Genomic DNA, 71637 nt, shown 5'->3' with positions numbered 1-71637 from the left:
AAGTCTGAGTTGGATCTGTATCTAACTGAAACACCACTTGAGCCAAAGTATTTTCCAAAGTTAGATGTTTTGATCTATTGGAAGGATCGTCAAGAACATTATCCAAATCTATGTAGACTAGCATGCAAGGTGTTAAGTATTCCAATAACAATTGTTGCCAGTGAGTCTGCATTTAGCATTGGTGGTCACATGCTTAACAAGTATCGATCTAATCTTCTTCCTGACAATGTTCAAGCACCAATTTTAACTCAAAATTGGTTACATGGTTTTGAAAATATTTCTGATGTATTTTTTCACTCTTTTCTTTACATCATACCTCTACTTCTAAATTATATTATTTCCTAATAATTTCTTCTTGATTTTGAAGATGAAGATAATGAAGATGATCAAAAGGAAAAGGAAATTGTTCTAGACTTTTCAATCCATGACTCCAATGCACTTCATGTGTAGTATTCTAGGTAAGGAAACAAAAACTTGTAGCCTTATGCATACTGTCTCTATCTCTAGTATTATGTATTTTATACTGTTTTTCAGAATTCAATATGCATGTGAGTTGTTGGTGTGTTAGATTACTAAGTTGGAAAATAGTAATGCATATAGAGGTCCCTTCTTCAAACTCAAGAAAAATGTGAGTTGTTGGTGTGTTGGAATTTGTTTCATGTAATATGTATCCACTGTACCCACCACAACTTTTGGTTTTGCATTTAAAACTTGATGATGACATGGAATGAAAGTATAAATAAAAAGCAAGTGAATGTGGGCCATTGGTTTCTTTAATAAGAAAAATTATGTGGGCATTGCTTCACGTGCAAAACTTGGCAAAACTATATAACTCATGAATATGGACATTAAAGAGGTTCCTCTGTTTAAAACAGAACCACATAATGTGAGAAAATCTGTTAGGTGTGAAAATTTGGAGCAGCATCGGTTTCCTTATGATGTTGCTGAAATTACGCATAGATGATTTTGGTGTATCATGTTAGGGAAATATTGTTCTTGTTTTATCATGCTTTTTGCAGTCATTTAGCAGCTGTCAAATTTTGAATTTAATGCTTTTCCTTTTATAAACCATTAAGCAATGTAGGGGAAGGTTTTGTTTTTTGCAGTTCGTGTAGGACACCATCTATTTTGAGAACTACACATGTTAGAAGAGTGGCAAAGGGAGATAAAGCAATTGGAGGATGACAAGATTGAAACAATCATGTTATGAACCAAATTTTCTGAATTAGCATGACAAAGATGTGTACTATTTTCATTTATGTTTTGTTGAATACCATGATAGAAATTTCCTAGTATGAGCCTTGTTAGTGAGCATGATGGAGACACATTGGTACTTGATTTTATTGTAATTATGATCTCATACATTACTTAAAAAACTATTTAAATATTTAAGTATTTAAAAATTAAAAAATAAATAAAATTTTAATTTTTTATGTGGGTTGGTGAGCCAACCCACTTAACCCACCAACCCGGGATGGGTTGAGCCGGGTTGTAAAAAATCTGGCTCACCTTAAAGTGAACCGGGTTAGGCTCACTCGTTTTCTGACTCGGCCCGTGGTGAGCCAACCCGTGTGAGTTGGTTGGCTCACTTTGACATGTCTAATCCTGCATTTGCATTGAATATGAAATAAGTCTGCTTTTATTTTGTTGCTATGAATTGAATCTAGAAATTCGGCCATGCTTACTAAGTTACATTCAAGTTCTACCTCATATTTGCATTTAAAGCATTCCATGCACCATGTTGTCATGTTTCAGTAGTTGATAGAGGTTCTGGTTTTGGGGGTTTTGCTTTATGCTGCAAGCTTTGTAGAAATTGTTTGGGTATGGCAGGTGTTGGCGCTATATTATCTTGTTGATTTCCTTGCTACCATATTTACTCAAGCAAACTGCACCCTGCATGAACTCATTGTTGCATGCACTATGTTGTCATCTCATTCACGTATGTTCTGCTGCTAAATCTGCTGCCAAATGGTGTTCATTTCATCTTCCACTTGCATTGTACATATTGCTTCATTTCTAGTTGCATTCTAGACTCTTTGAATTTGCATTCTGCAGGCCCATGCATGGAACATTGCTATTATGAGTAATTTCTTTTGCTACCAATTGTTTTGTTCAGGCACTCATCTTATTCCAAAAAATCTATTCTAGTTTTAGTAAATTAGTTGCACCTGGAAATTGATGTGTTTTGTGTTGATGTTTTCAAATCCAAAATTATGCATACATCATCCATACCACATCTGCATTGCAATTTGAAATTGATTTGAATTGATTATTGTTGTTGGCACTGTCCAAATCTGTTGTTGCAATCTAGTTTCATACAAATTTTGTGGTTGGTTTCATTTGCATTTTAGCTGTTCAAAATTTTGCACATTTTAACTAATGCAGTGCATATTTCATTCCAGCTTAGCATTGTACTTGCACTTCACATTTGTATCCAGTTATATTACTGCTGCAATGCATGATTTTTCTGTTGCCATATGAGATCTGGTTTTTAATGCTAAGTTTGGCCTGTAGTAGAAATCCTTCACTCTAATTCTGCATAGATTTTATCATGGCAGGTCTGCATACGCATGTTTCATTCATTTCACCATTCCCATTCAAATTCCATATCATATTCTGCATTTAGTTTCATTAATGCACATCATACCATAAGTTAGTTTTCATCATGCATTAATTTAGTTTTAATTGAATAAAATATGCACAATTTTCTTTTCTTAGTTTCTTTGTTTAATTTTCTTTTTCCCCTATTTGTTTAGTCTTATTTTCTTTTAAGCAAGATTTAATTATGTAAGCTATACTTAATACGCACTATTCTCTTATATTTGATCTCAAGTCAATTTTTCTATACTTCATTAGGGGGAATTATTTGGATTTTGTTTAACTCTAAAAAACGACCTATGAAAAAGTGAGTTAATAGTAAAGGTGATGAAAATGTTCATGGTGAGGATTATGATGATTATATAGAAGGAAGTATGGTTTCTTCAATTTTTATTTCAAAATAAAAAATATTTTGAAACTGGATAAGTTCAAATAAAAGAAGGATTCTCGATATTCTTATCTTATTTGATTCATTTTTTTACTTTTATTCATATGTCTTTATTTTCATTTTTATCGTATTATGTATAAAATGCAATAAAATTGAAAATTATAATGAAAAAAAATAACTTATTACTTTTTTGGTCCCTTTATTTGTCAAGTAATATCAGTTTGGTCCTCAAATTTTTTGTTGTCTCAATTTGGTCCTCATTTTCTTAAAAATAATTCAATTTAGTCCTTACCGTTAGTTTGACCAGACAATGTTAAAGTCAACACCATGTGTCAATTTCTGATTTTTTGAATTTTTTTAATTTTTTACACGTGTCATTTCACAATTGTGCCACGTGTCAAAATGACTCAATTTGGTCCCTATATTTGTTTTTAGTTTCAAGTTAGTCCCAATTATTGTAAATTAACGTCTTATGGTGATATTCTTACTAAACTTAATGTTTTTATTAAATATTTCTATAAATATTTTAAATTAACTTTAAATTCTATACAAAACATTAGACTTTGATTTTGTTTTGAACTTGAAATTTAATTCCAAAACTTATGTGTGACAAGTTATTTAATTTTTAATCTTCAATAAGTTTGTATAATATGATACACTTGATGCCTTTATATATGATGACAAAATTGTTAATTTTTGAAATTAAGTTTGGGGTTTAACTTTGTTTAATAATAAAACTAAAAATAAACTTGTTTAAAAATATTTCTACCAATATTTAATAAAAATGTCAATTTTATTAAGAATATCATCATAAGTTGTATACAAAAATTAAATTGAATGTCAATTTAAGGAGGGACAATATTGCTTCATTTTTACAAAATTGGGACTAAATTGAACTAAAAACAAATATAAGGACTAAATTGAGTCATTTTGACATGTGGCACAACTGTGAAGTGACAGTGCAAAAAATTAAAAAAAATTTAAAAATTTTAAAAATTAAAAAAAAAATTAAAAAAATCAGAAATTAACACGTGGCGTTGACTTTAACACCGTCTGATCAAAATTAACGGCAATGACCAAATTGAATCATTTTTAAGAAAATGAAGACCAAATTGAGACAACAAAAAATTTGAGTACCAAACTAATATTACTTGACAAATAAAAAGACCAAAAGAGTAATTTAACTTTTTCTTAAAGAACAAATTAGGGACTTATTTGAATAAAACACAAATAATCATAATTAAACACAATCCACGTAATGTGAACAATGTTATCCTATACATTCTATCATTATTAATTTAAACGACATCAACGAAAATGACGAAATTGAACATAATTTAACAAAAAAAGAAGAGGTATTAAACTAAACAAACTAGAAAAAAAAATTAAACCTTTTGTTTTATCTTGAAGTTGTGTAAGATTTTGACAAAACTTTATCTAAATATTTTTTATATTAATTCAATGTAATTATTTATACTAGAAACACATGTGCATAGCGCATGAGTATATACAATTTTTTCTTATTTTAAAAATAAATATAAATATTTTTTTAAATTTTATTATAAATATTTATTTACTTATTTTGTAGATAATTTCTTGTTAAAAAAACCTTTTTTTGGTCTAAAAATAATTAATTGAAAAGAAGAATTAAAAAATGAAACAGTTAAATCATCTAACGCTATTTAAAAGGTAAAAATGATAAAATAATTATTTTAATTTAAGAAAACGGTTATTTATTAAAAAATAAAATTGAGAATATATATATATATATATATATATATATATATATATATATTCGCTTATGGCAAAACCACTAGTTTTTAGGAAATTTAAGGTGCAAGCTACCTTTATAATCATTATTACTCAATAATCGTATCTATAACTAATCCAACATTAACTAAATGAAACAAGAGCGTTTTGGGTTATACGTAATTAAATATTTTGTAATCAATTGACATGAGTATAGAAGATAAGACTGAAGTTTTGCGTACATAGTGCAGTTCAATACAAAGTGTACATTGTACATGTAATTAGTGTGATTAAATAAGTATTAAGATGTGTACCGAACATTAAATTTGTTTAAAATAATGATAACTACATATGACTTTATTTTATTATATAGCGATTAGTGCAAGTAGAGAGAAGAAGACATTACAATAATTTATAGACTTAGGCAGCATCCACCTCCACCTCATGGCGGCACGGTATGAGAAAAAATGGTGGATACTGACAGCGCGGAAACTGAGAGAAATTTTAATGTAGTTCCCTGACAACAATATATAGTTTATTAATAATAGTAAAAATAGTAATAAATAGAAAAAACGTAGTGGCAAAATGAAGATCACGAGTAACGTTGTTGTCATAAAAAAAAACTGAAAAGTGTGTGGTGGCTCGTGACATGATAAGGAGCTTGGGAGATAAAAAAATAAATGAGTTTTTGAATTGAAATTGTTTTTCGTAGATTATAAAGAGTGGAAAAAAATGTTGTAATTTGTGTGAGAGATATTTATGGAAGAGAGAAAAAAGAGGAAGTGGTGGGAGTGGGCATTTATGTGGAGCAACGGGTATGTTGTTTATGTGTAACATTGAATCTGTCCATACACGTAGTAAGAACGCAAACATTATCGCCAACCCCACAGCACAACCCAACTCTAGGTTAAATCACAAAAATGAAATTGGGAGATTTTAATTTGATTTGCGTCGTCGTTTTGTTTATTATTTTGGGTAAGTAAATGGTTGTGGGTGGCGGCCAGTTGGAGCGTGTGAAACTGTAAAGTAAAGCGCAAAAACGAGTGCACAGTGGCCAATGCGGATTCTATTATATTTGTTTGTTTTTTTTTTTTTTTTTGATTATGGAAGTAGCGGGAAATTAACCGTGGGAGAGTTACGGTTAGAGTTAGAAGGGTGTTGTTGAAAACGCACGTAAGACGTTAGAGAGAGTGACACGTAGGAGGAGACAGAGAGAAGAGAGTTATAGATTGGGAGTGTGGGCCCCATCTCAAAGCCTTTCTCTTTCTAAGAAATTGCCACGTCACTTATCCAACCACCGTCTGCCGTCCCCTCCAACCCCAACCTTAGCTGTTCTTCACTCTCTCTCTCTCTTTTCTTTTCTTTTTCTTTTTTATTTTCTCCTCTTTCGTCGTATCTTCCTCTTTCAATTGAACAAAACCTAACCACTCTCAACCCCTCTTTCTCTCTCTTTCTCTTCTTCTTCTTCTCCTTCTTATTCTGATTCTTCTCTAATTCAACCTCTCTTCCTTCCCTCGTCGCCAATTGTGCTTAGTATAATTTAGAACATGCCCACTTGGTGGGGTAAAAAGTCCAGCAAGAGCAAGGATCAAGAGGACCACCACCCGCATGGCGGCGGCGGCGGCGGCGGTACCAGCGTTCTTCACTTCAACTTCATCAAGCCCAAGACCAGGCCCAACAAGAGCTTCGACGAAGCTCTCCACGTCCGGAATTCCCCACGCGCCACCCGCGATTTAGCTCCCTCCGCCGCCGACTCCGACGAGAAGCGGGGGCTCCCCTTGCCTCGCCCCTCCGTCTCCTCCACGCAAAGCTTCAGAACCGACCAGGGCCTTGTCTTCGGATCTGCCTCCGTTTCAGGCTCTAGCGTCAGCTCCACTGGCTCCTACGAGGATCAACCCACATATCACTCTCAGATTGCTGCTGCTAGGTTTGTTGTTAATTGTTATGCTCCTTGATTAACATGAGATTCAATTCAATTCCGTTGGATTGGATTGAATTGGATTCCTTTCATTTACCCTATTATTTATTTATTTATTTTAATTTAGGTCCTCTGGTTATTAGCTTAATCATTGATGCGATAAAGTGACTTTTACTCCGGTGGCTGAGGCTCTGTGACGTCTCCTCTTCTCTCTTTCTATTGGAACATCATTGCATACTTTTCTTGATTTGTGGGATTCCTTTTTAGTTTTGTTCAGACTTGCAATCCCAATTCGAAACTGGCTCTTGCTACTTCCTCCCTAACTTTTAAAACACGATTTTGCACTTTTTTCGTACACTTCTGTTCCTTTTCTCCTTTGTTTTTCTTTCCTCAACTTTTCTTTGCTTTTACTTTCAGAGTTCTCGCTCTCACTACGCTCATACTTAGTACAATTTATAATCGGCGCTTTGAGGAGTCTACTTTAGTGTAATTGTAGATTTGGAATTATCCGTTCTTCGAATTGCGTTTCCAAACTCCGAAATTGCAGCTCTAGACTCTGGGTGTGGATTTTGTTCGGGGAAAATGAAGATCTACATCTTGATGAGAAATTTTGTTAAGACTAGTTCATATCCTTTTTATCTGTACGAGGTTAACCACCCGCCATCCACCCCCACTCTCCCGAATATCTATCTACTTCAGACATCTAACTCATCCCAATTTATTTAGATGAAACTCAAGCAAAATATTTTTACCTTATATCTTTTTTTTTTTTTTTCTATAATTAGTTAGTTTGTAATTATAAAATATGGGGGGCCGTAGTTATATAATCTACACTCAATTTAGCATGGCTAGTGTTAAGGTAAAGGAACACTGAAAACATGGACTGTTAAGTTTGTTTCTCCCATCTGCTGCAGAACTAATCGATGCTGTTTCTTTATGCTAGAGGGCAAGGAGAAGTAAAGTTCCATGTGAGGTCTAAAAGCCCAGGTCCGGGGTCAAGAGGGCCCACCAGCCCAACATCACCTCTTCATCCGAAGTTGCCTATTTTGAGCCTTGACTCTCCTACAGGCAGGCAAGAAGATGGAAGGGGTGAATGCCATCCGTTGCCTCTTCCACCGGGCTCTCCTACCAGCCCTTCTTCTTCTCTTTCCAGCGCTAGAGCAAATGGAGTGGCAGAACACACTACCGGTAACCTTTCAAAGTGGAAGAAGGGAAAGCTTCTAGGACGGGGAACATTTGGGCATGTTTACCTGGGATTCAATAGGTATTTTTGGTTTGTTTTTTCTTTTACAGTGAAGGAAATTGACTTTCGATTCTCCTTTTTTGTTAGGCTGCAACAACTTTATAACATAATGTATAGTTTTCACTCCTTGAATTAAAGGCAGAAGTTGTGGCTTTTGCTATCGGTGGTTGTAATGTATATGAGCAAATCTTTAGGCTACGAAGGAAATATTCCAGTGTCTGTTTTTGTCGGCATATAAAATTACAAGCTTTGAATTTAAACTATGTTCGTAGAATTATATCACCAGTCTTCTTTGGGAATGTGCACTGTGTCCAAATGTCCATGTTATGGAGAAGCTGCTGAATCTATATATGCTTCCTATGTTTGTTCTACGTCTCTGAAAAGCTTGTGTTGCAACTTTGCCAGTAATAGTGGACAACTGTGTGCAATAAAGGAAGTCAGGGTTGTCTGTGATGACCAAACATCAAAAGAGTGCCTCAAACAACTTAATCAGGTAATTCTATTATTTTTTAAGATTTATGCATGATGCCTTAAACATTCTATACTGTTGTATTGGATTGTTTTAATATTTCTAATCTTCATCTTATTGCAGGAGATCAATTTGCTCAGTCAGCTTTCACATTCAAACATTGTTCAATACTATGGGAGTGATTTGGTATGGGGCTAAAAAGTTCTTAGTTTTGAATCTTGTAATTATATCTGTCTGCTCATAGAAAAAGAAGAAAAAAAATTAATGATTGAGAACCACTCATCATAAATATATATGTGCGGATGTGCCATGTTTGCAGGGAGAAGAGACACTCTCAGTTTATTTGGAATATGTCTCTGGTGGTTCTATTCACAAATTACTTCAGGAATATGGGGCCTTCAAAGAGCCTGTTATTCAAAATTATACCAGGCAAATTGTCTCTGGTCTTTGCTATCTTCATGGGAGAAATACAGTGCATAGGTAATTTAGTTAATGGTTACTCAAAGATCTATATTTATAATATGAAATGCATTCATCTTTACTCTTTCTTAAAGTATTGGGTTTTTTTGTTTTTTTTTTTTTTTTGACGCAGGGATATCAAGGGGGCTAACATACTAGTTGATCCTAATGGTGAAATCAAGCTGGCAGACTTTGGAATGGCTAAACATGTAAGTTTTTTAAATGTATTCTTTAAAGAATCAATTTCTTTTGGCTGCTCATTTAAAAAGTTATCACTTCTTGCAAAATAAACTGGCCAGTACACATGTAAAATCATGGGGAGTACTTAAAAGTTTTTCTTTTGCCCCAGCTTCAAACTTGCTGTTCTATTCATATCTGACTGGGTAGTGGTAGAGACATTCAACTTTACCCTCTTGATTACGTATGATTTCTCAGTAAAATCGCAAGATAGAAGAATGAGAGCTAGAGTACATCTGGCTCTTCTTTTAAAATTCAAGGGACCATTTGGTGGGTAGGATGTTGCAGGATAAGATATTATCAAACATGTGATCTGTTATTTGTTGCACCAACAATATATGATAATGTTATTTTATCACTTATCCTATCTTGCCAGTAGTATAGTGTATTTCTTATCTTAAGAAAGAAGGCGAGGTAGGTTTGATAGGATAGGATAAACTCTCCCCTCTCTTTTCCCTCCCCCCCTTTCTCTCTATCTATTGATGTAATATTAACATAAATTTAAATTATAGTGATAATTGCAGTATTAAAATTAACATCTTATTAAATTTGTATGATTTTATTAATATTAGTTTATATCATAATATATATAATAATTGTTTTACTTACCATATTATCTTATATGTATTCAGATTTATAATTATTGTGACACAAATTTAATTTTTTTTATTTAATTAGGCTACTAAAATTAAATAACGATAATTTAAATATTTTTAAGATATTAGTTATAATTTTAAAATCTTATATAATCTTTTATAATGTAAAAGTAGTTATATAAATGAAAACTAATTTTGTATAATTTAGTTATTTGTTTTATAATTTCCATTAGTTGTAAAAAATATAAACTAAAAGTCATTTTTTAGAAAATTATGTGTAATTTTAATTAAAAATTGTCATTTAAACATCCTTTATATTATATCCTATCCTTATTTAGTTTGTTCTCTTGTATTCACTAAACACTAAATATGATTATATCTTATCTTTTTTATTTTATCATGTCCTTATCATGTCATGTCCTATTTTCTTATTCTATCACATCATGTCCACCGAATGGGTCCCATATGACAAACTTATATGATAGGGACCCTTATGAAATGGAAGAGTTGGAGGAAAAATAGTAGGGGGAGCTGAGTTTCTAAATGTATAGTTTTATGATGTAGATCATCTCTAAATTATGATTGTTCTGAAACAGATAAATTCTTCTTCCTCCATGCTTTCTTTCAAAGGGAGTCCATACTGGATGGCACCTGAGGTAAACTATTTTTCCCTTTTCACAATTTTCATTTTGAACTGGCGTCACCTTTTCACTTTCACTGTAAGTTGTAATGTATACTGATGTCTGCTTTCTTAGGTTGTAATGAATACAAATGGCTATAGCCTTCCTGTTGATATATGGAGCTTGGGATGCACAATTCTTGAAATGGCAACATCAAAGCCTCCCTGGAATCAATATGAAGGGGTGCGATTTTCAATGTCTACAACTAGCATTTATTTGCATGTTTGATATCAGCCTATTTAAAGAATATGAATGGCAAACATTGTTTTTTAATGCTTGTATTTCATCAGGTAGCTGCAATATTTAAAATCGGTAACAGTAGAGATATGCCTGAAATTCCTGATCATCTCTCAAGCGATGCAAAGAATTTCATTCAGCTATGCTTACAAAGAGATCCATCAGCCCGCCCCACAGCCCATCAGTTACTAGAGCATCCCTTCATTCTAGATCAACCAGCAACAAAAGCTACAAATGTCAGAATAACTAGGGATGCTTTCCCCTACATGTTTGATGGAAGTCGGACACCGCCGGTATAGTCCTTAATGCTTTTTTATTTTCTTTCTGAAGTTATGTTGCTTTGGCGTCTTACATGTTAATTCCATTCTGATGTTTAACATATATGTGATTTCATCATTTGTGGTTATCCTTATACTGGATAAGATGCGAATGCGATGATTGGATTTCATCATATCATGTCAGGATTTTATCTCAATGGTTTGCTTAGTTTTTCTTATGCTGTACGTATTATGTAGCTCAATCCTATATGCCAACTATTATCATGTTTAAAATAATATATTGTAAATCAGGAAGGAATTATATGTTAAACAGATATAATGTTGCAATCAGGAAAGGAAGAAAAAAAGCAGATGATTGTCTGTCATGTGTGTTTTGGTAGTTATGTAGGCTTCTAGCTTTTAGTATGGAATTTGATCGTCTTGTTTTACTCAAGACTGTTGTTGGATTGCATACTCATATATTGGTGAAGTTTATGTCCCAAATGCAAGAGAACTTGAAATTGGAGAACAGATTAACAGGGTGATCATGGCATAGTTAGGGCTGACAACTGATAATAGAATATCGCTTTCCTTTTTTTGGATAAAAGTGGATTGCATAATTACTTAGAGTACATAATGCTGCAAGAGAATCCTAAAGTACTGCAAAACTTGGATAGAAAGCATTAGTTCATTTGAAGTCATGGTTCTAATGCACATACTCCATAAACTTAATTTTGTCGTTTTGAAGTTGCAAAATATCTGAAAATCAATTTCTATGGCAAGCATTGAGATGGAGCTAACTGTCTCTTTGTTTGGATCGCGTTGCAGCCAGTTTTAGATCATTCCAATAGAACAAGTATAAATTCATTGGATGGAGATTATGCAACAAAGCCAGTTCCTGTTACTTCACGTGCAGTAAGGAGCCCAAGGTTAAACATCTGACCTATCAAGTCCTGGTGATGAATCTCTGTATATGCTGAATAATTTTTGTGCTATTTAGACTGACTCGCTGTTTTAACTTCCTTCTTCAGAGATAACACAAGGGTGATCACATCTTTACCAGTATCGCCCTGCTCAAGTCCATTGAGACAGTATGGGCCAGCCCACAAGAGCTGTTTTCTTTCTCCTCCTCATCCAACTTACACTTTGATGGGGCAAAATACCCTCCCGTCATATCCAGTGAGATCAAATGCAACATTTACTCTTGATCCTTTTCATGAAAAATCTTTTTACAAAGCCCACACACCAGGTGGATCCCCTAGAAGATTCATTTGAGTTGCCGATTGTAAATACCTCTAAAGTCTTTTGGTTTCCCCGGCATTCCTTGTGGTCTGTGGTTGAACTTCAATCATCTGCACTATTAGAGTACAAACTCTATGTAAAGGATTCTGGTCAATTCTTTATACATGAGAACGAGACCACGTACGGTAAAAGTGAGGTGTACGACCTCTTGATGCAGCCATTGGACTGGGGACACCGTGCTGCTTGTAACAATTTATTGATTACTGTAAAGGCAAGTGTTTACTGTTTGTAGTAACGTTTATGTTGTATATTGTTAGTTCATGGCAGGAGAAAAAAGAGGGTAATTTTTCATACATACTCTTTCACTTTTTTAAAATTATGTATTTTACCTGAGGATGATATGTGTAGTGGGGAACTTCGTTCCAAACCGTAAACCATGCCAGAATGATGGGCAAGAAAGTTGAAAGAGCCAACGAGTCCTGAATGTCCGAAATATTAATTGGAAGCAATTTTATTATTACGAATTATACTAGATTATTTCTTTGATTTATATTCAAATTACTACTACCACATCATGAAGTTGGTATTGAAGCAATGTAAAATGGTCTTCGAAGCTCATTTTAAAACTTAGATATTCTCATGAGCAATTTTTTTATTATTGTATGACAAGAATAGTTGTGTCTAAATAATGTTTATAAAAAGAAGAGGTGGAATAACGTTACTTTTTATCTTTTTTTTTTTCGAAAACATGGAATGATTTGATTGAATAACCAATTTAGCTATCAGATTTTCCAAAACTGAATGATGAAAATAGAGAGCATTTTGTTTTTCTGAAAAATCTAATGGTTAAAATTAGTTTATAAATAAAATTATTATATTTTAAGCAAATGAATGTTTAAGTTGAAAGTATCTGTAATGTTGTTTTTTATTCGCCTCGTTCAACAACTTATTTATTGTAATTTTTGTTTAAGTGATGAGTGTTTTGAATGGACAAGATTAAAAAAATGACATTATTTAGATAGAAGAAAAGAGAATAAAAAATAGAAGGAAATAATTGAAAAGCTTAGAAATTTGATTTAATGCAACTTTTTCTTTATCTAGTCCATTTTTCTCCAAACTCCATTCTTTTCACCACCGTGTTCTACAAAAATTGTCACCTCCTTAAGTAATGTTTCTTTTCAGAGTCAACTTTTGTATCAAATATGATTTATTTTTTCTTTTCGTTGTTTCCATCACTTCATTCGCAATAAGTACCACATTCAACACATTTCTTCCTCCTAAAACAACGGAAATCGCTTCCTCCACTCCCACCATTTTTAACTGCATCATGTCGCACCGCTGCTGCAGAAGAAGAGACGGCCAACGTTGCGCCAAAAGAAGAAGAGAAAAAATATAGAAAAAAAAAAAAAACTTGTTTCGGAAAGATTTTCTCAATATGTATTTCATGTGTTTCAGGAAAACTCTTTTCAAACAAATTTTATATGTGGATATTCCGGAAAACTCATTTCAAAAGGCATTTTGTGAGTGAGTTGTGGGAAGTTTTTTCAAAAATCTTATTTTTCGGAAAATTTATTCCAGAATACATTTCATATGTTTTAAAAAATGTTACAAAATATTTGTTTTCAAAATTTTGTTAAATTCCAAAAAGTTTCTTCCGGAAAACTTTCTTTCTCCACAAGGTAAAATGAATATTTTGAACGTTTTTGGGAGTGTGCGAAGAAATTATGGGAATGCAGGAAGTAAAAGCCTTAAACAAGTTTAATGTAATTATCAATAACTTTATGTACCATCCTTTTAACTTTTAACTGATAATTTAGCCAGAATGTTGTATATAATGAGTGAAGTTGGTATGTATTCTCCCAATGTTCTTCGATGTCAAAGTTATAAATGACGAATTTTCTTCCTGTAACATTTTTTTTTATATTTATGGAGTTCTTATACCATTATTAGAACATCCACTTTTATTAATTCCCAAAAGGATTCAATAAAATGGTTATAACCAATTAGGCTAGGACTCCAAAATTCTCGTATCACACCGGTTTGATTTAAACCTCTCAAAATTTATAAAAGGTTGATAAATGATTATAAAAATCTTCATTGTCTATCTTGCAAACTGATTAGAAGTTATTAAAGATAATAAAACAAGTTTCAATTCTAGTCCTTTAGTAGGTCTGACAATGCTAGGGAAGTGACCAAGTCTTTGCTACTATGAATAATCTTCATCAGCCTTCTTTTTCCATTTCTCCCTTGAATCTTGTTTGCCATTGGTGCTGAGTGTGCAAATCAAAGTCTGAAATGGATGTCTCCTCCTCTTGTTGTTTTATTTCCTGATTTTACTATTGTTCCTTCTCATAGTCCTTTCTATTTTAGGGTCAAATAGCAAGGTTTGGTTATGTTTTCTTCTTTGTATGTAAGAACAACATTAAAAGCAATTTAGCAGAACAAAGTATACACAGAGTAGATAACTATTAGTGCTATATTGTTAGGTCTATAAGGAGGGGCATCACTGGAGAGAACAAACACCAATGAGACCTGAGTCTAACCACATAAGGTATTGACACCACTCTCAATCCAAAACCTTAAGACAATAGGTTTATGGGTCTTTATTCTTATATAGTGCTCTACTTTCTCATTTCTAGCCAATGTGGGACTTAGACTCACACTTGGATTCCTAACAATCTCCCCCTCAAGGGTGAGTCCCTTCAATCACATTGGTACACTCCCCCTCCAGCGGAAGCATTCCCAACCACGAGTGCTCCTTTTTTTGTCCTTTTCTGTACCACCGTTCTTCTTAACGAGACACACTTACCTAGAACCCTTGCCAGGAAGACTTTCGATACTAGCACCATACTGCACTCATTTGGGCCGGTTTTAACCATAAACTCTGATACCACTTGTTAGGTTTATAGAGGGGGTTTTACTGGTGAGATACAACACCAATGAGACCTAAGCCCAACTATAACATCCCAGAGGAATATTACTTTGAAAATATCACAAATAATTAAATTAATGAGACTAAATATGATAATATAAAAATTTTCCTCATTTATTTATGCAGATTTCCAAAACGCGGGAAAATTAAAGTCGTAATATCAAAACATTTCAACTGTTCTCAATCAAAACATTACAACTCATAAAAGCCAAAACGGCTAATGTTTCAAAACATAAATACATCAAAAACTTTAAATCTTCAAAAAGCCCCATATCATCTCGCTCCCTGGTCTCAAGCGTCTCCTGGCTCACCTGTCAAATCATCTGCTCCCGGATAACGAATCATCTGATCATCGCCATACACACACAGATAGGGTGAGCTATGCATAATAAACAAATTAAACATGATACCCGTCCCAAATAAAAATTTACAGTTACATGTTAATTACAAGTTATCCACCCTGATCTCAGATTCCTTCCTGAGTCACATGCATGAAACTAGGTCATGGGATTTTCACTGTGCTGCCACGAAACTATCCCATTCGTGGTCCAACCCTACGAGCCAATCCTGCTCATAGTCCAACCCTACAGGCTCCTCGCCTGTAGTAACACATCCAAGCTTACACAACTTGGACCCTGGCACGCACGCAATCACCATACTATGGACTCCTCGCCCAATAGTAGCCGACGGGAACATCACAGTTCCTTGCCCATCGTGCGCCCCACGCATGCAATCACCATACTAAGGACTCCTCGCCCAATAGTAGCCGACGGGAACTCAACTAGTTTCATGCCCATCATGCGTTCAATCGTTCAAGCACATCCCAGACCCCTATTGGACTTAACCATCAAGCCCAAGCACAAAGAAGCGAACTTAGTCCTTCAAGTCCACTAATCAAGCAAAAGAAAACAATTATACAGCCATGCAAATCGCCTGGTATCGCCTAGACACCGCTAGGCGGATACTGACTAAAAACCGCCCGGCGAACATACCCCCACCGCCAGGCGATACGGCCCAGACAGGACCCGTAATTTTCCGTCACCGCCTGGCGGAGACTACCCTACCGCCAGGCGCCTAGTGCTAACAGTGGCCACTGCCACTGATTTTCACTCTACCGCTAGGCGGTACAGCCTGCACCGCCAGGCGCTATACCAGTAGCGCAATGCTACTGGTTTTTGCTCCCTTTTACAGGTCTTAATAGACTCCCATTTACACAATGTTTCAGCACACATACATTCATAGCATTACAACACATGCATCCAAGCAAAACGAAATACGCACAACTATCTAAACCCAAGTCTTAATCATCACGTTTCAATATATTGCATAAATCAATATCAGAACAAGCCCTCTGGCATAAATTTGTAAGCCCACCACTTATCCTAATATAAGGTATGTCGTACATTGATCTCTTCAGATTTCAGTTACCCCCAAGTCATTCCGCAACTTTATCCTTAGCCCTCACACATTGGTCTATTCACTCAATTCCAAAGAAAGAAATTTACTGACTATTAACACGTATCCTCCAGAAATTTTCCCCCGAAACCTTCCACAACGCATTTTTCTTAGCACGCCATCAGAGCACCCTCGCCCCTGATGTGTCGCCTGGCGGCACCCAAGAGCCGCCAGGCGGTTCATACAGGTTTTGTGATCTGTCCCATTTTCCAGCACTCACAGTATGCGCAATCACCTCCAATTCAGTTTGCATTAAGTCTAACATGATTACACATCACCCAATACCCAGATTTCATATCCTAATTCCTTTTCACTCCCATTTTTCCACCAATACGACTAATCACAGCGATCATTCCCATTTTTTCCATTCTAATCATTCATGAACCCTAAATTCCCATTTCAATTAAAATTCATGCGAAATCCACCAATTACTAATTTTTCTGATAACAATCTACCATACACAAGACGTTCGTATTACGAGAACCTCTCCCAAGCCTCTCACATCACGAAAATACCCAAAATCAGAGGAAACTGGCAACCCAGTTCGTGTCGCCTGGCGGGCTACCCTTAGCCGCCAGGCGGTGCATACCAAAACTCAGAAAATCAAGCGCTCATGGCATGAGCAGCCTGGCGGTCCTTCAACCCCGCCAGGCGGTTTCTGGAAATTTCCAGAAATCCAACAGAATTCGACACAGAATCAGAATACACATTGCAACCATTCAATAAAGCATGAAAACATACGATCAATGTCAAAACACAAGTAAAAGCTCCCCTAACCTGGATTAAAGCTTTCCCAAGTAGTCTCGCGATTCTTTCCTTTGACTCAAAATGGCCTCCCTTGGCTTATATCAATTCAGCCCCCTCACGAGTCCTCTCACACTCTCAATATCTCACTGAAATTCGCACTCCTCTATCTACCTCAAAATTTGTTTTGCAGAAACCTTTCTCTTCCCTTACAATTACCTCCCTAGTGGTGTTTTAATGGTGGCCTAATACTGTAAACGAAAAGGGCATTAAGATGTGAAGTAATGATCATTCAAACTCCCTTAATTGGCTTGTTTTTCCAGCTACCCTTGACTGCTATTTCTGCTAGAGTTTTCCTTAACCCTTCAACTTCAAATCAAAATCAAAAATGATAAAAATAGAGTTTCATTTGGGTCTTCCAAGGTTTGAACCCACACCCATGCACATGCCAACTTAATGCCTAACCAATGCAACCAATTCATATTTCATACTAACCAATACAATTCAATAATTATAAAATCCACCACACGTTTTAATATACACAAAATAATACAAATTTACTAACACAAAAAAAAAATAACATACATAGGACTCGAACCCAAGTCCTCTCGCACAATTAAGGTGCTCTCAACCATATGAGCTAGCACTTTTCCACGTCATACACCCCGCATTTATTACTTTAAAGGTTCCCCTTACCCACATCTATCCACTTAATTAATTAATTAATTATTTAATTTTTCCCGGGTCTTACACCAACCACATAAGAAATTGACACCACTCTCAATCCAAAATCTTAAGGCAATGGGTTTGTGGGTCTTTATTCTTATATAGTGCTCTACTTTCTCATTTCTAAGGAATGTGGTTGAAGGGACTCACCCTTGAGGGGGAAATTGTTAGGAATCCAAGTGTGAGTCTAAGTCCCACATTGGCTAGAAATGAGAAAGTAGAGCACTATATAAGAATAAAGACCCATAAATCCATTGCCTTAAGGTTTTGGGTTGAGAGTGGTGTCAATACCTTATGTGGTTAGGCTCAGGTCTCATTGGTATTTGTTCTTCTTTTCTCTTCTATCACGTGAGATACCTATGCCAAGAATCCTTTTAGCAGCTCCCATGTCTTTCATGGCAAAAGACTCACTAAGTGTCTTCTTTAACCTGTCAATTATGAAAATATCTTTCCCAACAATAAGCATGTCATCAACATATAATAACAGGATAATAAAGTCATCACTAGAAAAACTTTTAACAAAGACACAATGATCATAAGTAGTCTTCTTGTAACCTTGCTCACACATAAAAGACTCAAGCTTCTTATACCACTGCCTTGGAGCTTGCTTCAAACCGTATAAACTCTTCCTTAGCCTACACACATAATCTTTCTTGCCTTCAACAAGAAAACCATCAGGTTGCTTCATGTATATCTCTTCCTCTAAATTACCATGAAGGAAAGTTGTCTTCACATCTATCTGCTCAACCTCCAAATCAAGAGTAGCAGCTAAACTTAGCACGGTTCTGATGGATGACATTTTCACCACAGGTGAGAAAATCTCATTGAAATCAACACCCTTTTCTGTCTGAAACCTTTCACCATTAATCTGGCCTTGTACCTTGGAAGTGTAGAGTTTGAATCTTGTTTCACCCTGAAAATCCACCTAGTTTCCAATGCCCTTTTGCCCTTAGGCAATTTCACCAAGTCGTAAGTGTGATTATCATGCAATTATTCAACAATATAATTTGATTATCTTATCCAAATCCCCAACAACGACTAATTCAAATAAGTTTTAGCAAGTGTACTGGGTGTGTTTGTAGTATCAATCAAGTGTCTATCTATAGGGATTTATTAAGATATTCCAATATTCAAATCTGAGTTAGATTCGATAGAACAATGTTTGTTGTAATTTTAATGATTATAAAAAACATAACTAATTGAGTTTTTGAGGAATACAATAGTAAAAACGTGTTGAGGATAGATTTCATTTCACATTCCCCTGCTTCAATGCTATTGATCTTTATTTATTTAATATGCAGGTCATACAAATATATTGAGAGTTCTCTAAGGTGATTCTAGATCCATTCCTAACATTTGGAGCCTAAGGACTTCAAACTTAGAGTGATTCCTCAACTTCTGATTGAATGAATCCTTGCCTTAAGTGCAAGATTCTATATCCAGTTAGAGCCTTAGATTTGTTCATAGCATCTAAAAGCAAAAGGTGATTCGACTAGATCACAATTAAAGATTAGTTTTCCAATTCAATCTAAATCAGTGAGATAAGATGAGTGATCAATTCATCCAATCAATAAAGCATAAACCAAATCACAAACATTGGAATGAAATCATATATGATTATTAAAGATGTAGCAATACAGAGAGTGGGGATCAATTACATCCAACCTCAACACATGAGAGTTCAACTCCTCGTAATGATGGAAAATATTAGAAGCATTTGGAGTTGTTGTGTAAGACTCGTGAAATTTAATTAATTAATTAAATAATTAATTAATAAATGCAGTTAGTGGGAGACTTTATGGCATTTAATTCTGACATGTATGATGTGGAAAAGTATTAGCTCAAGTGGTTGAGAGTACATGGTCTTATGACAAGACTTAGGTTGGAGTTCTATGTATGCCATTTATGTGTTATTTAATTTATAATTATTTTTAATAATTATGCTTGATCATGTTGAGTGGTAATATAATTATAGAATGGTAAGAATTATCATGAAACATGAATTGGTTGAATGGTGGCCCATTGAATTGAATGTTGGAATGGTTATGGGTTTGAACCTTGGTGGAACCAAATTTAACTTTCTTTTTGCCAAAATTTCCTTTGGCATGAAGGTGAAAGGGCAAGGAAGCCCTAGCAGCCAAGGGGGCTGGCAAACCATCATAAAAGGGTCATTGAATGACAATTAAACCCAATGTAATGATAATTTTCGTTTTGGGTCATTAAACCACCATTAAGGCTTGGTAATTAACCAATTAAGGGCATTGTGAGAGGGGAGAAAGGGTTCCTGAAGCTACCAAAACGTGAGTGTTGTAGAGAGGGTGTTTGAGTGCGTGCAAGGAGAGAACAGTGAAAGTGAGAAGGTGTCTTGAAGGAGGAATCAAGATCTAAGGCCTATTAGGATCAAGGACTCAAAACTTTGCACACTTTTGGAGCAAGAAATCCAGGTTAGGGGAGCTGATTAACGTCGTTTTAATTGGTTAATAATTAAATGTATGTTGTATCATATGCTATCGCATGATCAATGTTTATTTTTGTTGAATTTCGTGTTTCTGGGAATTTTTCCAAAAACCGCCTGTAGCGCCTGACGGTGATGTTTGACCGTTAGGCGATGACTACAAAACCAGTAGAAAAGTGAAGCGTGTTGCGCCTGGCGATAAAGGTTGTCCCGCTAGGAGATACTTGTGGAAACAGTAGCATCAAAGGCACTTGGGGCCTGACGGCATGTGTCCCCCGCCAGGCGGTCTGAAAGCCTTTTGCACTTGGCGACTCGTGTGGAGCGACAGGCAATATTTGATGAAGCAGACATTGTGTTTTGCCTGCTTTGGATGTGCGTGGTCTACGAGGCTTTGGGCGATATCTCAAGGGTCAGATGCTGGAGTATTCATGGAGTTGTGGCTCAGGATAAAGGGTAACACGAGCATTCTTTGAGTTGTGGCTCGGAATAGCGAGTGTTCCCGCATGCGTTCTACAAGTGGTGGCTTGTAGGTTGGACAATAACGATAGCTTGAGATTATCAACCAAAGACGTAGAACATGGATTACATGGTGGTGGCCATGTGATATGAGATCAAAGGATGAGGATCCTTGGATTGTGTGTGTTTTGTTATATAAATTGATGCATATGTTTTATCTTGTTAGCTCACCCTATCTACTTTGGTTTGGCGATGATCGTGTACGTGGTACAGGGGAGCAGTCGATGTTGCAGGTGGATCTGGTGAGACATAGAGCCGGAGTGAGACTAGTTGGGAGAGGACTTTCTCAGAGTTTTATATTTTATGAGTTTTTAAAGAATTTGTAATATTTCATATTACTACCCGTAGACATTATAATTGAGTTTTAAATTTTATGGATTTGAGTTAACTTCAAATGTAATAAAAGTTTTATATTTCCCATGTTTTGGAAAATGGAGCTTATTAAATGAGCACTTAATATTATTATCTTATTTTAATAAGTAAATTCATAATATCCGGATGAGATGTTACATGTTGCGCCTCCCCTATGTCTCTAGACAAGATATTCCAATTTAGTACAAAGAGAATGCCTAAAGAAGCTATGAAAGTGATATCTAAAACAAAGATGATGCTCTGTTTTTATAGAGTTCCAGGCCAGCGCTCAACTTTATCCAGTTGATGCTCAACAACAAAGGTTTCCTCTCAAGATGGGTTTTCTTTCTAACTCAACGTTCTGGTGGCCAAGACTTGAAGGTACCTCCCTTGGAGGGTTTCTTTGATGGCTTAACTCCATAATCTAGTATTCTAGGTCTCTTTATGTTGAGGGTTTTCTTGTGTGGCTCAACACCAAAGCGTCATTGCCCAACTACAAGGCCAAAGCTTGAATTCTTTCTTTGTTGTCTGGAGTGCTCACTGCCAATTTCTATGGCTCAACTACACCATAATTAGTTTCTCCAAAATCCATTGAAATACATCAAATATCATTAATTTCATAATTATCTTTAGTAAACATTCGCTTAAGTCCTCAGTTTGATCTTGAGAGTTTGATGCGGATTTTATTGGAATGCGGATTTATGAAGTTTTATGAGTCATATTACGATATGGAATATTAGGGATCATTTAATTACAATATTAAATATTATGAGTTTCAGAAATTTGTAGAGATTGTGAAAATATGAGAGATATGAGATGTAAGAGATCTGTTACCAGAGGAACTTGCTATTTTATTTTATTCATATGAGTGAGTTGAGAGATTCTCCTTATTTACCATCAAATTAGTTAAATCAAGCTAAAAGTGTGTTCTTCACCCTTAATTGCATCCTACATAATGGTCAATTTGTAACCACATGTGAACGAATTGAAAATAGTTATCAAATGACTACGTGATTTTTTTTCTGAAAATAAAGTCACAAAATTATTGATCCGAGAATTTTTCTTTTCTAAATGCGAATTTAGGCGGAATGCAGACTTAAATGAGTGCGGACTTAAGCGAATGTTTATTGTACTTCCATATACCTCATTTTGTAATATTAAGCTAAAAAGATTGAATCAATGGATAAAATGAACAATTCATGCATTATAAGTGTTAAAATCATGTGGAATTTTAATTAGTATAGACACTTATAACTCTACTATCAATTCTTTCAAACCTAAGAATATAACAACATGGACATTTGATTTTAGAGCTACTGACGACATTTCTTATTCTCTTAATAATTTCTTTTCGTACAAGAAAATTAATCATTTAAATGTTAATCTTCTTGATAGAACTAAAGTTACTGTCACTCGTATGGAACTAGTTAAATTAAATAAAAGTTTACTATTTAAAGATGCGTTGTCCATTCCTTTTATCACATATAATTTAATATCTATTTTCAAATTAGTTTCTTCTTTGAATATTGAAATTTTCTTCAACCTAGTTTTTGTGTGATTCAGAATCAAAAATTTAAAGAGAAGATTGGTATATATTTGATAGTATTTATGACCTTTATGTGTTTAATATTCCAAATAATTATATTTATTCTATTGCTATCATTCAAAATTGTAATACTATAAACAATAACCTTTGGCATGATAGATTAGGACACTTATGTGATGAATTAGCTATATTTAAACAAAAATATCTTTACATTCATAATGCTAAATCTAATTATTGTAATGTTTTTCCATCTTGCAGAACAGAGAAAATCACCCTATCTTTATAGTATTTCTCATGCTAGTAAACCCTTTAATCTTATACATATTGACATTTGGGAACCTTGCTTTGTTTCTTCTTTGCATGGTCATAAGTATTTTCTTACCATTGCTGATGATTATTCAAATTACACATGGTTATCTTATGCATAACAATGGATATGAGTTTAACATGAATAGTCATTTTGAATATAAGGGAATTATACATAAAAAATTTAGTTGTGTATAAACTACTAAGAAAAATGGAATTGTAAAAAGATAATATCAACATCTCTCTAATGTTACTTGAGCTTTAGTAATATATCTACACAATTTTGGTGTTATGTAGGGAGCAAGTGTATCCTCGAATTTGGACACCCATTGTTGGTATTGATTTTGGTAGAGAGTTTGTCTTTGTGAGTGTAACGTCTTAGCCGGAAATTACTTATTTAAATTAAGAAAACAAAATAATATATGTAAAACCTCATTTATTAATAACTTCTTTTCCCAAAATGCGGGAAAAGTTAAAAAAAAAAACCAAAATCAACGCGCCAATAATAATTAAAATTCACGGCGTTCAATAATTACAAACATAATCCAGTTCTCCAAAACCATTACAAAATAGTTCATAAATAAAGCTGGTAAAAGCCCCATGACTGTTCCCCCACTCCATCTCTACGCATCCTCACGCTCACATGCATCAACCTTTGCTCCCATGTAACAAGTTACATGACCATCGCCAATCACACACAAATAGGGTGAGCTCATTTAAATAAATCAAACAAATATAACAGTAAATACAACATCTCAAGATTATAACCCGGGTTAATATTTTCTCTCTTTTCTTCGTTCCTCAATTTTTCACCTTTAATTTAGACGTCTATCATTTCTATACCCTTTGAGTGAGATCAACGATCGATCTTTGCTGCACGAGTGTCTACTCGCCCCTCCGACTATAGGCCACCACATGATAGTCCACACGTGGAAATAACTTTGCCACAACATCTCACCGCGACACCAAGTGGAGCACCCCAAAACGAACATAAGTTTGTAGTTGTTCCTAGACTACCAAAACTCTATCAGATGTACTAAAGAGGACAATCATCTGAAACCTCGTCGTACGAGCCACAACTCGTACACTCCACTGGACTTTCTAAACCACCAGGCTACAACCTAGAGTGACCACGTGTTACCCCAATACAAGATACACTCGTAAATGGGCCCCCAGCCAAAGCATCACATAAAAAACATCACCCAAAGCTGTATACAAATCATCCTCGCACACCAATTTTGCACCAAAACCACTTGGCGTGCCTCTCGCGTCGCTAGACGAAACATGGTTCCAAACCGCCTGGCGGGCATCTCACACCACCAGGCGCCAAGCGCCAACAGAATCCTCTCTGTTTCGTCACCGCCTGGCGAACTCCACCCTACCGCCAGGCGCCTCGTGTTGACAGTGGCTACTGCCACTGTTTTGAGACCCTACCGCCTGGCGGCTCGCTCCACGCCGCCAGGCGTTGTAACATCCTGTCAGGATATTACTAATTTTTAATAAAATAGAGAAATGTATAATAATGTCACATTTAACAATACCTCATTTCCCAAAACGTGGGAAATTTAAAACTTTATTAAAACTATGAAAAGTCCAATATTCCATAATTTATAAACGCAAAATATAATAAATATCCACAGTGTTTACAAATTATTATTCAAAACACAAATTATCAAAAACTCCCAATCTAGCCCACGCTCCGAGCCTAAGCCTTACCAGCTCCATCTACAATATCATCTGCTCACGTGTACCGTGTACACGATCATCGCCAAATACAAGCATATAGGGTGAGCTAAAAAGATAACACATAAATATATATCAATCATATATATATATATATATATATATATATATATAAAATAAAATTCATCAAAAGAAAAATCCCTTCTTTTATCCCTCATGGCCACAACCATGTATGATATCATTTCACCACAAAGTAACCTCCTCCTTCTCTTCCACATGGCCACAACCATGTAATATCAATGCACAACAAGGAAACTCGTTCCATTCCTTCCACATGGCCACAACCATGCCCGCAGTGTTCTACATCTTCTAGTGAGTATCTCAAGGCGCCTTGCTGTCACACCTATCGGCCCCAACTGATAGAGCACGTGCGGGAACTATGCTACGGATCACACACCGTAACGCCAGGTGGAGTTCCCAAATACGAACATAGTCCGTAACGTCCCAGGACTACCAAACTCGTCAGCTAAATACTGATGAGAGCAATCCATCTGGACCCATCCGTACTGGCCACAACCAGCACACTCGCACCGGCAACACTCGCCAACCCGAGCCACAACTTAAGAGTTCCTTGTGTTCATCCACTATCCCGAGTCACAACTCAAGGGAAGTCATTCCGGGCCACAACTCATACAATGCCACGTGGTTATCCCCTATCCTGAGCCACAATTCAAGGATACGTTCTAGGCCACAACCCAAGGAACACCAGCAAACCCACCATTGAGATATCTTAGAAGCATTGTAGACAACACATCTCGTGTTCAACATCACTAATCTGATACTACGCTATCAAATTTCCTTGAAGTGTATCCCTGCACTTCTCTTTGCTTAGGCTAAAAGCCTTAGTCCCACATCCCAGTCCATTTCGCTTAAGCTAGACTCACGAGCTTGAGCGAGTCTTAGTACAACAGCAGCCCCACGAAGTCTCACCTAAGCGAGCTCCTTCTCGCTCGCTTAGACGAGATCATCCTTCACTCATAGCTAAGACACCTCGCCTAGGCGTCGAACCCCAAACGGACCACATTAGTTTCTTGAATTCTCGCTTAGGCGAAAGGCTCTTGCCTGAGCGAGATGCACTTTCGCCCAAAACAATAAATCCCGCCTGTGCGAGATGTGCAACCAAATCACTCAAAACACACACGGGTTCTCGCTTAGGCGAGACACACTCGCCTAAGCGAGATGGCCTGTCGCCCAAGACCAAATCACCCCGCCTGAGCGAGATGCTCGAGCAGAACCTGAAATTGTGTCTCTACAACTCTCGCCTAGGTGAGTCTGGCTCGCTTGAGTGAGAATTGCAGACTTTGGCATTGTTTTACGCACGCAACAGCAGCAATTGCACCCAAACACACTCCAATTCGTACCAATTCATTTAGACAACATTGTACCGACATTACAAGCATGATTTAGACGCAATATAGACCCCAAAACCCCAAATTTACACAGTAGTAGCATACTTAGCGCAGAAACCATTCATGTTCATGCAATTAGGTAAGACTCTCAATGAAACAATACCAAATCACCCAAACCCCAAATTCATCACATATACAACACGAAATCCACAACATCAAATCATTACATTCATGCAATATGACCAAAAGCATACAATTTCGGGTTCAGCTCCCCTAACCTGGGATTTCCACTTGCTAAACCTTGAAACTAGAAGGTTCCTTTGATCACTAAAGCTTGCCTTATAACCACTTCAATTAGCCCCTTGTAATTCACTCTCAACCCATTGTTTTTCCTTGAATTCGTGTACATCACCACACTCTCTGAAAACAGCCTCTCAAAACCCTATTCTTCTCTCAAAATTTTCCTTTTATAGGCCTTAGTACTTGGTTAATGAAAAAAAAACGAGAATATGGTTTAATATCTCAGCCCCTTAGCTGCCCCTTCTGCTAGGTTTTCTCCACAGCCCACAACTAATTTTTAAGCAAAAAAAGTTAAATCTGGCTCACCAAGGTTTGAACCCATGACCATACCAATGCCAAGTCAAAGCTAAACCATCAAGCCAATTCATGTTTCTTGACCATTCACATAATTCTATAATCATGTTATCACCCAACATGACCATGTATAATATTAAAATTAATAATAAATCAAACAACACATAATTTGCATACATAGGACTCGAACCCAAGTCCTCTCACACAATTAAAGTATTCTCAACCACTTAAGCTAGTACTTTTCCATGTCATATCAATCAATATTTAATGCCATCAAGGCTCCCACTACTCGTATTTATTAGTTAATTAATTATTTAATTAATTAATTTTCACGGGTCTTACATTCCCCCCAGCTTGAAAAGTTTTTGTCCTCGAAAATAAGACTTACCAGGAAACAGGTGAGGATAAGACTTCCTCATGAGATCCTCCATCTCCCAAGTCATCTCCTGGGTTGCCTCATCCCAGAGAACCTTCACAGTCCGGATCTCCTTCCCTCTGTAGTCAAGTCCTCCCGCACCTGGACATCATTCTGTTCTAGCACATGAGTAGGGTCTGCCACGTACTTCCTCAACTGTGATACATGGAAGACGTTGTGCAAATTTGCCAAGTGATGTGGCAAGGCAATCTCGTACGCTGCTGGTCCGATCCTCCTCGTAATCTAGTATGACCAGATGAATATAGGAATCAGCTTCATCGACTTGAGAGCTCTCCCAATACCTGTTGTCGGGGTAACCCTGAGGAATACATGATCACCCACCTCAAACTCAAGTGGCCTCCTCCTCTTATCTGCATAAGACTTCTGTCGACTCTGAGTCGCATGCATACGGTCCTGTATCATCTTCACTTTCTCAGTGGTTTGCTGCAAGAATTCTGGCCCAAGCACCACTGACTCCCCATCCTGCTGCCAACACAATAGAGTCCTGCATCTCCTAACATACAATGCCTCGTATGGTGCCATCCCGATGCTGGAATGATAGCTATTATTGTATGTGAACTCCACCAAAGGCAATATGTCACTCCACGTACCTAGGTGATCTAACACACAAATCCTCAGCAAATCTTCCAGCGACTGTATGATTCTCTCAGACTGCCCATCCGTTTGAGGGTTATAAGCTGAGCTCATTCTCAACTGTGTGCCCAAGGCGTCCTGTAGTGACTGCTAGAATCTTGATTTGAACCTCGGGTCTCTATCTGACACAATACTCGCAAGCACCCCATGTAGTCTAACCACTTCTCGGACATATAGATCTGCCAATTTGTCCATAGACATCTTCTGATTAATCACCAGAAAGTGTGCACACTTCGTCAGTCTGTCTATAATAACCCAGATCGAGTCATGTCCTCTCACAGACCGCGGAAAGTGTGTGACAAAATCCATGGAAATGCTGTCCCATTTCCATTGAGGAATGTCGAGAGGCTCCAACGTGCCACCCGGCCTCTGATGCTCAATCTTCGCCTTCTGGCATACCAAACAGGAAGCGACATAATCGGCCACATCTATCTTCATACCCGTCCACTAGAAGGTCACTTTCAAGTCCTTATACATCTTAGTCATACCTGGATGTATGCTAAGACGACTCTTATGCCCTTCATCCAAGAGCATCTTCCTCAAAACCCGACTACTAGGTACACACACCCTCTCTCTAAACCTCAGGATGTCGTCTTTACCCATTCTAAAAATCCTTTCTCTTCTCGGTACCCAATTCACTGATTACCTACCGCAACTCCTGATCTTTACCTTGTTCCACCCGCACCTCATCTAAGAACTCATTAGTGATACGCAACATGCTGCACCATATATGATCAATGCCTGTATGTAAACCCAAGTTCATGTCCCGCAACTTTTCTATCAGCTCCAACTCCTTAATCATCACAACGCTTCAAAGAAACACAATTTGGCATAGCTTTAATGACTATTGTGTTAAAAAGTGTATTATCCATGAAATAACCCCATCGTATTCACTTGAGTCCAATGGAGTAGCTGAGAGAAAGAATATAACTCTTAAAGAAATGATGAATGTCATGCTTATTAGTTATAGTGCACATGATAACCTTTAGGGAGAAGCTCTTCTTATTGCATGTTTTTTTTACAAAATAAGACACCTCATAAGAAAATGGATAAAACTTCTTATGAGTTATGGAAAGGTTATCAACCTAATCTTAAATACCTAAGAGTGTGGGGGTGCCTAGCTAAGGTAATGTTACCCGATCCTAAGAAAAGGAAAATAGGCTCTAAAACCTCTCTTTCTGGTTCCCTCATGCTCATTTCTCCTTTCCTACTTATTATCCTGTGTATAATTATTTACTCTTTTTAGTGTTCCTTAATAGTTCTGAAATCCTTGGAAAATTTGGAAAGTTCCTGTTTTATCCTGGAAGATTTTCGCAATACACCACAGATAAATCCTTAAGAATAATGTATATACATGCCTCAGGAAGTCTACCTTGTTCGTGTTTTCGTCAGTTTTAACAACATATATAGTGGTTAGACACACATCTATTCAATGCATATTGTGCACTTTCTTGCCCATTCTGACTATATTTGTGACACCAATGCTCTATCTAATATTCTCTTTATCTTTCCCCCTACACCATACTATGTGAATTTCCTTACATTCATCGGTACATATAATATAATAATTCCGTATCACATGAATTGGTTAAACTCTGTATTTCTCTTCTATGTGGACATTGCCTTTCTCTTCTCTCCTTTCTTCCGGTCTCCTTACAACACTAAAATCTCCTATCAAAAACCAATTTGCACTAACACTACTCCTTCTCATAAGCAGTAGTTCATGCGACAATCTCCTCTTTCCTTGCACATCACATTGAGAGTAGGTATTTACTACCATAATAGTTCAATATTTTCATTCAGCACATCCCCTCCTTCATTTCTCAGATGTAAGTGTTCTCTCTCTTTTTTATCTTTCAGTTGCATCTCTATACAAGAATCTGCAAGATTGTACCAGTGTTACCGAGTCTCTTACACTACTGTTATAAGCACTTTACAGTGTTATATCAATTCAAGTTCCAAATATTATTTTATTTCACATAAGCACAAGGTTGAGGCACAACAAGCTCTTATGGACATAGAACATAGCTATTTTACTCGGTGTATAACTTATTATTGAAGAGATTCCTTCAACTTTCTTGACATTGAAATACTTTTTGTATTGCCGCAACGCAACCGATTCTAAAACATTCCGTTTTACAGCTTCATTTTACATGTGCAACTGATGATGGTACTTGCATATCATTCTCATATCTTATCAACTTGCAGATCATTGGTCTTGCTTTGAATTAGAGGTTTAATCTTAAGAATTGCTCAGCAGAGGATTGCTATTGCTTTTGCTTTGCAGATGACTCCATTTTCTGTTTCTACGTTTTTTATACAAACTCTTGAAATTAAAAAATCCATATGAGAATTTATATTTTTTAAAATTTAAAAGCAGGGAAGCACAGATACACATTTCAAAAGGCTTCGAAATACTCTGCACAGAGTCTGCACTATAGATGGGGTAGAGATTCTTGAATTATATACTCTCTTACAGCGTAAGAAAAAAAGTATCATCAATCCATTAAGCATTTGTGGGTCATAGCCTCTCATAGTCGAGCTTCTCTGACTGCAAATGAAAAAGAAAGAGTGAGGTAACTTGAACTTCAACAAACAGCTAAAATGAAAAGAAGAAAATGTTATGTTTGTAGAGAAATAAAGAAAATTTCAGTCATATTTTATTCATTATATGACTATTTAAGGAAATCAACTGCTATTAAGCACAGTACTCATTCAGTGTAATAAATACAAAATAAGACAGGTACAAGTCTAACTCAATTAAACAAGATATTCTTGGCCAAATACTAGTTCGGCTTGATCAGGTTTTTGCTTAAGCTGATCCTGCAAGAAGCTTATATAGTAAGAAATAGTAGTTCAAAATTGAACAAGTTAAACAGTACCTTGATAAGCATGTACGTAGGAAGCCAAGCTGGAGCAGTGGGAATCCCTACCCATGCAATCTATCAATTAAGCACGAGTTTTTCTCAGTATAAAACATTAAAATTCTTGACAATTTCTTCATAATTGGAATCAAGTACATATATCGTGCAATCAATTGATATAGACCCAGGTTTGCTTGATCAACAGAACATCATTGACATTGCAAAAAGAGAGTTAGTTTTGGTTCTTGCCGTAATCTTACGTTTATCAGAACCTTGTTTCTAAGAAATATTTCTCTATTCTATGCAAATACAATATAGGATAGACAGATGCAAGTTACTTACAAGAGCATATTCTCCTGTTTCAAATATACGCATATCCAGGACCTAGAAGAATTCTCCACAATTGAATTAGTTAAACCGTGATGACATAAAAAAACAGAGCCACCCCATGCAAACTAGTTCGACAAGTTTTGCTTTTTACCTCACCACGGTCTTCATAAATGTAGTCTAATCCTTTGTAATAAGGTGGGTGCCCAACAGAAAGGTACTGAAACATTAAACATGGACATGTCTGTGTTCACAATCGAAACCAAGCCAATAAATAATACGACAAAACAACGTCCTTCTTACATTGATGCTATTGAGATATTTCTCCTTGTCCACCCTCACAATCTGACCTTTCTTCACTGCCCCCGAAAAAAAAAGCAGCAGTAATCAATGAAGAACTTTATTCTCTTAAGAAACACTAGTCAGTTGAATGTTTGCTATACTCACAGGAATAAACTGGTTTCTTGGGAGGCTTAGGAGCAGCACTTGAAGACTGAGCCTTAGATGACGCTTCACTCTTACTCTCCGGGGTGTCTGATTCACCACTCTGTGCTGCACGAATCAGTGGGAAATTAACTCTCTTTGGTCTCAAAATTTGAGGGAAGCGAGGAAGAGAAGGGAAGGTGGTGGTGTAGGATAGAGTTGCAGAGAACGCCATGAAGAGAAACACAATGCCACGCGTCTTGGATCTCCTGTGTAACGTTCTACATATACTGGAGATAAGAGAGGATGTCACACCTTAAAAAGCGTAACTAATGAGAGCGTGCCACGTTGTTAAGAAGAGGACTCAAATGTCCATTCATGAAAAGTTAAGACCAGCTTAGGAATTTCATATCAACGTTAAAACGGTCGCGTGGGAACAATCAACGATAGGGAATGCTATGAATTTCCCTTATCTTACTAGCATCTCCGAACGTGTTGTTGCTCCTCTTCATGCCACAGTTCCCAGTACAATTATCAGGTTCCATCTTTCAGTTGGGCATTTTCTCGAACAGGTTTTGGTGAAGTCTTGTATTTCCTCCTCTTTTTTATTGATTCGATTTTTTTTTTTCAGGGGCAATAAGGCGGAGAGTTTTGCAATAGAAGGGCGTAATCTGAGATTCTCATTCACGACAAGGCAAACGCAGGATGTACCTGTTCTTAGGGATTGTTCGATTCGCATTCCTTGCGGCCAGTTTTGGATGCTTCTTGGACCCAATGGGTGTGGAAAATCTACCCTCTTGAAGGTATTATCAAAATTCTGAAGTAAGACTTACTGCTTTGTAGTGCAGTGTTAGTTGTAACTCGTAACGTAACGTTGTGTGTGGTTTGCAGATTTTGGCTGGTCTCTTGACCCCAACTTCAGGAACAGTGAATGTGAATGGACCTAAAAGTTTCGTTTTCCAAAATCCAGATCATCAGGTTCTTATCTTCAGTCTCATTATTATTTTTTTGTGCTTCTTCTTGGTTCATGCTATCTTTCTTTTAACCCAGTGTGGGTTTTTGCCAAACCCAAACGGTTGATAGTCATAAACGCCCGGAATTTGGCTTTCTCTAAGATGATGAGTCTGCTGTTCCAATCTCGAGTCTTTAAACCAGCCAAGTAACTGTGTATGGAAATATTTACGTAGTGTTTCAGCAATTACTTACTTTCTAAGGCTAGGATGAGAGCGTGAGTCACTGCTAAGACACTTGAACATGACTATGAAGTAATACCATAAGGTGCGGTAGCCTCTAACTACGGAATATTCAGGAGTTGCTGACATGCATGTCCTGAGCAGGCAACAGGAACCTCCTGCCTCAGTCGTAGGGACCACCAGATGTTTGTGAAAATGCTGAACAGGCTTTAGTGGACCTCAGGAGGCTCTTCGGCCCAGCAATGATTTGAGTGTGAGGGTTTGTTCTTGGTCAGATTCTATTTGATTATGCTCGCTGTTGTAGACCTAAAACAGAAATTAACAGAAAGGTTAAATCTTTTGTGTCTATGTAGGTTAGATATTTTCACTTTACATTTGAAAAGGAAATTCATTGGACTTGTTTTCTATGGGAGTGGGGATATGAGCTAAAATGTTGATTTTGGATTATAAAAATTCAAATTCAAAGATGGAAACCTCATCAAATTAATTCAGAGTCACACTGATGTTATAAGGGAGGAGAAAAGTAGTTTCAATGTTTCTTTCTTCAGTTACCTTGCTACTATTGCTATGCTGTTTACTGACTTCATTTATTATATGTTACGATATAATATTTTCAAGTAATCTTTTGATGGAAGAATTAAGAATAAGTTAACAGCTCAAACTGTAGTTAACCTGCCCTCAGACTGTTTTTCTTTCTTTCTTTTTCTTTTGGGATAAACGACCTTAGACTAATGTTTAAGCAAATTTTGAGGCATTTTCCAACCACTCCGTGTGCCTTAACTTTTTCCAAGAACACGCCCAGAATGGGGGAATGACTGTTACAGTTTCCATAGTACTTATTGTTATTGCCGCTGTCCTGACCTCTACTAGTACCCTGTCAGAATTCTAGATTTGAGATTTGATTGTTTTTTCTTCATTGTTTGTTCTATAGAAGCATAGCTTCTTTTTCCCTTGCATCCAGATTGGTAAAGAATGATGGTTGACTTTTTCGTTCTATTTTTCTTGTTAACCAAATGTATAGCTTTCGTAGACTGTAGACATATTTATGAAATACTTATGCAAAAATTACTTACTTTGCCTCAACAAATTAAAGTCTTAATACAAGCAGCCTCCTCCACCAAGGTATTTGTTTGGGTGTGGGGGGAAAGGAGGTGGACACCAACCACATCGGACAGCATGTTTAAGTTTTGCCATTTGTCAGATCTTTTCCAAATATTCCTTTTTATGTTTTCCTTGATTTCAGAGCATGGCGAATTTGCTTGATTTCTTTGTTCGTTACAATAACAGGTGCCTGTTGTCATAGTGCCATCTAATAAATTTTAATAATTTGGTTGTGCATACTTGTTAATATCTTTCTATCCAATCTGCTGTTGAATATTTTCTCAATGTTTGCAATTCAGATACAACGATTGTGATAAAAAAATAAAAATCACAAAATATAAAAGTAAAACACCTGAATTTGTTATCAATCTACTGAAAATTTGCAGCCCGAATCCTTATGATGTGTATGATCGGACTGCCAACTGAGTGGCTTTATATTTGTTGCAGGTGGTGCTGCCTACTGTAGATGCTGATGTTGCATTTGGTCTTGGTAAGATCGATTTGACTCACGATGAAGTCAGGTCGAGGGTGTCGAGAGCTTTGCATGCTGTAGGCCTGTCTGACTACATGAAGGTAATAGGGACAGCAACCTTGAACATTCATAACAAAAGTGTAAACTATATAATGAATCAACTTTCCTTTTGCTGCAATATTCAGAGATCTGTCCAAACTCTGAGTGGTGGTCAGAAGCAGAGGGTTGCCATTGCTGGTGCTCTAGCAGAAGCTTGTAAAGTTCTGTTGTTGGATGAGCTCACCACATTCTTAGATGAAACTGACCAGGTAATCCATAAATTGTGATGTTCATATTAGTTATTGTGAAAGTTGTGTTGTAAGACCAACACTTTATAATAAATATATGGCTTGCACTTTTCATTTAAGGTCGGGGTTATCAAAGCTGTCAGGAACTCTGTGGATACCTCTGCAGAAGTTACGGCATTATGGGTCACCCATCGTTTGGAAGAACTAGAGTATGCAGATGGTGCCATCTACATGGAGGATGGCAAAGTTGTCATGCGTGGAGATGCAGCTAGCATTAGGAGTTTCATTGAAGCCAGACAATCTGCTTATATAAACCAGATTAATTCTTAAATAAGTCTTCTTTGTTTCTGAGAACGTTTCCCATTAGTCATTGAAACTAAATTAACATGATTAGGAGGCAACATACATCACAGTATCTCATCTTATGTTGTGCTTTTAAAAAAAATTCAAATAAGGAGAGCAATTTTAAAATACTTTTCTTTTTTTGTAGTTCAAATTCTTGTATATGAATACGATGCTGAAGAATTACTCCAATCTTATTTTTTGCTAGTTGTAATTCCGTTGAAATTTATCTATTCAAGACTTCTTTTGTTTTGAAACAAGGAGGGATTTCAAAATATTGAAAGAGTTCAATACAATTTAGTTCTATAGTCTTGACTTTAACTAGGTCAATGGAGATAATAATTGAGACACTTAAGATACCCAAAATTCCAGAATTTATTTCATTCTGTCAATCCTAACTGGTCACAATGCATCTAGAGCAACATTTATGCTTGAGCACGTTACATGGGTATTTATTTTATCACAATGATTTATATCTTGAGGGGGTGACTCATCTCATCTGCAGGCTGCTACGATTGCTAGGTCGCCATATTAATATCATAGAGTTAGGAAAACTATGTCGACATTTTTAATGCTTTTAGTTGAAGCGTAACAGAAACATTGGGAAAATTCCACTACCATAAAAGCACGTTTTGGTCTACGATAAGCTAGTGGATACTTGCTGATACTTCTGATTTTGAATATTCTGGTTTTGTTTCGTTTTTGGGGTCAAACACAAAAACATCTTAGAATTCTAAAGTGGCAACTAACCTTCGCCTTGGTTTTTTTCGGTACATCGCATTTTCTTCGTTGGTACTTATCTAACCCTTATCATACCTGCCATAGGTCAACTACACAACAAGTTGCGTAATTTTCTGATGTGATTGCTGACGAATAAAAAATATTTTCCCTGTTGATTTATCTTTTAACATTAGTTCGCTGGGAATGGTTTTATCGTTAGTTTAGAAAGTTAAATGGTAATGATGAAACAAACAAACACACACAAAATCAATATCCTTATTATATTATAACTAGCCTCTTTTATAAAATAAATATTTATCCAGATAAAAAAAGTTCAGTACTTGTTTTTACAAGTAGTTAAAATTAATCAAGCAATTTTCATTTTCTCCTAAGTTTGACTTAACTACAATCTCTTTAGTCTAATAACCATGATTTATGCATTAATTGTTACACTAATAATAAACTAAAAGGGAGTCTTTATTAGACTGGCAAAATAATTATTATTAAAATTAACAAAGTAATTAAATATCAATAGATATGGTGATCATGGTTTTAAGCTTGCAATATTTTACATTACTTAGGCTAATAATGGTAGCAGCAATAGCCGTGGAAAATGGGACAAATGAACTGACATCATTCAAAAAACAAAAGCATGCCTAAGACTTTAGGACATTTAATTCAAAGCTATCACAAACCAAGCAACAGGGTATCTTTGCCATCCACGGTTCATGCGAATTGCAAAAGGACAAAACACAACAAAATATTAATGCGACGATCCTTCTTCAAATGCGACGAAGTTTCCACTTTCAAAATTCCCAACCCCTCTTTGTTCTCTCCGTACATCAACGCCGTTTCTGGCTCCTTTAATCCCCAAATTTCATCATTTATTTTTCAGCGCTTCTTTGCCTTCCTTTGAATCCAATCCTTGCCTATAAAACCATTACAGTGATTATCCCTGATGGGTTTTTCTCGTCGATCATAATCATATCTGGGTTTGTTAAAAAGGTTTTTCCTTTCCACGTGTCTCCTTACTTGTCGATCCTGAGCTCCATAGCTTGAACACTGTGGTACTGTGAAGTTTTTTTTTTTTTTATTCGCCGTTGGGTCAATTCAGCTTAAGGCATAACTGGATCACATGAAAATGATGTCTTCATCTCCCAATGAAGAACAACTTGACGTAGAAAATTCCAAGTTGGACAAAGACAAAGAAAGAACTCCAAGAAGTGCGAGGGTAGTCAAAGTCCACAATCAGGCCTTATTGTCTGGACTTGCATATTGTTTTTCCTCCTGTGGCATGATATTGGTTAACAAGTTTGTACTTTCCAGCTATGATTTCAATGCTGGGATATCCTTGATGTTGTACCAGGTATTTGTTTTTGTGTCCTTGGAACCATTTACCCCTTTGTGTTTAGGATAATGATGTAGAAATTACTTGAGCTGGATTGATTCTCACAAATTTTGTGTGGATGCAGAATTTGATTTCAGTTGTTATTGTTTCCGTTTTGAGTATTCTGGGTTTAGTTTCAACTGAGCCGCTGACATGGAGATTGATTAAGGTCTGGTTGCCTGTGAATGTTATATTTGTTGGAATGCTCGTCACAAGTATGTTTAGGTAGGCAGTCTTCAACTTGGTGGCTCTTGTAATGTTTTGGTTCTCGCTTTCATTAGATTATATTATATCGAGTGTTTTACATAAGGGGGTTGCTTGTCATAGATGCTTTGTAACTAGTTTTTTTACCATTCAATTTTATGTGTTGTGTAAGCCTTTTTTTTTTTTAAATCATTGTGTAATGCTAGGAGTGAAAAAAAAAAAACAATTGCAGAATGTACTGATGGATCCTGTTTAAATGAGTAATCATGAAATGGAAACATTGTTCATAAATTCAGGGAAGAACTATTCTTATTTGAGGAGCATGGAGTTATAAACTTGTTCTAACTTTTTTATCGTTAAACATGTGATCTTAACATTTATCATCTGTACCAGTGTCAATATATAAACTGAAATTTGTCACTCTCTCTTGTTTGCTTGTGGCTATTTACTTATCCTTTTGTGTTATGTGCAGTTTGAAATACATTAATGTAGCCATGGTGACAGTCCTGAAGAATGTTACTAATGTCATAACTGCCCTTGGTGAAATGTACTTGTTCAAGAAGCACCACGATGGCAGAGTCTGGGCAGCTCTATTTCTAATGGTATGTTGACGAGCTTGACATTTGAATCTTGCTTAACTGTTCGAGGCCCTGACTGTGATCTAGAATAACGAATTCACACATTGTACCTTTACATATGAATCTTGCAATCCCTTTATTTTTCCTGCATCTCCTACAATCACTACTCTTACCAACATATTTAATTGTTTTATTATATTTATCCAAGGATGTAGTCACTATGTGGGAAGAAGTTACTTGTCTAATTATAACCAAATGGCAACATATTCATATAGTAGCCAGGCTCTCCAAAAATTCCATGCCATATTCTGGAAAGTGTAGTTGCTCGACTGTCACAGCTTATGTGGGGATTACTTTGCAGGGGTCTATCTTCCTACCAATAATGCATTTGTTACTGTGTGGCTTGTCTGTTTTGATTTCATTCTTACTATAAACATCTTTTATTTTGTTGAACTTGTATAGCTGTTAACTGTTTAGACTCTCTTGAAACTATGCATTATTTGGATCGTTAACAAGCATAACAAGTTTTAGATATAAAACAGCCTGAAAGAATATCCTTTTTCCCTTGCAGATCATTTCAGCAATAACTGGAGGACTCACTGATCTCTCTTTTAATGCAATTGGCTATGCTTGGCAGACACTAAACTGTTTCTTAACGGCATCATATTCTGTGAGTACTTATGTTTTGTGATTTTAAGCTTCATTGGTACAATAAGTTTCATTTTCTTATTTCCACTTTGGTTACCTTTCCATTACTGCCTGAAAATGTTTTAAATGAAAGTTCAACTGAATACTGGAAGATGTAAGTTTGTAATTTTAGTATTTAACTTGAGAGCTACGATATTGTTCTAATATCATTGTATGTGCATAAATTCAATCATGTCTGTCTTGCTAAAGTCTATCATTGTTTGGTTATCATCACTGTGTTAGATAACCTATTAGTTAATTTAGTTAGTTACACTCAGTGAAGGGCACTTGTGTAGAATAGAAAAGAGGAGAGGATCTCTGATAATTTATGAGAGATCTGGAGACTTTGGGCATTAGGAGGTGCAAACCCTCAAAGTTCTGCAGTGCAATGTTGTAACCAGAGGAGGCTTTCCTATTATTTGTATTAAGATATCAGGTTTCTATCACATTGCAATGTTCTTATGCCTCTTTCAGCCCCATTTCATATTTCTGATTTTTCTATTAGAGTCAAGTGCGAGTTGGAGTCCACATGAGATAAAAATATGCAAGAAGAGAGCATATAGGAGAAAAAACCCACAAACCTATTTGTCTTAAGTTTTAGGATTGAAGGTGGTGACATACTTCCTTATATGGGTTTGCTCATAACTTATATGTTCCAAATCTTCTTGGTGTCTCCCGTAAAAAAAAACTCAAATAGTACCGATGTGGGTTGGGTGAAGAATGTTTTCGCTCGAAGGAGGAGTATAATCAGTGTGAAAGGGACTCACATTGAGAGATAGTTAGTTGGAGTGAAGTGTGAGTTAAAGTCCCACATGAGGTAAAAATATGCAAAATAAGCAACGTCTAAGGAAAAAGGCCCAGAAGTCTATTATCTTACAATTTTGGAGTTGAAGGTGATGTCATGATTCCTTTTATGGGTTTGCTCATAACTTACCCATTCCAAATCTCCTTGGGGTCTTTTTTCAAAAAAACCCAACAATTTGAACAATGATCTAAACATATGCCATAAAATTATCTCCACTTCTCTCCGTGCTAAGGACTGGCTTAGACTTGGTTGAAAGCAAAAGTAAAATTAAATGAAAAAATATATATGAATTGATATATTTCATCACAGATGAATTGAATTGAGTAGTTTAGCCTATCAGACTTTCCAACATGAAGAGAAATTACTCATCACCTATTCCTGGTGAGAGAACTGACTCAATACTTTTCAGTTTGACCTGTTGCTTGCTTTTTGTGGAGTTTCTTGAATCATAATACTCAATTACTTCTACATATACATGGAGGAGGTTTAATTTGGTTTTTGGTATAAAAGGACTATATACTATCATAGAAAGTGTGTACGTAGCACCATAGATAGCACTGAATTAAATTTAGCTTAGTCAAGTTTGCTTATCGGTTGTTTTGATTTTATCGGTGCAGCTGACTCTCCGTAGGGTCATGGATACAGCAAAGCAAGTTACCAAATCTGGAAATTTAAATGAGTTTTCGATGGTCTTGTTGAACAACACCCTTTCTTTGCCTTTGGGATGTTTCCTGATTGTTGTTTTCAATGAGGTGGATTATCTCTTAAGCACGTGAGTTATATTTCCTATACTTTTGTGATTTTTCTCAATATTATGTGCATGACACGCTTCATTTCCTGTAAGAAGGTTATTGATCTCATAGGTTAAAATGTAACGTCTCAATCTTCCTTTTTCCTATTTATTTTCTTTATAGAACCACAGATCTGGAATCTCAAAAGGGTCTTTTTATGTCATAAATTGTTTAGTTTATGTCTGACAACAGATCTAAAAAGATTCTCACTATGTCTTTCTTTTTCTAATATCATACAAAATTATGTGTTTGAATTTACAGGCCACTTCTGAGATTGCCTAGCTTTTGGTTGGTGATGACCTTTAGTGGAATTTTGGGCCTAGCAATCAGCTTTACATCCATGTGGTTTCTTCATCAGACTGGAGCTACAACTTACAGGTGAGCTCCGTCATTATTTTGTGATGACTAAATATTGAGCTATGCACCTTGGTTATAACTGAGTTATAGATTCTGGTTGGAACAATAGTTTTTCTTAAATCTAGATTCTAGTCTTTAATGTTATGCAGTACCAGAAAATGTCATTATTTTAATTTTGTTGCACATATCTGACTAGTTTACCATCTGTAGTCTCGTAGGTTCACTAAACAAGATACCACTTTCAGTTGCTGGCATCCTTCTGTTCAAAGTTCCTACTAGTTTGGAGAACTCTGCTAGCATTTTCTTTGGTTAGTTCTTTAAATTTACTGAACTTGAAGTGTTTCTATTATCATTGTCACCATAAAGTGCATTAGCTTGCGTTTGTATTACATTTTGTTTCATCACTAAAGGTAGCAATGCAATTGCAGGTCTTCTGGCAGGAGTATTTTTTGCTAGAGCCAAAATCCGAGAGAGATCTCAATCCTAAAGAACAGTTAAGGCCTACGTGATTATTAATGTTTACACAAGAAGGAATTATTCCCAACTGAGAAATTTGATTTCTTGGTTAAGTTGGAGATGCACTTGAAGCCTGTGTAGTGTTGTCAGAGATATTTCAGATTGACTCTCCCACCCTTTATGTATCCATTTTGGGGATGTTTCAGATTCCTTCTCCAAGGGACAGTTTTTGGATCTTTTGAGGAAGGATCTGCTTGGATTGATTGCATTGGCTCACATTGGAGCAAAATTTGCCACTAATTTGTATCATGTCACTTCATTATTCCCATGTATCATCCATATTATGATTTGTTTGATATGAAAACTAACATTGAAATGAGAAAACAAAAGTTGATCTTGCCTTTGGGGCAAGGGTAATACTTTGTCTCCATTTTACTTGTTAATTGATTTTATCTCTATTTATTGAAAGGAAAGTTTTTATTTGTTTGATATTTTTTAATGACTTAAAAGCAATAAAAAGAAAAAAACCGCTTAGCGCAAAAAGAAAATCTTTAAGTGAAAATAGTGAATAATAACTTGTTTTAGATTTAAGTGATACGAGAAACAAAGATATGAAGACAATTTTTTTTAATTTGATTTATTTATCCATGATTTAAAATTTTTAATGTGAAAATGATTTAGATATTCATATTTGAAACTAAGACATTGAATTGATTTAATTTATTTGAAATTATAAAGAATAATGAAATTATTAAGTTTTAACCTAGTTTGGATAAACCGGACAAAATAGAAAAGAAAAATAAATTAGAGTAAAAAATGAAAATATTTAAATATAATGAAGGAAAATTAAGAAATAAAAGATATAGATAACCAATCAATTTGTAAGTAAAGATGATTAATTTAAAAGAGTTGTAAAAGGGTCGTAATTCATTTAATCTTGCAATCCGAACAAAGTAAACATAGATTTCAGACATGTTATGATAAATTATTCTGCAAACATTTGTGGAAAATTAAAATAGAAAAGGTAAAATTCTACAAATAAATGTTCTTAAAAATTAGATAAAAGAATTTTTAAAAATTAATTTATATACAAACTAAACTAATATATTCTTTTTTTTTCTCATAAATACCGTTTAAATTTGTCCAAAAGACCCTTATTCTGCAAACACTAATTTGTACAAAGCATCATTATTCTATAACATTGTAACATGGGTTTGTGACAGAAAAACAGATAAAAATGTTACACAGGCTTGGATAATATGTCTTCATCGTGTGCTCCATTTGAGAGGTTAGTTCATTATAATTGTTTCTGCGAATCAAAGATGAAATCTTGAAAAGCTGGTCATTCAGGTGAAAGTACCTATTTATAGTTTTTTTTTTCCCTAATTTGAAGCGTAGGTCTTGTCATGGGAATAAAAATATACATACAATGGCGTCGTGTGGTCCTTTATTTTGGTGGTATTATTTTTTTTTCTACTCTTAGGTAAGTTTTTTTTTTTCATTTATCACGTGCAGCAATGTTTTTACAGCGATTATTTTGAAATTATGTAAAAAAGTTATATTCACAGTACCATTTATTTTTATTTCCCCCTTGTGGTCATAAAACTCAGAAACATATAAAAAGAAGGATTGAATAATCTGAATTTGAGTGGTGTTGGTATGTATTTTGGTTTTTCTTTTCCATGACATGCAATCTGAATCAAAATCAGAGGCAGTAGTGAAGTGACTGAAGGCGATCCATTTTCCAGTAAGTTACTTAATAGTGATTGTGCATTCAAATTGAGAGATATTAATTTAATTTCGCTTAGCAAGCAACAAGATTGAACAACAAAATTAATGGAATTGAAAACATTTTCTTTTAACTGATATCAGGGTTGTTAGGTCATCCTAGATCGTATTGATGGAGTCACAGAACAGTCCAAACCCTAACCCACTTCATCGGAATTCGTTACCATCATCGATGCCGGTGTGGCCTACGATCGATGGGTCCTTGGGGTTGTCTGAGGAAGAATCGGTGACCTACGCGCGGAGGTTTTACAAGTTCGGCTTCGCTCTTCTGCCTCTCCTTTGGGCCGTCAATTGCTTCTACTTCTGGCCCGTTCTTCGCCATTCTCACTCCTTCCCTCGCATTCGCCCATGTATCATAACCTAACTTCTCTTTTATAGCACTTCAATTACTTGTGAAATTGTGCACTCCTTTGCATCCCTTACTGCTTGTTATGCAGCATTATTTGCTTCAACTGTGTCTGTTTTGGAATGTCTAGAGAGCAAGTAATTATCTAGAATTAAAAAAGGGGCAGAAATTGAACCGTGGGTTGAACTGATGTATTCAGAATTGGAACTTGAGCTCTTTTTGGCATCTGAACTTGATGAGTTTGTTGTCGTTTGGTACTTTTCATCATACCAGTTAGTTTCAAACTCATTTCATTAAGAAAGCTGCATCAGCTCGTGTAATTCTTGGTAGTTCTGGTCGAATTAGTTCTATTTATTTTCACAATTATTTTCCTTTTGAGATACGGTAGGGTACTACTGAAGGTTCTGATTCATTTTCGATTTCAGATCCAAACTAACTTATAGTTTTCATTGTACATTATATGGACATGTTGGAGACTTTCTATTCAGATCCAGTTATAAGCAAAATTCACGTCAAATTTCAGTTGACTTAACATAATGTGTTTTTCTTTTCAATTCCAATTGAGTTCAACTCAACTTAATTTTTCCACTGAAATCCGAACATACTAACTTTGGACACCTTCTAGAAAGAGTACTCAAGTATTTGCAACGGCCATGCCTGGAACAAATTTGTTCAGAACCAAATAAATAAATAAAACAGTTGATTCAACCATAACTAGTAAAAGTATGGTAGCTGGTTTACTTTGTTTCATGGTTGAATTAATTGAATATGCTTACTGATTTTAAGTAATTTGGTGGTTAATTTAGATATAATGAATTGGTTTAGAGACAGGTTCCTTTCCCCTGTTGATTTAGTTTGTTTGACATGTTTGTGCAGATATTGTTAGATCAGCATTTGGGTTTGCAGTATTTGCAACTGTTCTCTGTTCTTGGGCTCTAACATTTGCAATTGGAGGGGAAGGCCTCTTCGGACCTGTTTGGGATCAGTTGGTTATGTATAATCTTGCTGATAGGTTAGGCCTAACAAGCTGGAGCTAGTTGTGTGACACCTCTGATACTTATATTTTGATATTTTATTACCACATTTATCTTCTTCCATGCCTCATGAGTGCACTTACATATGCATTTTACTATATTCTGTCATTGAACTGGTAGCAAATTTCATCTTGTTGACACTGTTGATAGATAAGCAATGATTTGGAAGTAGATATAGATCTTGGTTTCTTCACCCCAATGTGTGTTTGCGTGTTATAATTTGTTGATCATGCAAGATTTATTGTCTCAATTTGATGTATTATATTATCTTAAGTTACAAATACAGGGTTTGTAAAATTCACAAGTCACTGAGCAAACAGTATTAGTATGCTGGTTGGAAATATTACCAAACAAAATGAAAAGGCGATTCAAATTGATTGTGTTTATGTTTTTTAAGTTTTTTAAAGCTAAGTTTTGAGTAGTGGGGGAATGAGATAGTAAGGAAGAAAACGACTGACAAAATTGAAAACAGAAAATTAAAACAATTTAAAGATATTCTATATTTCTTTTTTCAAAGTGGTTATACTTTTGTAAATGGTTTTCAAGAATATGAAACAGGCGTAAATTAAGAAAGTGGTTTTTCCATGTAGTTGTTCTACTGTAAGAGGGAGTTCTACAGTGCTGTAGTTGCTCCAATGATAGTTGTCGGTGAGTAACTAAGCCTTGGAAGAATTCGACCCATATGAACCCCAAATTGTTGAAGGAATTTTGCACTATTTTTTTTGTCTGTATCTCATAAATATTAAAATTTTTACTGTCTTTTGATTTGATTTTTTTTCCCAATTACGCAATATGGGAACTTTCTAAATTCTGCAGTTGAAAATTAAAAAATTTATATTGGATTATACAATTGGAAAGTTAATTGTCTTTCGGTTTAAAGTTCATTGTATTAATAATAAAGCGTTTGGGCAATTGGAAGTTTCTGTGGAGTAGGGAGAAGCAACTGCGGCGGTGAGGGGGTTGCAGCAGGATAAGAAAGGGAGGGGGGAGGTTGGTTCTATTGCACTTCAGGATCCTAAAAAAAAACTAAGCCAAAATTATACATTTGTGATAAGTAGGTGTGGCAATTTTTGTGGGACTAAAATTACGTAATTGTGAAATTTGAAATGAATATTGTAATTAAGCAAAAAATTAATTGTATAATTATGTATCATATTCAATCCTAATTTGAAAACATGACTTAGTAATTTAAACACTGCCATTAAAATCATTTTTACGTTCATATATACGAGTAAAGTGCATTTGCAAATCTTAATGTGGATTAAGAAATATATAATACTTATTTATATATATATATTTGATATGTCTCTATTCAGAAAAGAGTACAATTGTTTCCGAATTTAAATCTTCAAGAGACGCAATAAAAAATAAATCAGAGAAAAATACAAAATAAGACAAGATGGCGATACCAGAATCTAGCAGATTCGTAAGTCAATGAAGATTCGCCCTAAAAATTGTTATCTTTAATAAGAATTAAAGTTGAGGATGTTATAATCTAATATATTGATAAGTCAATGAAGATTCGTCACAAAGAATTCAATATTTGATAACAACCAGAGATCTAATCAAAGAACTAAGAGAATCCTCTCAATGAAAAAGCAATTCTCATATAATGATCATCCAAGGTGTCTACATATGTATTTGATGTCCCTATATACAGGCAAAAATGTTTAAGAAAGCTAAGAAATCCTAAAAGAAAGCCCAAAGACATCGGGAGAAAAAATAACTTGAAAATTCAAAAATAGATTCGAACTTTTTGCCTGACAAATCAACTCGTCTGACGACTTGTCACCCAATGAGTTCTCTCGCCTAGTGACAATTACAATCTGTTTAAAATTAAAAGAAAATTACAAATACTTTTAATTGCTTAAAAGTATTTTATAATTGTGTTCCAAGTCATGATCTTCATGTATTCATGTCCTTTAAATTAGAAAGGCTCGTTCTTTAGTTCTTCTTGTATTGAATAAGGAGATAGTCCTCAATCATACATTCCTTCTTAAAGATAATTTGTCCTCAAATTCATACCACTTGAAGATTCCTTCTCTTTTGTATTGGATGAAAGGATAGTCCTCTATTATACCCTCCTTTTGGTAAAGAATTTGTGCTCGAATTTGTACCACTTGAAGATTTCTTCTCCTTAGGTTTGGTAGTGGTAGAAGTAGCTTCCTCCTTCTTAAATTTATCCTTATCATTCCATGAGGTGGATGATTTCTTGTAGGAGGTTCTTCTCTTGAGTTTTTGTTCCTCTGGACCTGATTAGTTTGTCATCATTCTCTCCTTCTTAGAGAGAATTCGGCAACGAATTCTAGAAGATCCCACACATAAACACAATCATAAATCAAAGACACAAATCTAAAACAATCCAAAATAGAAATTCTACTAAAATGAAATTTGAATTCGAGAAGAGGCATATCTGCTATTATCAAAGGGTTGAAGGTTTACCTTCTGGGTCAAATACCCACCTGCAAAAAAAAATATCAAACAATTTTAAAGTAATGATGTTATGCCCAAAGAAAAACAAAAGAATATTGTCTAAACAAACGTCCAAACTACAGGTATAACTTTGATCACCCATAGTTTTGTTGGGGTTAGATAAATAAACTAACTCTTGTGCATATATTTCCAAACTTGCGTCCTTGCTCATAAGTTTGTTGGGGATAAGTAAACAAACTAACTCAAATGTATATATATTTCCAAGCTTGCGTCCTTTTTCTCGGCCGTCCTTTCTTCTTCCCATTGTTGACATCATTCCTCTTTGATAAACAAATCTTCCCTAGACAACAAAATAAAACAAGAGTTAGCATATTTATTTCTCTCTCTCTTTTCTTTCTCTTTTCTTTCTCCTTTCTCTCTTTCTTTTCTCTCTTTTCTTTCTCTTCTTCCTTCTCTATTTTCTTTCTCCTATCTCTCTTTATTTTCGTATTCTATCTTTTATTTTTCCCCTCTCTCTCTCTCTCTTTTAGTATTCTTCTTTTCCTCTTAATATCTCTTTTTGTGCTATTTGCTCCTGTTTTTCTCTTTTCAACACTCCAAGTCGAGTTAGTATATTTCTCTCTTTCTCTCTCTCTCTCTCTCTCTCTTTCTCTCTCTCTCTTTTCTTTCTCTTCTTCCTTCTCTCATTTTTTTCTCCTCTCTCTTTATTTTCGTATTCTTCCTTTTCTCTCTTTTCTTTCTCCTTTCTCTCTTTCTTTCCATATTCTTCCTTTTCTCTTAATACTTCTCTTTATGCTTTTTTCTCCCATTTTTCTCTTTTCAACACCTTTATCCTTTGTCGTGTCCTTTGAATTCCAATCTTCATGAAGCATTAGGATCCTTGAGGAGATTTGTTCTTCCAAGTGTTTGTTCCTTGACCTTATCGTAGTTTCTTTGAATTGCAATGGCTCTTCCTCTAGTTCTTCTTCTATAGGATCAAGAGATAGTCTTCTATCATACCCTCCTTCTTGAAGAGAATTTGTCCCCAAATTCATACCACTTGCAAAATCCTTCTCTTCTATATTGGATCAAGGGATAGACTTCCATCATATATATATATATATATATATATATATATATATATATATATATATATATATATATATATATAACACAAGGGAACACAAAAAGTATTTATTGATATGTGTCACATGCAAACAATTTTAGAAAAATCAAAAACAAAAAGTAAATAACAATATTAATTGACAGAGAAAAAAATGTGATTTCTTCAAATGCAAGAACGTGGCTTCTTCTCACGTGATTTTTTGTCCTTCCTCTCTCTACATGTAACAAAGCATCACAGTTTCAACTTTTCGTCTCTTAAAGGATCACTCAAACTATTTTTTCTCTTACATCTTTGTGCATTTTTTTTCGTTTATAACCAACTAGGTTCCAGATCATTACTTTGATCATCTATGCTTTCTCATTCTATCTCTATACTATTGAGATCTATTAATCTCTATACTAACTATTCACTTAAGTTTGCATTCATTTGAATCTGCATTTTGTCTAGATCCGCATTTGGAAAGGAAAAATTCTCAGATCAATATTTTTATGACTTTATTTTCAGAAAAAAAAATTGTTATATATATATATATATATATATATATATATGAATAAAATAAAATAATAAGTTATTCTTGTAACATATCTCTTATATCTATCATATATCTTATATCTCTCATATTTTTACAATCTCTACAAATTTTTAACACTCATAATAGTTCATATTGTAAGTATATGAGCCCTAATATTTCATATTGTAAGATATCTCTTAAAACTTCATAAGTCTGCATCAAACTCTCAAGATCAAAATGAGGACTTAAATGGATGTTTATTGTACTTTCTCCTCTACCTTTATTATTTTTAAACGCTACTAGGTTTAACCTTCATTACATTGCAAATGAATATGTTATTTATTATATATGTCTAGATCTATGTTGTTGCTCTATGCTAATATTTGTTTTAAGCTCTTTCTGTATGCATTTTTTTGCGATTATGGTTCAACTTTTTCACTCTGGTAAAGTTAATTCTATATGTATTCATTATTTCCATTTTTTTGCAACTAGGGTTCAACTTCCACGGGTTTTGGGTAAATTGTTTACGATCAAATGTTGGTCCATTTGGATGAAATAGGTAAAATGTTCAACTCAAATTTTCTTAATTCAAAAATTCAAAATTTGAATGGGTGCAGAACAAAAGCTTCAATGGTATGAATATTGAACCACCAAGAGTGAAGCCAACCAGAGTACGAAGGTGAATGTGTGAAAAAAAAACGAAGAAGGAGTTTGGGCGCATAGATTCAGCGAAGAAAGAGAGGTAAAATTTAACCTTTTTTATATTTTATTATAAATTTATTAGGGGTAAAATGGGCAAATAATATTTTTTTAACTTGTTAAAAACCTTTTTAACAAATTGAATAGGGCATACCCAAGTCAAAACAACATCTAACCTATGTCATATAGTCTACGAATATAATACAAAATACAAGCTCTATGATCTTCAAGTCAATTCCAGATTTAGCAGACCTCTTGCTTGATCATCAATCCATCTTCATCAATTATTCATCAACCACATATGACCTCATGTACTTACTTCATCAAATTCATGTGCCAAGGTTACTTGTGCTAACATATGCAAGAGTTCTATTGTGTTCATTTTCATTCAACCCAAAAATACATTTAGAACATTACTACTGCAAACCATATTCACAACAGAGTAATCATGAATTCCTAGGAGTTCGTAGCCTCCTCTTCCTCACAACAAACTGAATATCAACCTCTGATTCCAAACATCTTAGACGAATCTAGTTTTGATGACGACAATGAAGACATAACAAAAGATAAGTAGTTATTGTAGAAAATATTACATAAGTTAGTAGTTATAAACATTATACATTTCATCAAACGAATTAGATAAGAAAAAAAATAACAAAATAAAGCCATTATTGAGATATTTCAAAATAAAATAAAAGATTGAAACCATCAAATTCCAAAAGTACGCAAAATCATAGTTTGAATTGAAAGATATTAGTATGTCGGCCATTATCTTTGAATTCAATCTTACAAGGATCTTAAGCTCTTATCTTATAGTTCTTTCAATCTCAAGCTCACGAAAAAAAAAATGTTACTATAAACATAACAAAAGTTTAAGTAAAGACAACAACAATTTAAATACAATGTTAGCACATTTTTTAAATAAAAAAAATAGAAATCATTCACGTTCAAATAAATAAATGTGCCTGATGCATAAAATAAATAGAAATCATTCAAGTTCAAATAAATAGATGTGCCTGATGCATAAAATAAATAGAAATCATTCAAGTTCAAATAAATAAATGTGCATGATGCATAAAATAAATAGAAATCATTCAAGTTCAAATAAATAAATGTGCCTGATGCATAAAATAGAAAATAAATGAAGATTATTTTCAACATAAAATAAATGTGAAAGTGTTTAAGAATATTTGTGCTTTAAAGAGATCAAAACTATACATATTCATATGGATTATATATAAATAGTGTATATACAATGTCCCTTGGAGATGCATGTTGTCAGGTTTTACAGAGGGGGTTTCACTGGGGAGAACAACATCAATGAGATCTGAGTCTAACCACATAAGACACTGACACCACTCTCAACCCAAAACCTTAAGGCAATGGGTTTATGGGTCTTGATTCTTATATAGTGCTCTACTTTCTCATTTCTGGTCAATGTGGGACATAGACTCACACTTGGATTCCTAACAATCTCGCCCTCAAGGGTGAGTCCCTTCAACCACATTGGTACACTCCCCCTCCAGCGGAAGCTGCCCAACCACGAGTACTCCTTTTCTGCCCTTTTCTGTACCGTCATTCTTTTCTTAACGGGACACGCTTACCTAACCCACACTGTCAAGAAGACTTTCGATACTAGGACCATACTGGTACTGCACTCGTCTGAGCCGGTATTAAACATCGACTCTGATACCACTTGTCAGGTTTTACAGAGGGGGTTTCACTGGGGAGAACAACACCAATGAGATCTGAGCCTAACCACATAAGACACTAACACCACTCTCAACCCAAAATCTTAAGGCAATGGGTTTATGGGTCTTGATTCTTATATAGTGCTCTACTTTCTCATTTCTGGTCAATGTGAGACATAGACTCACACTTGGATTCCTAACACATGTGATATAAAATTTTGAGATCTACCTGATGATATATATTCCTTTCATTCATCTCAATAAGAATCTAGTCTAGCATAGATAAAATAAAACCTGCAAAAGAAATAGCTGGATTAAGAAAGTAAGAGAGAAAAGAAAAAAATTGTAATTGTAGAACGTTGATAATTAAATGGTATCACTACTAAAAGTTGATAATTAAATTGCAGCACGTTTTAAGGCTTCCAAGAAATCACAAAATGGAGACATGTATAGTTTGAGAATTGAATAAACGAGATGAGAACAAAAATGGTAGCAGGGGATACCAAACAGAGGCTAAATCACCAAATCATGCCAATGGCTTCTTTTCCCTTTAGTAACTTTTTTTGAAAATGAGGAAAATTGGGAACTCAATCTCACAATGGAGAAAAACATAATAATCCCAAATATGGGCATCTTAAAGCTTAAATCTTTGCTCAAAGAGCCTCTATTGAAAGACAGGTTTTCACCTGAACCTTCTCTGCTAATGAAGACACTGGTGGCATGCACTGGTAACCAGTTCTGTAGGCCAACTATAATTGAAACAGCAGTAAGTGAAATTTGATATGAATAAGAAATAAGGAGGGAGTAGAATGGGCTACTTGAATTACCTTTTCATACACATGCTTTGAGGAAGATTGTAAGGTGTTAAAAAAACCGGCCAACATGAGTATGGGCTACTTGAATTACTGAATGGATTAAATCGCGATTCTTTACACACCAAACAAACATTCTTGTCACTATTTTCTTTGTAATATAGCATAAAATTATTAGGACATGCATCTATCTTCTCATATCCTAATCCCAATTCACTCACCATTCTCTTCGATCTGTATAAATTTTCAGGAAACCTTTTTGACTCTGGAAGCATGCTTTTGATTATAGCAATCATTCGATCATAACAACTAACACTCATGTTAAACTCTGACTTCAAGTTTAGGAGTTGTGTTACTGCTGACAATCTCGTATGCTTCTTACAACCATCCCATAAAGGTTCATCGGCATTCTTTAATAAGTTAAAAAACTTCTTAGCTGATGGATTTGGATCCTCTTCCACCTCTTGTACTTCTAGATTTGATCTAGCATGAAAAGCATTCATAACCATATCATGATATGGATTTGTACTTCCTTCAACACGGTCTTGGACAATAGACGCACCATTTGTCCACCTTTCTTCACCATGAAGGGTCCAATTAGTGTACCCATCCATAAATCCATGGTGATACAAGTGTTTTTCCACATTAAATGATATATCCCAATAACGATTCCTACATTTTCCACATGGACAAGGAATGCGCCCTGTTACATCAGCAAATTTCGGATCTCTTTTAGCTACTTGAATGAAGCCATCAACGCAATTTCTAAATTCCTCAATTATACTACCAAATTGATCTTTTCTTCGCAACATCCATCCTTTATCAGGTCTCATTGTCCTTGTAGATAGTTTAAACATTGGTCAACATTATGCTTTTAAGAAATTTGTATTTAAAAAGAATGGATTAAGACTAATTGAAGACATAATTAAATTAAGAACAAAAATTAGTTAAAATAAAGTAAATATTTGTATTTAAAAATAATGAAATAATACCTTGTATTTAAAAAACTTAAAAAAAGTTAATAAGTAAGACATCATTAACATATTTAACATTAAATAAACTTACGAAGATTCATTCATAGCCACTCATCATCTGAGTTATCTAAATCTTTATTTGAATCATCCAACTCCTCGTCTAAATCATTTAGCTTTATGTCTTCATCCATAAGCTCATCATTGTCATTGAAAAATTGATCATTATGCACATTGTGTATCGGATAATTTACATCATCCATGTTTACCTCTTCCATTGGGGCATTATCATCAAACAATTGTATTTCCTCATCATCAAGAGCAATATTTGTCACTCCCATTGATCCATCATCTTGAAAATAATCATTAACAACTTTCTCATTTGAAAAATCCTCATCATTTTTTAATGTCTCAACCATAAATAATTTTGGTCTAACCTTGCTTAAAGAAGAAAAGAGTGTTTGAAATGAATTATTAATGGGAGTGGAACAACAAGAGAGAAAATGATGGGGATTGATGCATTCTTGAGATAAAATTCTGATGGAATTGAATCATAAAATATGATACATTGCAACTGCATATTAATGAAACTTCAAACAAAATATTAATATTATCCACATTATCCCAAACACCCAAGCCCACTAAGATAAAATCCCAAACTATCTTTCCCTTGCAAAATCGTTCTGAATTGATTGGAGCAAAATCCAACTACTGATTGATATATAAAACTGATATAAATTGAAAATCCCTGATGAACATTGATATATAGAATTGATATATATATATATATATATATATATATATATATATATATATGAAAAGAAATCCTAATTTAATTTTCTTCACTAAATCTGTAACCTTAAAATCACTGATAATTGACCCATAATTGGGAACATTGAAAAGGTCAAACACGGAAGAAAAAAAATCAAGCAAAATGCTAATGATTCCACAATTCCATAGATCTGAGAATAAAACACGACCGAACAACAAGAAAGGTTTGATCGATAACTTTAAAACCTAATTAATCTGTGAAAAACGTGCAAGGAAGAACATTGTGCAGGAATCGATTAAGATGATATGTAAAGTAATGAAGATGCTCAAATTGAAGGTTTGCAACAGTAATTTAAAGTTTACCACTCGATCGAACTAAGGAGGAGCTTTATCCGCGAACTCGAAGTCGACCATAGTTGGCGAACTCGTGTTTCTGTCAAAACAAACGGAGATTCGAATCCGACTTTGTTTACGACATCAAATCCTTTCCCAATTTCAGTAGAAATGAGGTAGAAGAAAGAGTCTAGAGTTTGAGTTGTTTAAGTTGAAATTTGAAAAACTTACCAAGACTAAGCTTCACACCGGATGCTTTCAGAAATTCCACAAATTTTTGAAAATTTTAGACAACAAATTCTAAAATATTCAATTTTATCATCTTATATAAAAAAATACATAATAATATCGATAATTATTTATGGAAATTTTATTTTTTTACTAAAACTAATTCAACATTATATTATTTTTAAGTGTATAATTAAATTAAGTTAAATATTTATATTTTAAAAATAAAATATTTACTTACAATTTAATTTTACTTATAAGATATCATAAATAATTTATTTTATATTTAAAATTTTAAAAAATAAACATATAAAATTATACCTTAAATATAATAAATTTGTAATAATATAAATTAATTAATAATCATTTTATTTCAAATCAATTAACATATGAAAAAAACAGCATAAGAGATGATAAATAATTAAAAGAAATAATTAATCATTTCATTTTAAATATAACTAAAAAGAATTGTTTTAATACTTTTATAACATTTAAATGGAAAATAATAAATATTGTAAATATTATTTATCATTTAAAAAATATATAATAAATATAATTTATAAATAAAAAATTAATTTATATATAATAATAAAGTATATTTTTATAAGTTGTTAATATATCGATAGTTTTTAAATTTTTTTAATAATTTTATTTTGTTTAGAATATTTTTATTTTTTAAATATAAATTATATTTGTTAGTTACGGAAAAAATCTATCTTATTTTATTATATATTTTAATTTATTTATTAATATATATTTATCATTTATATTTCAATATATAATTATATTTAAATTAAAAATAATTTTAGAATATTTAAGCTAAAAATAATATTTAAATATTTAAACTAATATATATATATATATATATATATATATATATATATATATATATATATATATATACTAAAATTAAAAATAAATTTAGTATGATTGTAATTGAGGGATTAACTATTCAAGTAAATTTGTAGCTATTTTACTACGAAGTAGTTACAATTTTATTTCATCACAAATTAGTAATAAATTAGCTACAAATATATGTTCTAGTTAATTTGTAGGTATTTTGCTACAAAGAAGCTACACATTATTTCCTCGCAAATTAGTGAGGGATTAGTTACAAATATATATTATGATAAATCTGTAGCTATTTTGCTACAAATATGCTACAATTTCATTATTTCCCTATTTTCTCGCAAATTGGAGAGGGATTAGCTACAAATATTTTTCCTTGCTAATTTCTCTAGCAAAATTGATTTTTTCTTGTAGTGATGCCATATGACGAAGAAGATGTTCTAACACCTTCCATTCAACACAATCAGAATTTACAAATTCAACTACAGAAACGCATGCACTTAGACTCAAGGGAGGCAACCGTGTCTACAATAAAACAGTACCACATCAACAATGGGTATATGTTCATGGTTTGGAATTGAAGCCTCACACATACACAGCACGATGCATCAATCATAATAATGATTGTCAATGGCGTTTAAGGGCTGGTAACAGCAAAGTCTAACATCACTAAGAGATCAAGTTTATTAAGGCATACTTGTTTCTCTACAGTACTTTCCCAAGATCTTTGCAATTTTGATTCCACTTAAATGGCTTCATCGTGTTCAATTTAGTGAGGACAAACCTCAATATTCACATTAAAAGCTTGATTACAAACATTAAAAGTTATTACGGCTATTCTATTAGATAAAAAAAAGTGTGGTTAACAAAAGAAAAAGCCATTACGATGGAGTTTGGTGACTAGGAGCAATCCTATAATGACCTCTCCAAGTGGTTACGAGTTATCTAAGAGACTAATCTTGGGACAATTTTTCAATGCACGAGTTCTCTAGTTAATGTTGATGGCGAGACTAATACATCGTGTTATATTCTAGAACATCTTTTATGGGCATTTTGACTATGCATTGAAGGGTTCAAATATTGTAAACCTGTTGTTTAAGTAGATGAAACCTTCGAACAAGTAGATATCATGTCACCTTGCTAACTACAATTGCTCAAGACGGAAATAAAAGTATATTTCCTTTGGTATTTTCCATAGTAGAAGGTGGGACAATGAGGCATTAATTTGGTTATTTCAACTACTACGAGAGCATGTAATTCCTTAACCAAATCTCTGCTTGATAACAGATATGGGCAAGGCATTTTGTCAACCTTACGCTCAGAAGAAATTGATTGGGAATTAGAAAATCTTCAATCATTGTACTGCACACATCATTTGGCTTCTAACTTCAAAAAAAAGTTCAAAAATGTCGACCTAAAGAAAGACTTCATTAACATGAGTACTATATTTTATGAACTTTGCTACCAAATCCATTAATTTTTATATTCAACCTAAATGTTATTTCATTTACTATGTTTTCACAACTTACGAAGTTAAACAACTAATTTTGCAAGCAAAAATTTCCGTAATGAAGTCCCAATTCCCGCAGGCACTATCTTAGATAGATAAAAATCTTTTACAAAAGTGGTCTCAGGCTTATGATGGGGGAGGGGCGGAGGTATGACCACATGACAACAAACCTAGTTGTGTGCATGAACTCAATGCTTAAGGGAGCTCGATCATTACCTTTCTCTCATGTACTAAAAACAACCTTCAAAAGTACAAAAACATGGTTTATTGAACGAGGCTTGAAGACCAGCTCTAGGTTAAGACCTTGTCATAAATATCCAAAAGACATAATTGCCCTACTTCAACAAAATCAACAGAAATAAACATTTTGTCATGTTCATTGGTACAATCGAGAGAAGTTTGAATTCAATGTGCTAGAGATATCAACCCCTTACCAATATCAGCCTAAACCAGTTTCATTCAATTTCATATTAAAAGATTGGTGGTATGATTATGATCACTTTCAAGCAAATCGCCTACCATCTCATCACGTCATAATTGTTTATTCTTTTTCTCATCTACCCTTAACGAAATTTACTGATCATGTATACTGTCTCCATACGATAAATAAGGCTTATAAAGTCCAATTCCATCCACGATAAAATGAATACTATTGGTTAACCTATATAGGTCCAAATTTCACATCAAACCCTCAAACGCAACGTAAGGCATCAAGACGACCAAGCACTACTTGAATCCATATCGAAATTAATCAACCAATTCCGGATAAACCAAAAAACTGTTTTTACTCCCGTATTGAAGGTCACATTATAGGGGTCAATTTCCATTTCGACAATGAATTGTATTGCTTTGTAATTTTAATAACTTTGTATTACAATTCAGACTTGTATTATCTTTTATTAATCAATCATCTTATACAACGATCATATCTTCTAAATTTACTTCTTGTAAATTTAAATTTCGTCCAACTGGATGTATTCACTTTGGAGTGACTAATTTACATTACAATGTTATATAGTATTTTATACAAAAATTAGCCTTGTAATCGATTACAATTAAGTCATAATCAATTATAAGCTCCTCAAGGTCCAAAACTCTTTAGTAATCAGTTCCATGGTCTTCGTAATTGAATCGTCCTAGTCGACCGGGGCTCGACTTGATTCTTGAAGATGGATAAGACATCCCAAAATCAACCTGAAGTGTATGGGCCAAGAATTGGGTTTAAGTCCATCCTTCTACTAGATGATATTTTATTGAAAGATACTATTGTAGAGAAGAGAGGGGATATTTTGTGAGTCAGTTATTACTTTTGTGAGTACTTTGCCTATAAATTAAATGTTACTCCTAAGGTTAGGGGGAACGATTTTTCTGGCCTCAATGCTCTTTATTTTACACTAGGTCAGGAAAGTTCTTTAAATTTTTGTCTTCTGTAAAAGACACTCAGTTTTTTGTTGTAACAGTAATAAATTACAGAAACCCAGAACCCATTTTCAAACTCATGAGAAATAATTTTTGCACTGTAATCAAGCTTCAAGTGAACTCTTCAAACCGATTGAACGATTTCATTAATTGTATCACATATTTTTTATATGTAATATTTTTTTATTACTAATAACTAATATGTACACAAAAGAATAAGATACTATCAATAGATATAAAGAGATGTAAATATGAAACCTTTGAATACTATATCTTCTTTATAAAAAAAATAATCACAAAAATAAAATCACTCCTTGCAAGACAAAAGCTAAATGTCAGTGACCCAAATCAATACAAAAAACTTATGAGGCTAAGTGCTCGTTGGGCGAACTGATTCACTTAACAAGTAAAATTTGTGAAGCCAAGTGATTGTTGGACAACCTAATTCACTGCACGAGTGAAAATTGTGAGGCTCAATGGTCGTTGGGCGGGCGTACCCGCTAGGCAAACAGGAATTGCGAGAGCAAGTGGTCGTTGGGTGAACTGACTCGCCTAGCGAGTAATTAATATTTTTTGTAAAGACAAATATCGGGTTGCCTGTAACATCCCGACCGGATATTACGGATTTAAATTATAAAATAAAGAAAAGTAATTAAGCCGCAATTATAAAACCTCATTTCCCAAAAGCGCGGGAAATTTATAACATTTTATTACTTCCAAATGAAAGGAAGCCAATCTCGTAAGAGTTTACAAGATATCAAAATAATATAAAACTCTCAGGCTTTCCCCCACTCCGCAACTAAGCCATATAAAATTATTTCACCACCAAAGAACCTGCCACACATATCAGCCACCAAAACTTGCATACATAAGACTCGAACCCAAGTTCTCACACAAAATTAAAGTACCCTCAACCACTTGAGCTAGTACTTTTTACATCATATCAATCAATATTTAATGTCATAAAGCTCTCACTACTCGTATTTATTAATTAATTAATTAATTATTTAATTAATTAATTTTCACGGGTCTTACATTGCCTCTCAACTTGAAAATTTTGACTATGAAGGGATCTGACCTTCTGGACTATAATTTTTTGAAAAATAATCTTAGTCTAGAATTGAATAGTAACACCTATTGCCTTAGATGAAATTATCTTTTGAATAACTTTCGATCATGATATTTTTTAACACTTTCTTTGTAAATCTTAAAGCTCTTATAAGCATTTTGTCTCATCTCTTCTAATTCTAACAATTGCAATTTTGTTTTTTCTTCCGCCAAAGAAGGATCAAAAATTAATAATTTCAATGCCCAATATGCCTTATTTTCCACCTCAACTAGTAAATTACAAGTTTTGTCATATACCAACTGATGAGGGAACATCCCAATTGGGGTCTTCATCCAATTGTCATGATTTTGCTATCCATGGTTTTTTTTTTTATAAGCAAAAAATTATATTAAATGAGCTTTTAGAGGTGCTTTAAATCTTATACAAGGAAAAAGATAAAGAAAAAGAAAAGTGAAGTGTTCTTCAATCTAAATATTCATAAAGACTCATTTTTTATATATATGAGCACTTTCTCACAAAAGTGAATATTTCATTCATCATCATGAAAATATTCTAGTAGATATAAGACAATGATCTCTAAAAAAACACAATATGTGTCTTCTAATTTCATCTTACACTTCCGCTTATAAACAATTACCCTGTTAGCATAGGCTTTGTTCAAGTATTACTCTCAAGTTCACTAGTGTATAAAGTGTTATCCCACCTGGGTTATTTTGATCTTTTACTCAAATGGCCATTCCATGTTTTCTTCATCTCTATGCAATTTGTTTCCCTTGCAGATTTCATCTTTTGCTCATACAACATGCCACGAAAAAAAAAAAAAAAACTCCATTTCTAATTGTCAAATTATAAGTTTGTTTTTTCTATTGTCGGTCTTAGCAACATTTCAAACTCTCTTGCACAAGTTTCTAACATGTTGTAGAATATATCCCTTTTCTCTCAATAGTTATCCGTCAAATTATATCTTCAAAAGATATAAATCTTGATTAAAATGTTTGAGAAATGTTAGAAAACATCATCTGAACCAAAATTGTCTTTTGATGTAAATAGTTAACTTAGATTAACTTTTGATATATAATTTTCATTGTGTAATAGAAATCATATAGAGAATATTTAAATATTATAGTAATGAGATAGGAGACATTAATTCATTTATTAGTGTACAAAAAAACTATTTCATTAGGATTTAAAAAAAAACATTTGAAGTACTTTTAAACTTCAATAGTTTTCTTTTTATAGTGTTTTAAAATTATTTTTTCTCAATACATTTGCAAATTTTGTAGATATTTTAGTTGTAATGAAATTTTTTTGTGTGTAATTATATAATATTTTATATAATTATTTTGCATTTATCCAATTGTTATTTGATATTCTTATTTGAATTTATACATTTATAATATTTTTTAAATATTTGATATTGAAAAATGAGAATACATTTTATTAATATTAAATATATGATACTATTATATTTTATTTGTTGTATTTATTATTTTTTATAAAAATTAATTAATTGATATTAAAACAACAAAATGTAAACGTGAGTACGATGTATTTATTAACCGATGAAGATGACGATAAAATAAAAATTATACATTCATTAAGTATGAGGATAAATGAAAATTAATTTTGATTTCAACGGTGAAAATTAAATAATAAGACATGTCGCCCACACGGTCATCTTTAATATTTTTCTATACTTAAAATTCATATAATTTATTCCGAATATTATTTATTTTAATATTTGAAAAGTTATTTCCAATTTACTAAAATAATTAGTTTCAAATACTATATGCTTATTTGACTAGCTTAGATTTTTTTATATTTTGAATAAATGATTGATTTAGTTCCTAAAATTGTCTATCAAAATCATATTAATTTATAACAAAAAAAATCAAGTATTTTTAAATTTTAAAGTTTACTTAAGTTCTTAAAATTAATTTAGTATTTTTTTTATTTTGGCCCATATTAATATGTGTAATTATTATTATTATTATTATTACGAAAAGACTAAAGTAAAAAACTTAATTTTAGGATATAAATAAAAATAATTTCATAAACTTTTGCTACGTTCATATTTTTTCAAATAATTGAGAATATTCTATTTTCAAACCCTACTTTTATTCTTAATATTTTTTATTTTTATTTTGTAAATCTTATAATAAAATTAAGTAATATTAAGTATTTCCAAATTAAATGATTATACTTTTATTTGAATGAGAAGGAATTACAACAACATATTGTCATCAACTACATAGCGTTTTTCCTCCTTTGAATGTTTGGAATCAAATTTTGACATAATAATGTTATTTATATTATACATTAAACTCGATAGTGTAAAAAGTAAAGCAGTGAAAGAAATGATTAGAAACAAAGTAGATGAAGGAGCATAGATAATTAATAATTAAAGATCTTATGCCATGGAAATTAAAGATCTTCTACCAAATTTAATTGCTATGCATTTGTAACTATTATGGTAAGTGTGGATAGATGATCAAATAATAATATATAATTAATAGAATAGTTTTATGAAGTTAAGTTATACTTTATTTCTAATTTCATAACACTAAAAATTTAAAGGGAAAACCCACAATCAAAATGTTTTTTAATTAAGAAAAAAAGAATTAATATAAAATAATAATCACATAAGATGTCTAACTCATATATAATGGGAGATGAGCGGCGGAGGTTGAAAGGGGTAGGTTGGGCCACGGCCCCCCTTTTTTTCATTATTTTATATATTTTTTAAAATTATATAAATTTTTAAATTTTTTTAAATTATTTGTATTTTTTAAAATTAAATAATATTATATTCAAAATTAATAAATTACAATAATAAATAATAAAATATAAAATTAAATATATAAAGAAACAAAATTATTAAGATATTTTTTATTTTCTCTCTCATTGTCTTTTGAGTTTTTTCATTCTTCTCTCCTGCTTATTTATTTTCTTTTGTTACTAAAAAAATGTTAGACATAAACTCAATATTTCTATCCTATTTTTTCATATTTTTCTTTCATTATTAAATAAATAAGAGGTAATTTTCTCTTGTCTCACTTGATAGTGAATTATTTATTTAACATTTAGCATTATTTTTTATCTCATGACCTTTTTGTATATTATTTTTTATTAATATAGAAGAAAAAACAATGTTGTATATTGAGAACTACGTTTAATAATTTTAACAACAATTGACATAAAAAAAATACTATTAAACATTTGAGAAAAAATTGTCTCCCTTCCTCTCGGCCTACAATCTTCTATAACACTTAAACATATTTATATTAAAAAAAAGTTTTAAATAATAAGTGACTAAAAATAATTAGTTACTACAATATTAATTTAGATACTAAATTATAAAATTAAAAATTATTAATATCTAAAATAATTTTTATTATAAATAAAAAATTATAATTAGTTTTTAGTAATACAAATTGTTTCTAAGATAAAAATGGGATGTTACAAACAATGTATTAGATAAATATTTTTTTAATTAAAATTTATTATAAATAAATATTTTAAAGATATAAGTTATATTATAATTATATTTGTAATGAATGTTTTTTTTTAATATATAAGTTATATTTTAAATTTATAATGAATAATCTATATCATCATTGCCTCTTCTTCTATTCATGGTAGTTACTACAGTTTCACTGCCCCAGGACTTCCTAGTGTTGGCAAGGTTGTTTCCCCTTCCACATAAATTTTCAAACTATAGTTATGACCATAGATCTTTGGGCTCCAACAAAATTTGCAAAAGAAGTGGAAGAAGAATTGATATTGATGATGGTACGTAGCTTAGAGGTCGAGCACAAGCAAGTGGAGAACTCCAAAGACAGCCAAGTAAAGTAGAGAACTCGACAAGACAGTCAAGTAGCAAGGAGCACTCGGCAAGACAGTCGAGTAACGATGAGAGGTCGGCTTGACAACCAAGTAGGTTAGAGAGGTCAGTAAGATATTCAGATAGCCTGGATAGCGCGATGAAGAAGGTGAACAACCCACATAGCTCACTAGAGCAGGTGAACAACTCAAAAAGCTCAGTGGGGAGCCTAGGTAGCTCAGTGGAGCATGTAGATAGCTTAGATAAGTTGGTGGAGCAAGTGGAGACATTGGATAGCTCAATGAGGCGTTTGGAAAGCTCAATGGTGAAAATGTTAACCTTGGATAGCTCCGAAATCTGCAAAGATGTGTTTGTTATTCAAAGGTATTTGCAACTGAGAATTGAAAATGAGGTTATAGGCAATGCAGAGCTACAGACAAGCTTAGAGAGAAGAAAATAGGTTTGATAGAAGCAACGCTTGGAACTTGAAAAAGATATTTCAAAATTGCAAGAACAGTAAGCTGAAAAGGATTTGAGAGTTGCACTGAAGGTGCAAGGTGAGAAGTGGCGACTTGCAATGGATGAGGAAATAGATGCGATTGAGCACAACAATACGTGGATTTAGTCGATTCAACCTATTGATAAGAATCTGGTTGAGAACAAATTGGCTACTAAGATAGCAAGGAACCCGATTAGTACCAAATAACCAAAGAGAAGGACAAGTCAGTCTAAGAGAAGAACAAGTCAGATAAAGAGAAGATTTAGTTGATTATGAAGAAAGCAAAGAACTTGGCTATTGATGGAAGGGACATGCATAATATGAGAAGGGTTACTTCATGTGGAAAGTCGAGATGAAGATCAAAGGGGTCGATATGAAGGATAGAAGCATTTAAGTTTACGAAGGAGTATTGTTCGATTTAGGATAAACTTAAATGAATTAGCCATTGAATTCTTAATAATAGTTAATGAGTTAGTCGTTGTAGATAGTTACTGAAGTATACTAACCATTTTGAATACAACGGTCAAATATAAATATATATATATATATATATATATATATATATATATATATATATATATATATATATATATTTAGTTAGTTAGTTAGAGTTTTCCGAGGAGAAAAATGCAAGATAGATCGTCAATGAAGAATTTGTAGTTCATTATTTGCTGTTGTTTTCAATGTTTCCCAGGATCATAATATTTCTATTTACGTTTGCTTATGCGTTTCCTTTGTTCTAATAATTATTCCACCAATGTCCTTTCAAGAACAAGTTTTTCTTAGAGGACTGTGTCCTAAGAGTTCTTGTGTTTCCTGTAGTTTACGTTCATGTTAATCTAATTATATATTTCCTGTAGTACAATGTAATCTAGGATCAACGTTAAAACTCATCAATTTTTTATTATTGTCATCACTTTTTTTTAGGTAGACAGCTATATATTTATTGTCTTGGGTGATGAACCAAAGCATTTACATAATTTGTAATTTGATGGACTCTTTTTAAGTTTTTGTTACTACTATATATAATATAAATTAGATATACAGTGCATAACTAAATAATTTTACGCAGAACACTTTTCGCTGCAGTAAATAAGTATATCGAAATCTGACTTTTTTGGAAATAAAAAAATACTGTTGCCGAGATCGAACCGGGTTGTGCACGTGCCAAACAAAATTACTTACCACCATAGTAAAATGAATTTGTGCTTATTGTACTTATTATAATATATTTACAATAAAAACCTTTCTCATATTTTTGCAAAAGTAAAAACGCCGTTGCCGGGGATCGAACCCGGGTCGTCCGCGTGACAGGCGGAAATACTTACCACTATACTACAACGACTTCGTGTATATGTTTTTTATTTCAATATATTTATAAATATTTAAATCTTTCCTTCTAACAGCTTTCTTAATTACAAATCGTAGTCTGAGGTTCTGATAACTGCATATTAATTATTATGAAAATTGAAATCATAATTTTTATTTTTTTTGCAAATCGTAAGGGTATATGTCCAATCCTCTTGGGATTAGGTTACTTGCATTGTCATAAAAGTAGAAACTATTTACTGAAACGAAATTGTGATATTTCACTACACGCAAAGATAACAAAATACTCTATTGTTTTCCTGATTTGAGATTCGGTGAATTTTGGCAACTGAATTTCGAACGAGTGAATACACTACTATGAACTAATAGTGAGAAACGATATCCAGCAACACCGAAGTCAAATCACTATCACCATGAAGTTGTGAGTGAGAGAGTGAATTGAGCTTCATCTTTATCTTCTCAACCAATTGGAGTGTGTTTTCAGATTGAGAGGGTTGGGCGGAGAGTGATCCTAGCCCTGGATTTTGGCTGTTGAAGACTGAGAACAGAGTTGCAACTTGTTCACCACGGTTGAGGAAGAAATGGAACAAGCCCTTGGGGATGATAAAGACGTCACCAGCATTGAGATTCTTCTGGAAGAGCTGGTTTTGGGTGTTGAGAAACGCAGCCAGCAACCTACCTTGGTTCACATACACCATCTCAGTGGCTCTGGGGTGATTGTGGAGGTTCACAAGCCCATCCACTTCAATGTCACTTCTACCAATTGCAAGGCCAAGTGTGTTGAGCCCCACAAACTTGGAAGCAGTAACAATTTTAACCAGTGCACCGAAATCGTCCCTGGAACCAGGTTTGCTTAGCTCATTGCTCTTGAAATCATGGGCGCTTGTGTTATCTGGGTTCTCACAGGAGAGGCCATTGATGAATATGGCTTGCTTTTGGGGTTTCGTACTTGTAGGGCAATAGTCCTTCACGTTATCACATTCTGCTAAACAAACATTTGTGTGAGTAATGGCTATGAGAAACAGAAGGAAGAAGGAAGAATGGGATTTTATCTTCATCTTCAATTAATGTTGTTGAGTGTTCTTCAACATTATATATAACATCTATGAGCATGTGTGACTAAGGTCTTGCAAGAAAAACAAGTTATGGCATTCTTGGAGTTCACTGCTGGCTTAGCCACTGTGATGCATTGCTTGTAAGAAACATTTTCTTATCTTTAACTGGTTGTATATTCACTACTACTTCAGCAGAATGTGATGGGTTTAGAGTATGAATTTATTGATTGATTTATTCAGTTTAAAATGATGAAATTCAAATAAATCAAACCTGTCAATTTTTAGGTGATGTTTCTATTTATAGCAATTGTTGTCTTGTACCGAATAACGTTGTGAACATGTGTTTGGAGGATATTAAACCCTTGCTATACATGGTTCCTTCGCCATTATAAATTAATCATAGCACAAAACTATAATTATGTTATTATACTGTGGTTATTTTATTTTGTAGTATTAGAGGATACTTTTGACAGATCTGAAAATAAAATGTTACAAGAAACTAGGTGATACTTTTCACAGATCTCAAAACTAGGGTTTTTGAATTGTTTAGTTTTAAAGAATAATTATTTTTGAAATCGTTTTGGAAAAGTAACTTTTCAGGGGAGGAAAGGAAAAGGCTAAGCCATGCATGCTATATGCTAATGACCTGTAAGAATTAAAGATAAAAGTAATATGTTTAAAATTAAAGAAAATGGATTATGAAGTGTCGAACACTACTTACTAAATAATACATTGTAGATACTCATGTCACACGACTCAAAGATCCTTGATTAACTAAATATTTTTCTATTACAGTTAAATATCTGTGCACATATAAATGTTGAATAACAGTACAATAATTTTCTGACTATATGCTAAATCCTTGTGCCGTGTTATCCTACTATACAAGTTGAAACACTTTAAAACAAACTAGGATATAGTAAACTAATTCGTTTGGCATATTCCGTATCTATAAAGGAAAATTGAAAGGCCTGATCTGATTCAAAATTGTTTTCTACAGTGTGTATTGAGTTCTCTCTGTATTCAACTTTAGGTCTCTCTACCAAGAATAATTTGCCTATACAAACTGTAACAAATAGTTCTAAAGAAAACATCCTTGAGCAAAACACAAGAATGAACCACTTGTCTAACCGCTAAGCAACTCCATGATATGTAGCTTCCACCAACCAAGGCCAAGGAGGAGTATTCAAGTCAATCAAATAATACTCCGCACCTTCCAATGCCGTCAAACCTTACAACCCAAAAGTAGGAAATTTTCACCTTAATTCAGGCTTCAATGTTCAACTCAGTTCAGCTCAATATGTGTGCCTCACAGAAACAATATACTTAAGCAAGACTAAAAACTGCTTAACCAAATCATAATGTGAGGAAATTTAAAAACCTTTTTTTTCCACTGTTGGAACTTGGAACTATCTAGGATCCGGACATGGTAAAATATCAGGAAGGTGAACACCAGGATGAATAGCTATTGTTCCGCAACTCGAGACAAGGAACAGGGAAAACCTCGGTGGCAAAACCAGAGACATATTCACAACGCCATCTTTTGGATAAGGCAACACCATGCAGAGTAATGTTTTTGAAGCATAAGCCTTCAAATGATGAACCCTCTACACCTTCCAAAACTGGGGCTTTTGTTGAATTTATGCTGACCACATTACTGATCAAAATATCTTTGAATCTAGGAACAGCTTTTGGATCCCACCCATCATCAGGATGGTCATTTGAACCTCTACTGAACCTAATGGGTATCTTGACTCTCTCCATTCTTATGTCACTTATAGAAACATTAGCTACATAGCCTCCTCTGCCCTTGTCAGATTTTATCCGAACACCAGCTGCAGAATCCCACACATGCAAATTCTCAATTATGATATTTGAAATTCCACCAGACATTTCACTTCCTATGCCTACTCCAGAACAAGTGGGGGTAGTGCCTGATATTCTCCTCACTATAATATTTGTAGAAGGATGGGCCACGTTGATTCCATATTGATCCCAACCACTCTTAATGGCAACAAGATCATCCCCACTTTCTATGTAGTTATCTTCAATGCATACATTGGAACTTGAGTCTGTATTATCAGAAACGAAATTCATTACCAACTTGCTTACTGTCAAGCATTGATAACAGAATGGAAGAAAAGAGGATAAAGAGTAACAGTGGAATAAGACAAACCTGGGTCTATGCCATCAGTATTTGGAGCATTAAGGGGAGCCAAGATTGTCATCCCTTTGATCACAACATTCCTGAAAGAAAACACAGAAGATTATTCAATCTCGTGAAGTTTTTGTGGTTAAAAAAAGCTAAAAACATACAAGTGTTAACTGAACCTGGTTTCTTACATGTTCCTTATAATTACCAAGAATATAAAAAGACAACCAACAAATTGAAGATATTAAATTTCCAAGTTGGCATTCGATGGAGTGATTTTGTAAACTGTGAAACAGACATACTAACAGAAGTGAAAATAGCCAAAAGGATCAAACCTGCAATAAACAGGATGGATGGTCCAAAAAGGAGAATTTCGAAAGGTGAGGTTTGATATGAGAACATTATCCGAGTTAATTAGTTCAAGGAGGTGCCCTCTTGTATGCTCCAATGTTCTGTTCCACCAAAGTTCCCACCACATCTTTCCTTGACCATCAACTGTCCCATTTTGTCCTACAAAGCCAGATATATCTAATAAAATGCATGCCTACAATATGTTAACCACATACTCAATTATTTAACGGTGGCGTACAATAGTAGCAAACTTGAATTAAATAATCTCGTCTTTTTCCTTTCTAATGGAATCACTAATTGCGTTGAAATGTATAAAATAGTAGTCAAATATGTGATCTAACCTTTGTCTGGGGTAGTCTGTGGAGTCCCACAGACTTATTATAATTAATCCAAATTGACATTTTTCCCCATAATGTTTTTCTAACATTGTTCATGACTTGAGGAATTTTTTTTTTCTAAAACATTTTTCTGACATTTCCTCGATTAATTGGTTGTTGCACCAAATGAATTGAAGAAGTAGAAAAAAAAACCCTCATGTTTTACCTGTAATAACAACATTGCTAATGCCATTTCCATGAATAAGGCTAATATGCCTTCCTCCAAGCCTCTCTCTCCCTCTTCCATAAGATGGCAATGCCTCAATTATCGGCCATTCTTTCGGGTCCTGAAAATCAAAATTTAAATTAATGAATAAACAAAACAATGCTCTAATCATTTCTCAGAAGCATAATCAACGTCAAGGCATTTACCAACTAAACCAAAATAAAAAAGTCATCAATCAAGCATGATTTGGTCGGTACCATGTGGTTGCTAATTGTACCATTTGTCGCCACAGAAGTCAAAAAGCAATTTTTCACCTCTTTTCTGAAGAAAAACAACAATTTCCGATAAAAAATAAAATAAAAAAGGTGACTTTTAAAAGGAAGTTATTTATTCTAATTTTTTTTCATAAAACGGAAAAAAGAAAAAGACAAATGAAAAACCACGAGCGGAACCCACCGCATATTCCTCCTCAACCAAGCCGGTTATGATCAACCTTTATTGAAACGAAACAATTTAATGCATAAACTACTCGTGAACCACAATCTAAACGGAACACAAGAACAAAAAAAAACGAAATAAAAATAATCGAGACCTGTGAAGCGAGAATAACGGCACCGTGTTCAAGAAAAAGCGTGAAATTACTCGTGAGATTGAAGCTGCCGGTGAGCCAGGTTCCGGCGGGGATATTCAGCTGGCCCCCACCGCGGTTCTGGAAGCGCTGCATGTACTGAACCGCCCTCCGGAACGATTCAGTGTTGGAAGTGGTGCCGTCGCCGACGCCGCCGAAGTCCTGGATGGACATGACGACCTTCCTGGGCGGAACGTCGCGGAAGAAGGCTGCGCATGATGTTGGATAGGGCCCAGGGTGGGGACCGGCGAGGAGCCAGACGGGCCTGGCGGGAAGGTGGAGGGAGAGAAAGGTGAGGAGGGTGAAGAGGAGGAAGAGGAGGGCCCAGGAGGGGCGCTTGAGGGTGGTGAGGAACAGAGCTGCAAAGGTTGTTTTGTCGGATTCCATGGTATGAATGGAACAGATGTGGATGGTTTTGATTTTGTTAACGTTGGAAGAGATTGTGGTGGTGGCGTGTGGAGAAAATAAGCACAGAGTGGTGGTTCTGTGATGTGATAGGTTGAGGTGGAGGTGGAAGAAAGTGCGTGTTGCACTGCTATTTGCATATCGGTGTGCGCGTTTCACAAGAGGGAAGGGTGGGGGTGTAAGAAAGAGGAAAATTAAAAATTAAGAAAATATTAAAGTAGGTTTGGGTGGGACCAGGTTGTAAATTCAAAGATACTTGCATGTTCGTTTTGTTTTGTCTGGTGCGCCTGTCAAAGTCCCACTGCGGCCGTTACTCGCGCTCTCCCACCCTTTTCTTTCTCTCTTCTCTTTTCTTCTTCTCCTTTTCCTTGCTCATGTCATGGAATGGAATAATACATTCACAAAATCAAAATGGTGTTTTTATTTTATTTATTTGTATAACTCTTACTTTATAGACAAAATTGATTTATTTATTTTTCATTTTAGTGCCAATAAATACCAAATAAATAGAGGTTGCAGTATTTTGTATATTTCTGTTTTTAGATTTTAGAATGAATCTGATTTCAATATCTTAAGATGCGTATTTATTAGTTTGTTTTTAAAGTAGCAATTGGGTGCAGACCACCGTCTCGTGCGGTGGAATTGACACGGGGAATCAAAAGCTGCCACCGACACGTTTCATTTCTTTTGGGTGACATGTAGGATTGATGTATCAATGTTTTATGTGACACACTTTTTTCTGTGCCAGGATGCAGCTTTACACATGAATACACCGTTTGATAGGTGCGCACTTATTTGATTTTAAATTTTAGTTGGGTTCGTTTATGAAATTTGAATATTATTTTAGACTTAGAAAAACTAATTGATGCTCTTGTTTAATTAAAATTATATTTAAGTAGAATGTTATCAGATGTGTGTTTATATGAGAAGATGGATTTAGAGAAAAAAAAAATGTGAAGATGAACGTGTGAGAATTTGATTAATGGACTTCTGTGTTTTTTTAGTGAATTTAGAGGATAAAGTAAATGAATTTAGAGATTAATTTTGTAAGATTAGTAGGTGATGTAATAGATAAAATAAAAATTTATAATGAATAAAATTGAAGATTACTAAAATACATTTGATGATAAAATTATATAAAATGATTTTTGAGTTAGTTAAAAATATTAAATTTTAAAAACTATTATTTAATAAATTATATTAAATTATTATTATTTTTTATTAATAATTTCTATTATTTGAAATTATTATTAATAATTAATATTATTATTATTAATTATTATTTATTGTTATATTTAATATTACTATTATATATTTATTACGATTGTGTGTGTTATTAATAATTAATATTATTATTACTAATTATTATTTATTGTTATATTTAATGACATTATTATTACTATTATATATTTATTACTAGTGTAGATACCTGATATATGAATATTGAAAAATGTATAATAATTCTTAAAAACATAATAAATATACGATTGGTTTGAATCCAAATTAAAACTATATGTACTCAAGTTGTCAACATACAAAATATAAATTATTGTACTAAAGTTGTCAACATACAAAATATAAATTATTGTCATTATAAAAATACCATTACAAGAAAACTCTTAAATAATGAAAAATTTAGTAACCAAAAATATGTTAGAGACTAATTTAGAAATCAATTTTATAATTAGAGATCAATTATTTTGGTAACCAAAACCTGGCACCCAAGGATAGTAAACAATTTAGAAACCAATTATGTTGGTCAAAACCTTGTTATTAGCTAATGTTAGTGACCAATTTAGAAATCAATTCATAATAGAAACTATTTTAATTATTAATTTAGACAAATTATAATTCTATCAATAAGTCAGCTAGATATCATTTGTTGCTCATGTCACTTATCGTAATTATAATGTTGTCATTTTGATGAAAGAAACTATATTGATTCATTTTTAAAAAGATGGGATAAAGTTGATTATGTTCACAATAGTAAGACAAAACTGAAAATACCATATAATGGTGACACTAAAAGAAAAGATATTAAACGTAATGTTAAAAAAATTAGTGCATATTGATGAAATTTCACATCAATCTATATAGAAGGTAATTATGAATTGAAGTTACATTAATTTAGCACACTGAAGTGATGAGTATGGCAGAGGAATAAAATAATTTAGTGAAACAATATTTGTAGCAATTGTGATGGAGTAAGGATTAGGTATCCATTGTAAAATGTTTGAATGGAAAAAGACGACATATTGCAAAGATTATGGAGCCTCTTTTATGCCATTACTTTCTTCAAAATTATACAACATGAACATGACATGGTGAATTGTTAGATTTGCAAAGACACTACCAATCTAAAGAGGTTGTCCATTTAGTTATAAGATGATTGGAAAATATAATTCAAAATGTTGAGGTTGAATGTTTTGC

The 71637-nt window shown here is 33.9% G+C and overlaps 7 protein-coding genes and 1 non-coding gene across 9 annotated transcripts; 4 read left to right on the top strand and 4 right to left on the bottom strand.

Moving 5' to 3' along the window:
- Positions 1 to 6153: 6153 nt before the first annotated feature.
- On the top strand, positions 6154 to 12605 carry LOC114162599 (mitogen-activated protein kinase kinase kinase 3-like). Its single transcript, XM_028046538.1, has 11 exons — positions 6154 to 6662; positions 7597 to 7917; positions 8302 to 8389; positions 8489 to 8551; positions 8685 to 8845; positions 8958 to 9033; positions 10254 to 10313; positions 10413 to 10520; positions 10628 to 10867; positions 11660 to 11760; positions 11863 to 12605. Exons 1-11 carry the CDS (start codon positions 6283 to 6285, stop codon positions 12104 to 12106), a joined length of 1842 nt encoding a protein of 613 aa, XP_027902339.1. The 5' UTR covers positions 6154 to 6282; the 3' UTR covers positions 12107 to 12605.
- Positions 12606 to 30120: 17515 nt separating this feature from the next.
- Positions 30121 to 31740, bottom strand: LOC114196049 (NAD(P)H-quinone oxidoreductase subunit O, chloroplastic). Its single transcript, XM_028086546.1, has 6 exons — positions 31498 to 31740; positions 31354 to 31409; positions 31205 to 31270; positions 31066 to 31107; positions 30742 to 30801; positions 30121 to 30410 (listed from the first exon to the last, which is right to left on the bottom strand). The coding sequence occupies exons 1-6, from the start codon at positions 31706 to 31708 to the stop codon at positions 30381 to 30383; spliced, it is 465 nt and encodes a 154-aa protein (XP_027942347.1). The 5' UTR covers positions 31709 to 31740; the 3' UTR covers positions 30121 to 30380.
- Positions 31741 to 31898: 158 nt separating this feature from the next.
- Positions 31899 to 35097, top strand: LOC114196048 (ABC transporter I family member 10). The gene is given in 7 exon segments (XM_028086545.1): positions 31899 to 32011; positions 32105 to 32276; positions 32365 to 32451; positions 34215 to 34340; positions 34425 to 34547; positions 34647 to 34670; positions 34672 to 35097. Coding segments are annotated over 7 exon segments (675 nt in total). The 5' UTR covers positions 31899 to 31931; the 3' UTR covers positions 34735 to 35097.
- A 1169-nt stretch (positions 35098 to 36266) lies between these two features.
- On the top strand, positions 36267 to 41270 carry LOC114163294 (GDP-mannose transporter GONST1). 2 transcript variants are annotated; one of them, XM_028047519.1, is made up of 8 exons: positions 36267 to 36954; positions 37061 to 37200; positions 37652 to 37781; positions 38329 to 38427; positions 39867 to 40021; positions 40302 to 40418; positions 40608 to 40705; positions 40826 to 41270. In XM_028047519.1, the coding sequence occupies exons 1-8, from the start codon at positions 36724 to 36726 to the stop codon at positions 40882 to 40884; spliced, it is 1029 nt and encodes a 342-aa protein (XP_027903320.1). In that variant the 5' UTR covers positions 36267 to 36723; the 3' UTR covers positions 40885 to 41270. The 2 variants fall into 2 exon arrangements, with proteins under 2 accessions (XP_027903320.1, XP_027903321.1); XM_028047520.1 differs by lacking the exon at positions 37061 to 37200 and having other exon boundaries at positions 36849 to 36954.
- Positions 41271 to 42432: 1162 nt separating this feature from the next.
- On the top strand, positions 42433 to 44220 carry LOC114163295 (probable gamma-secretase subunit PEN-2). The gene is made up of 3 exons (XM_028047521.1): positions 42433 to 42600; positions 42726 to 42991; positions 43864 to 44220. Exons 2-3 carry the CDS (start codon positions 42754 to 42756, stop codon positions 44022 to 44024), a joined length of 399 nt encoding a protein of 132 aa, XP_027903322.1. The 5' UTR covers positions 42433 to 42600; positions 42726 to 42753; the 3' UTR covers positions 44025 to 44220.
- A 19797-nt stretch (positions 44221 to 64017) lies between these two features.
- On the bottom strand, positions 64018 to 64089 carry TRNAD-GUC. Its single transcript has one exon. It is a non-coding gene; the product is annotated as a tRNA-Asp (tRNA).
- Positions 64090 to 64179: 90 nt separating this feature from the next.
- On the bottom strand, positions 64180 to 65328 carry LOC114164355 (germin-like protein subfamily 3 member 4). Its single transcript, XM_028048993.1, has one exon. It carries the CDS (start codon positions 65129 to 65131, stop codon positions 64436 to 64438), a length of 696 nt encoding a protein of 231 aa, XP_027904794.1. The 5' UTR covers positions 65132 to 65328; the 3' UTR covers positions 64180 to 64435.
- A 566-nt stretch (positions 65329 to 65894) lies between these two features.
- On the bottom strand, positions 65895 to 69569 carry LOC114164354 (probable polygalacturonase). Its single transcript, XM_028048992.1, has 5 exons — positions 68767 to 69569; positions 68175 to 68295; positions 67616 to 67790; positions 67305 to 67375; positions 65895 to 67200 (listed from the first exon to the last, which is right to left on the bottom strand). Exons 1-5 carry the CDS (start codon positions 69187 to 69189, stop codon positions 66566 to 66568), a joined length of 1425 nt encoding a protein of 474 aa, XP_027904793.1. The 5' UTR covers positions 69190 to 69569; the 3' UTR covers positions 65895 to 66565.
- Positions 69570 to 71637: the final 2068 nt, after the last annotated feature.

This window comes from Vigna unguiculata, chromosome 9 (assembly GCF_004118075.2).
Source record: "Vigna unguiculata cultivar IT97K-499-35 chromosome 9, ASM411807v1, whole genome shotgun sequence".
Classification (NCBI taxonomy): Eukaryota; Viridiplantae; Streptophyta; class Magnoliopsida; order Fabales; family Fabaceae; genus Vigna; species Vigna unguiculata.
Note: the sequence above shows the minus strand (reverse complement) of the source record. Positions and strands in the feature narration are given on the sequence as shown.

What these genes read in the sequence shown, in the direction of transcription:
- LOC114162599 (XM_028046538.1), top strand. Translation starts at nt 6,283, where the DNA reads ATGCCCACTTGGTGGGGTAAAAAGTCCAGCAAGAGCAAGGATCAAGAG. An exon ending in GGGAGAAATACAGTGCATAG is followed by an intron (nt 8,846 to 8,957) that starts GTAATTTAGTTA and finishes TTTTTGACGCAG; the next exon opens with GGATATCAAGGGGGCTAACA. An exon ending in CGTGCAGTAAGGAGCCCAAG is followed by an intron (nt 11,761 to 11,862) that starts GTTAAACATCTG and finishes TTCCTTCTTCAG; the next exon opens with AGATAACACAAGGGTGATCA.
- LOC114196049 (XM_028086546.1), bottom strand. Translation starts at nt 31,708, where the DNA reads ATGGCGTTCTCTGCAACTCTATCCTACACCACCACCTTCCCTTCTCTT. An exon ending in CAAGAAACCAGTTTATTCCT is followed by an intron (nt 31,410 to 31,497) that starts GTGAGTATAGCA and finishes TTTCGGGGGCAG; the next exon opens with TGAAGAAAGGTCAGATTGTG. An exon ending in CTACGTACATGCTTATCAAG is followed by an intron (nt 30,411 to 30,741) that starts GTACTGTTTAAC and finishes TTTCATTTGCAG; the next exon opens with TCAGAGAAGCTCGACTATGA.
- LOC114163294 (XM_028047519.1), top strand. Translation starts at nt 36,724, where the DNA reads ATGAAAATGATGTCTTCATCTCCCAATGAAGAACAACTTGACGTAGAA. An exon ending in GGGCAGCTCTATTTCTAATG is followed by an intron (nt 37,782 to 38,328) that starts GTATGTTGACGA and finishes TTTCCCTTGCAG; the next exon opens with ATCATTTCAGCAATAACTGG. An exon ending in GTGGATTATCTCTTAAGCAC is followed by an intron (nt 40,022 to 40,301) that starts GTGAGTTATATT and finishes TTGAATTTACAG; the next exon opens with GCCACTTCTGAGATTGCCTA.
- LOC114163295 (XM_028047521.1), top strand. Translation starts at nt 42,754, where the DNA reads ATGGAGTCACAGAACAGTCCAAACCCTAACCCACTTCATCGGAATTCG. An exon ending in CTTCCCTCGCATTCGCCCAT is followed by an intron (nt 42,992 to 43,863) that starts GTATCATAACCT and finishes ATGTTTGTGCAG; the next exon opens with ATATTGTTAGATCAGCATTT.
- LOC114164355 (XM_028048993.1), bottom strand. Translation starts at nt 65,131, where the DNA reads ATGAAGATAAAATCCCATTCTTCCTTCTTCCTTCTGTTTCTCATAGCC.
- LOC114164354 (XM_028048992.1), bottom strand. Translation starts at nt 69,189, where the DNA reads ATGGAATCCGACAAAACAACCTTTGCAGCTCTGTTCCTCACCACCCTC. An exon ending in TAGCAATGTTGTTATTACAG is followed by an intron (nt 67,791 to 68,174) that starts GTAAAACATGAG and finishes CTGGCTTTGTAG; the next exon opens with GACAAAATGGGACAGTTGAT. An exon ending in TACTGATGGCATAGACCCAG is followed by an intron (nt 67,201 to 67,304) that starts GTTTGTCTTATT and finishes CTGATAATACAG; the next exon opens with ACTCAAGTTCCAATGTATGC.